This window comes from Vigna umbellata, chromosome 8, assembly GCF_029865625.1.
Source record: "Vigna umbellata cultivar VRB3 chromosome 8, Vumbellata_1.0, whole genome shotgun sequence".
Taxonomy (NCBI): Eukaryota; Viridiplantae; Streptophyta; class Magnoliopsida; order Fabales; family Fabaceae; genus Vigna; species Vigna umbellata.
The window spans coordinates 17,206,930-17,279,018 of record NC_142172.1 but is presented as its reverse complement, the minus strand read 5'-3'; the positions used below and the strand labels follow the sequence as shown (position 1 = coordinate 17,279,018).

Here is a 72,089-nt window from a genome sequence, read left to right as displayed (position 1 = left end):
TAGAAGGTTGCTTACAGGAAGAAAAACACTTCATTGTTCTCGTGAATTACACAACATAAGCAAAACAATATGTGAGTTGTTTTAGTCTGCCGAAGAATATAGACAATCATTCACGTAACAACTTTAATTTCCTGGGCATTATATGGAGAAAATAACAATAAACACTATTACTAAATTTTTCACAGTTAATAAATCACAAACCACTCTTTTGGTTTTGTCCAATATAAACTCTAATGTTTTGAATATTAGTTCACCTTTGAAGACCAGGAAAATGGAAACCCATTGCATATCCAAAGAAGTAACAGACTAAAGTCTGAAGGATTTGATTGAAACCTTATAGAAGTGTATATATATTTGTATTGTATTATTTTAAAATATCTCAACAGCTCCTAAACCCTAAACTTCTAGTAATACTGAAAAAGATAGAGGCCAGTCAAGTTAATTAGATGTACAGTAACAAGGGAAATTACATGAATATCTGAGGTCAAAATTGCAGTGTCTTGTACAAAATAAAAATGAGGAAATTAGAGTTAAATGCATGGATTTTAATACAGTTTCAATTATGTGTCAATATATATATACTATGAGAGAATAAAATTAAACGTGAAAAAGGTTAGAGTTCCCAAACTTTCTCATTCAGACTAAATTTCATTTACAAATTCAGACAACAAACATGGAGAGGGAAATATTCTCAAGGTAAGAATCTATGATACAAAAATGTGTCAAGTATATGTCTACATCTAAGTCAGTTCCATCTTCAAGCAGTTAGCAGCTATCGAAGCGAGAAGTGATATCTGAGAACACATCTTCTCCACAAGGAATTGTGAGACCACCGGTTGGATGGTCATAACCAAATTCATCCTCAGCTTGACTCAACAGATCTTGAAATGAAGGTTGGTTCAAGTATGACACAGGGATCATAAACCGCTTCCTTTGATCTCCAACATAGACTGCAATGTAACCCTTTGGCACATCCACAACTTTTGAAGATGCTTGGATTGCTCGAAGAGACGCCTTTCTGATACCAGGTAAACGAAAACCCATGTTTTATATGATGATACTTGGGAAGAGAAAGTTGAGAAAAGATAGTTGTAAATAAGAAGCTAGTTTTGGAGCTAAAATGCTTTAGGATGTGAACGATTTTGGAGCCATGAAAATATATATAGAAGAAAAATTTTGTAGGATATCATCGGTTACATGAATGATTGAGGGTGGAGGCTGAGTTAAGAGTTATGGGACTGACAGGATGGAAAGGGCATATGGTGTTGCCTTTGAAGTGTTTCTTAGAGATTAATGGTTGATGTTATAGTCGATAGTACACTATCTCAAGTCTATCCACTTGAAATAGAGAAGACGTAAGATTTCAAATCTCATGAATATAATGGTCTCTGATATCTCACTGTCTTTTGGCTCATAATTTGATCTTTCCAGCTGTAGATCAACATTAGGTAACGTGAAAAAAAACATGTTCAGAGCATGTTTGTAAAAACGTGGAATAACAATTAATCCATGAAAAGAATTAGGCCTTCACATAGCCACGTCTCGATGGGAACATGTGAAGGCTTAATGTTTCCTGCTGTTCAACAAGGTGGAGTTACACACCTGCACCCCACTTAATGCTTGATAGAAGTAGTGCAGACAACACCACGCGATATCTCATCTCTACGCTTTCCTTCTTTTAGCATCTATATATACACTCTCCTTCCCTTAAAAAAATACACAAGCCTTCTAAATACTCAAGCATCAAAATTCAGATTCATTCTCTTAAATTTGAGATTCTTCTTCTTCCTTAAACGAGCTCAAAAAATGGGTTTCCGTTTACCTGCCATCCGACGGGCATCATCATTCACAGCAAGACAAGCATCTTCAAAATCTGAAGACATACCGAAGGGCTATTTTGCAGTTTATGTTGGAGAGAAACAAAATCGGTTTGTGATTCCCATCTCTTACTTGAACCAACCTTCATTCCAAGACTTACTGAGTCATGCAGAGGAAGAGTTTGGATATGATCATCCCATGGGAGGCCTCACAATTCCATGCAGTGAAGATGTCTTCCAACATACAATTTCTTGCTTCAAGGGACAATAGATCTCACTTTAGAAGACTCACATAGATTAATTGGAGACATTTTGTACACTAGGCATGTTCTCGAATTGTAACTATTTTTGCAAATTTTGGGTAATGATGATGGATTCAAATTTTTCTATCTGTTTTACGCTTTCAATGTTTACTTATCCCAGCACTTACAATGCTATACAGCACTAAAAAGACTCGAATATTCTCATTAATTTCGCAGCATAAATAAGAAACCCAAGTGCTCGGCAATCAGGGCAAGGCAGGGAAGGGGAAGAGATGTTAGTATTTTGAAAGGGGGCAAATGAATCAATTTCTTTAGAAGGAGTTTCAGAGGTTTTTAGGTTTTGTGTAGATCTGGTGGATTTTTCCCCAACCAAGACAGTTATAATGGACTTAAAGTTAAGTTGTGTTGTTCCAATTCATTCGAATGGATAACATCCATTGTCATAGAAATTTCATATGAATTTGATGTAAGGATTATCTATATATAATTATTCTATGAACATAATTTTCATTTTGTAAGAGAATAAGATTGCTTCTTTTGATTGTTTGGATTGATAAACAAACATTACAGGAAAATAGAAAAAAAAAGAGAGAAATTACTTCATCCCATCCATCACCATGCGATTCCACCCACTTAAAAATCCTCATGGGGAAAGATCACTTTTTATTCCGTTTTCTTTTCTCAATGTTACCCAATAAAAAAGTAGGGCAATTTCTCGTCCTTGCATCATCTTGAGATCAGCGATTACAAACTCCAGCAATAATCCCCCATTCAAAGAGAAAGATACTTAATTTCTATTTCATCCCTAAAAAGATGGTTTGAAGACTATTCAATTAATTGAGAGTTCGTCACTTCCACAACCAGTTGCTGCTTGATTCACATATATGAAATGGGTTCTCCTCATATGAGCATAGACTTGTATTGATGGTTTTTGATCTTTTGTCAAGCCATATTATAGATTTTCAGTGACGAGGGATGGTTCACAAAAATCTTAAAGTGAGATTAAATCAAAGCAGTACAGTTTCACAAAGACTTATACTTTCAATGAGTTTTTCTCTTTATTTTCCTCTCTGCTTGATTCCCGTCTCTTACTTGAACCAACCTTCATTCCAAGACTTACTGAGTCATGCAGAGGAAGAGTTTGGATATGATCATCCCATGGGAGGCCTCACAATTCCATGCAGTGAAGATGTTTTCCAACATACAATTTCTTGCTTCAAGGGATAATAGATCTCACTTTAGGAGACTCAAATAGATTAATTAGAGACATTTTGTACAGCAGGCATCTTCTCGAATTGCAACTATTTTTACCAAATTTTGGGTAATGATGATGAATTCAAATTTTTCTATCTATTTTTCCCTTTCAATGTTTACTTCTCCCAGCAATTACAATGGTATACAGCACTAAAAAGACTCGACTATTATCATAAATTTCACAGCATAAATAAGAAACCCAAGTGCTCGGCAATCAGCACAAGGCAGGGAAGGAGAAGAGATATTAGTATTTTGAAAAGGGGCAAACCAGAAGAATCAATTTCTTTAGAAGGAGTTTCAGAGTTTTTTATGTTTTTTATACATCTGGCGGATAGTTCCCCAACTAAGACAGTTATAATGGACTTCGAGTTAAGTTGTGTTGTTCCAATTCATTGTCATAGAAATTTCATAAAAAACTCGGGCAATAATCCCCCATTCCAAGAGAAAGATACTTAATTTCTATTTTCATCCCTAAAAAGATGGTAGTATCTTAAAATCGTTCAAGGTTTGAAGACTATTCAATTAATTCAGAATTCCTCACTTCCACAACCAGTTGTGACTGTAAAACCAACTACATAATCATGCGAAGATGGTTTTGCTGCTTGATTCACATATATGAAATGGGTCTTCCTCATTTGAGCATAGACTTATATGGATGGTTTTGATCTTTTGTCAAGCCATATTATAGATTTTTTTGTGACGAGGGATGGTCACAAAAATCTTAAAGTTAGATTAAATCAAAGCAGTACAGTTTCACAAAGACTTATACTTTCAATGGATTTTTCTCTTTATTTTCCTCTGTTATATTGTAGTTATTTTGTCAATGAACTTAGCTAGAAAACGTAGACATAATAGCTGAATTTAAATCCGACACATTTAGAATTACTTGGAGACAACTAGCTAATTTCTTATTCGGCACTCAAAATGACAGATGAAGGAAATGTGAGAAAACTCTTCATGCAGGAAATTTATTGTAACAATTGCTGTACTGTCCAAATTTATATAATAAAATTGGAGAGAGACTATTTTGAAGCTAAGAAACTATGCTACAAAACTTTTCTATATACATTTAAATCAGTCTGATCTTCACGGATTAGCACCTCATTAAGCGAGAAGTGATATCCAAGAACACATCTTCTCTGCAAGGAATCGTGAGACCACCCATTGGATGATCATATCCAAAATCTTCCTCAGTTTGACTCAACAAATCTTGAAACAAAGGTTGGTTCAAGTATGAAACAGGAATCATAAACCGCTTCATTTGATCTCCAACATAGACTGCAAGGTAACCCTTTGGCACATCCACAGCTTTTGAAGATGCTTGGATTGCTGGAAGGGAAGCCTTTCGGATACCAGGTAAACGAAAACCCATCTTTTATATATATATTTGGGAAGAGAAAGTTGGGAATAGAGAGTTGTAGATAGGATGCTAGCTTTTGAAGTTAAAATGCCTTAGGATGTGAATGATTTTTGCTGTCCTAAATGCTTGCAACCACGAATATATATATATAGAGAGAGAGATAAAAAGTTTTGCAGGATATCATCTGGTACTTGAATGATTGAGGGTGGAGGGCTATGAGATAAGAGTCATGAGAATGATAGGACAGAAAGGGCACATGGTGTTGCCTTGGAAGTGTTTCTCAAGGATTAATGGGAGATGTTATAGTTGATATAGTACACCATCCCAAGCCAAATCCACTTGAAATAGAGTAGACGCACGATTTCAATTCTCATGAATATAATGGTCTATGATATCTCACTGTCCTGTGCCTTATAATTTGATCTATCCAGCTGTAATTCAACATTAGGTAACGTGAAGAAAACATGTCCAAAGCATATTTGACAAAACGTGGAATACCAAGTAATCCATGAGCAAAGTTAGGCCTTCACTTAGCCACATCTCATTGGGAACATGTGGAGGCTTAAGGTTTCCTGCATTTCAACAAGGTGGGGTTACACACCTGCACCCTACTTTGTGCTTGGTAGATGTACCACAGACAACACCATGTGATATCTCATCTCTATGCTTTCCTTCTTTTAGCATCTATATATACACTATCCTATACCTTCAAAAACAACACAAGCCTTCCGAATCCTCAAGCATCAAAATTCAGATTCATTCTCTTAAATTTGAGATTGTTCTTCTTCCTCAAACAAGCTCAAAAAATGGGTTTCCGTTTACCTGCCATTCGACGGGCATCATCATTCACAGCAAGACAAGTATCTTCAAAATCTGAAGACATACCGAAGGGCTATTTTGCCGTTTATGTTGGAGAGAAACAAAATCGGTTTGTGATTCCCATCTCTTACTTGAACCAACCTTCATTCCAAGACTTACTGAGTCAAACTGAGAAAGAGTTTGGATACTATCATCCCATGGGAGGCCTTACAATTCCTTGCAGTGAAGATGTCTTCAAGCACACAATTTCTTGCTTCAATTAATGGACAATAGATCTCACTTTAGCAAACTGACATAACTTATATTATTAGACCTTGTGGAAAATATGACTGATTTATTATTTTCAATTATAAAATATATATTATGATACTTTCTATTTATAATAATCTAATTTTTCTAAAAAGGAAATAGGAAAACTAGCACCATGAAACTTCAACTTGGACAGCAATGGACGAGGGAGATTTCCATAAAAAATGGATGATGACTTACAGCAGCAAACAATAACAAACTACAAGAACAGATGAAGGGCCTTCAGTGACGACATCAACAAACTGCAGGGACTGCATTGCCATCAATAGTAGCGAATAACAACAAAACTTCAAGAACATGATTTCCATGAGTAACATATGGGAGGCCTTCAAAGGCTAACAGTCACAAACCTGTAGGGACTTAACTACCTAAACAGCAACAAACCTTCATGGACTTAACTGCCCTAAATAGCAACAGACCTGCAGGGATTACACTACCCGCAGCGGCACTAAAAGGCTAACAGCCACAAACCTATAGGGACTTTAACCACCCTAAACAACAACAAACCTTAAGGGACTTAACTGCCCTAACAACAACGAACCTTTAGGGACTTAACTTCCCTGAACAGCAACAAACCTACAGGAACTGAACTGTCTGCAGTGGCTAACAGCAACAAACCTACAGGACTTAACCACCCTACAACGGCTGAAACAGCAACAAACCTTCAGGGACTAACTACCCTGCGGCGGCTGAAACTTTTTTTCCCCTCACGACTGAACGGCATATGCACGTCAATGACAGAACGTGAAGGTGGAAGAATTGGTGAGAATTGATCCGTACGAGAGACAAATCTGAATCCCATAACTTCGAAAGAGTCAATTCAGCGGTCGGTCTCAAAAAAAAAACTCTAAGTGAGCTGTTATAACAAAGCATTGACGGTGAAGAGAGCCTTTCACATTAGTGATGGTAGAAACCAAAAAACACCAAATATCGAAGACACTTTGGAGGTCCTAAGTTCTCTACTGGACTACTCCCAAATGGTGATACTTACACTGTATCACAAAAGTACGGGCTAAACTCTAGCCCAAGAAGAAAGTTCTCGGCAGGGGCTGAAAAATATTTCCCCTCACGACAAACAGCGGAAACTCTTGATCACTGAAAAATATCTCCCCTCACGACAAACAGCGGAAACTCTTGATCAAAGAAAATGTGGCAGCTTATTGAGGCGGCAGCGACAAACTGCAGAGGTTGTAACAACTAACTGCGGTGACGGCGACTGACTAGCAGCGGAACGAAGCATTGTTGCTTGAGAAACAGAAACGAAGTGAGAACCCATTGGTGATAAGAGGAGGAAAGGTCCTGGTCATTTGGTGGAGGCATAAACCAGAACGCACGCACCAAAGCAGAACACATAAATGAGAGGGAGGTCCGACGATGCAGAAGCATGCAGCGAGCGACGGCAGCGACGGCGACGGCAGAGGCAGCGACCTTCTTCTGAGCAGCCTTCTTCTTGCTAGCGTCCGACACCATCCTTAATCGTTAATCGAAGACAAATTAAGAGGATTGGAAAGGAGAGACGAAAATAGATCTAAAATACGACCTAGGGTTTCGCGGAACAAAGAGAAATAAAACCCGAACCCGAGAGAAAGCTTAAGGTTCGAGGTTTGCGTTTTTGAAGGAGGTAGTTGTGGAGACAACGAAGATGACAACAATGACTGCTATGGAGGGTCAGAACAGAGAGCAGGAGGTCCGTCGAGTCGACGGAAAGCGACGCAGTGTGATTCCGACACCTTATATAAAAATAAAATAAAAGGGAAATAGGAAAACTAAAAAAGTAAAATAAAATAAAAATTATATATCTATTTTCTCTAATTAAGAAGATACTAAATATATTATCTCAATATTTGTACAATAGGCAACATTTGTACAATAGGCAACTTCTTGAGTAACCATTATTACCAAATTTTGATTAACGATGATGAATTGAAATGCCAAGTTTCTATCTATTTATCAATTTCAATTTTTAGTTTTCCCAGCAATTGGTAACACCAAAAAGACTCGATTATTCACATAAATTTTACAGCATGAGAAAACCAAGAGCTGCACATAATACGACAATTAGGGTGCAAAGATATTAGTCTTTTTCTAGACCGAGGAGAAGCATCAATTTCTATTGAACGGGTTTGAAAGATTTTTAAATATTATATACACAAAAAATTAATGGTATCAATCATTCACGAGATTTTGCACTTGCCAAGGCAGTAATGATATATAAAATTAAGTTTTGTTGCTCCCATTTAATTCGATTGGATAATGTTTCGTTTATTTATAGATTGATTCCGAGAATAATTTTCCATTTTATAAGAGGATGAGTTTTTAGTTGAAGTCGTTTCTTTTAGCTGTCATACAGATATTATTGCTATCATCAGAATGCTTTATTTTGATTGATTCATATTATCTTTCTCGATTACTGATTGCTTTATCACATGTTTCTTTTTGTTGATTGACATAGCTGCTGTAACTCAGGAACTTCTCAATACTATAATATACATTTAAAAGTTTATATTAGGTTTAATACATCATTTCAGAGGTTTGATTCAAAATAATCTTATCTTTTAAAAAAATTTAGTAAGATCCCATATTTCATTAAAAAATATTCAATCTGATCATTTTCGCTCACACCATTAAAAACATAACGGTGCAAATGTCACTGTGGTCAAACCTGAGTGAGTTGTACAATTTGACGAATACGTGGCACGTTTGAAGAGGTTGTACTGTGTAAATATTTTTAAAAAAATTAAAATGACGTAAGTTAAGTGCAAATCCCAATAGTCACCACTGTCGAACCGATACTGGTGGGGAACCGCACCGCCGCATCTCGGTGGGTACTGGAGGGAATCCGGCGAGACCCGGAGGGGCGGGGGAGCCACTAGCTGGGTATCCTCAACGACGGCGACAGCGGGGGAGGAAGAACGCGCGGCCTGTGGTGGCTTGTGTGTGAAATAATAAGCAACCCTAAGCTACATTCCAGAACAACTCGAGAGAGTGCGCAAGAGAGAAACCACCACTTTTTGTCCTCCACCATAAGCGTAGTGAGTAATAGAGAGAAGATTGTGAGTACCAAGGAGTTGTGCAGGGGCCCTTGTTTCAGTCACAGGATTTTCTAAGAACCAAGGGGCCTTTAAAGAATTCACTGGAAAACCCAGGTAAGGGCAGTTAACATTTTTAGCATGATGTGTTTCCTTTGAAACTTGTTAATCTTGAGAAACGGGTGTGGATAGATAGTATACCCAATTGGAAGGTTGTGAGTTGCTAAGGAAAAAAATGGTTTGGGATGTTATTCTCAGAATATGAATGCACGGGTTGAAGGATTACAGTGCATGTGGTTTTGTAGTAAGGGATAAGTGCATATCGTGAATCTTTAGAGGGTAGTCGTGGGTTGGCTGGGTTAAGAATGTAAATAAGAGTAGGAAGTGTTAACATGTTGTATGAGTGAAATATGACAATAGAGTACATTGGTAATGGGTTGTGTTCTCAATATAGATACCAACATGGGTTTATTGGTATAATAAATTATTATTTTGTAATTGCATGAAATATTTGATGGGTATTAAATGTATGGAAGTGGTATAAATGTTGAGTAATGTATTGTCATCACATAATGGTATGAGCGCATGTTTTCTTTTAGCAATTGAAGAGTTTCAATGCATCTGGGCCAAGGTAAGATGAAGAGAAATATTATATTTTCTTCATGTATAGTGTAGATTAGGGATGACAACGGGTCGGGTCGGGCACGGATAGTGCCTACTCGCAATCCGACCCGCATGCAAAAAATTGTACCTGCAACTCAACCCGCTACCTGCTGGATATCTGCATAAAAAAAATCCACGGATTTTTTTCAACCTGCGGATACCCGTTTTCAACCCACAAATATTTAGAAAATATATTTTGTGAATTTTAAATAAGATTTAAATTAAATTACAAGTTAAAGAGAATAATTTAATATATTTGCTACATATTAAAAAAAACAATGTAATTTTTAAACAAGTTAAAGAAAACAAATACTGAACAACTTTTGAAAAAAATAAGATATGAGGAAGAAACACCTAATAACTGAAGTCTCAATTTAGTCACAGGATTAACCCACACCTATCAATGTATGAAATAGAGAGATAAAGAATTTTCAAGAGAACGCAAACAGGAACCCTAAACCCAAATTCCAAAAACAAACGTAATCATAGAAATCTCAAAACCGCGATAACCACCAAGGTCTTCAAAAATCCAATCTGCATCAATGAACTAAAATCCAAAAAACACTAAAAAACACTCATTCAAATCATAACCCCAAAAACGTGTCACCAATAAACAGGGAAGAAATCAAGAAACGAACTCCCAAAACGTGAATCAAAACATACCAAAGAAACCCCCAAAATCAGAGAACAAATAAAACCCTAATTTCAAATCTCAAATCGAAACAAAACCTCAAACAAAACCAAGAGAGAGAAGAAGAGGGAATGGAGCCTAGTCTCTATGCGAGCTGAACCAGAAGGAAGAAGTAAAGAGTCCTCCGTTAAGAGAGAATTTTCTAATGGGATTCTATGTATATGTTTGATATCTCTATTAGGGTTAGGTCAAAAGTAATGTAACCCTTTTTTTTCTTTAAAAAAAAAGGTAGTTGAAAGGAATCCTAAGTCATTGTTATTAAAATTTTCCTTTTTTAAGAGTAATAAAAAAATTAATTTTAAAAAATATTAATTAAATTTTTATAATTATTTTTTCGGGTAACGAGTATCCGCGGGTTGGATAGTATAATACCCACATCCGACCCGTTTAAAAGCGGGTATTAAAATATTCGCCAGCCGTTACCCGTGGGTAATAAATATTCGCGGATAGTAACTATCCGTCGCGGGTTTTATCCGCGGATATCCGTGGGCGCGGATTTTTTACCATCCCTAGTGTAGATGTTGGAATCCAGAGAGTTAGAATAGGTTCTTGATATTGACATTTAATGGTTTTCATGGTACCTACCTAGAGAGGAAAATCATAATATGGTTAATATCAAGTGCATGAAATTGTTGTTGTGCATGTGCTGTTATGTGCTTTGTTGATAGGTAAAGTACATAAATGATATTCTAGGGTTGCATGGGTGGATTATAAGAATGGTGAAGGGTTATAGGCTAAGGTTTTTGTTGTGCAAATTTTAAATTTTGGGTCTATAAAATAGGTCTAGGGAAACTAAAGGAGTTTTCTTTGAAGATATAAAGATTGATGAGAGAGATGCAGAGGTTATCTAAGTCACGGTTTTGTTGTTAAAATAGGGTGGAATCTGGAGGTGAGTGTATAAAACTAGTGCATTGATAGGTAGTGTCCAGAGAAATATTCTCTCTCTAATACATCAATATCTCTCTCTTCAACCATTAAAAGTCATTTACATTTCTCTCTCTCTGCATTTAATTCTTCAAACATCCATTTATGTTTCTCCCTGCATTTAATTCTTTCAACTACGTATTCATCAAATTGCATAACTCACTTAGGTTTATGTTTTTAACGGTGTGAGGGAAAAGGATGAGATTGAACATTTTTTAACGAAATATGGAGTTTTATTGAACTTTTCTAAAAAGTAGAATCACTTTGAACCAAAGAACCTTTATATTATCTAGGAAATTTTTAATTATTTTTATTTTCATTTTATTTCTTCATTTATTATAAATCAATATTATATGCAAATAACCACATACAAAACGTACTCTCTTTTTTCACAATTAAAGTTGATGACATAGATAAATTCACTCCGTAAACTACACGATGAAAAATAAACTAATGCATTTAGGGAACTGTATGAAAAACCAAGGTTATGTACTGTTTAGAAAAAAAATACGGATAATTAAATTTAGAGAAATTTTTGATTTTATTTCTTATTTTTAGACAAAACTGCTTTTTAGTTTTCGTTCCAAACAGAAGAGTAAGTCTTTAAATAAAAACATTTTAAGTTATTTTTTTCCAATATTATCACAATAAATTTTATCACCAAATATAGTTCACACAATTATAAAGAACTAATTCATTGATTCTGAAATTGATATATCAAAACTAAATTTGATAAAAAGCATAGCCTTAAAAAATTCTAATGCGCATCTGTCGAGGGTGGAAAGTGTGACAAACCACAGATAACTAGTTTAATAGAATTATAAACATCTAGTCATCAAACAGGGTCCATAGCTCAGTGGTAGAGCATTTGACTGCAGATCAAGAGGTCACCGGTTCGAACCCGGTTGGGCCCTCTTCCTTTCATTTTTAACAACCCTTCCTCTTTTATGACATTTTCCCAAGTGTCTACATACAATTAATCTTTAATTATATGTATTTATTTTCTTAACTCTTATCCTTTATAATTCTTTTGAGAATCTTTCATTGATCTTAAAGTAGGTCTTTTGGAAAATAAAAATATATTTCAAAATAAATAGCGTGTTAAAAACATTTAGAGGAGTTAAGAAAGAAACAAAAATCTATTTCTGTTCATTCCATTTATTTTTTTAAAGAGGGTCTTATTTTGTTGCATCCAACATTTTTTTATGTGATTTTTGCATGAGATAACTCATTATTGAGAGCTGTTTTAATCCATCTATAGTCATAGCTTTATCATTCATATACTTTATATAATAAATATACCTCAGGGATTTTCTTCCTCATGTCTCATATTTTTAGAATTAGACTTTGAAGCTCACAATTCTTTTCCTTTCTTATATAATTCTTCTACTTTTATTTATTATCCTCAATAGTGAAAATTTATTATTTAACCATACTATATCACAACAATTATAAATGGCATTGAAAACTCTTCATTAAATATAAAAATGAATGGAAAGTTTTATAGAAATGAGATAATTAATTGGTATGCAAGAAAAAACAAGATCCATAAACATAACATTTTAAAGTTTTATATTGAAAATGGTATCAAAATTTTTATACATACAACTCATACTTCAAAAGATGGTTAATATCTCTGTCTATCTTAGTAAAAAAAGTTCTCAACACTCTTCAATGATATTTTTGTTGTTAAGTCCAACAATACAATAAAGATTACTTCAGAATTCTCATTGTATATATCCTATAATGACAAAAGTTCTAAAATAATTTCACTCTTTTTTTTCTCTACTCCCTTGCTTGTGTGTCGTCTTGCTCTTTTGTTCCTATCCATTGCATTAATATCATCACTTTCTCATTTTGTTGGCACCGTTGATGCATCCTCTCCTTTACTTTTTTTTTTCGTTTTATTCAATTTCATGAGTGTGTTTTCTCTTCTATTTCATTTAGTGCTCTTATTCCAAATAGATTATTTTCTATTATTTTGATAGTTTTTGCTTTATTACCTTTTCAAACTTAGTTGACATAGTCCATTTTATGGTTTTTAAATATATAGTAATTGCATTTGAATAATTTGCATAACACACTAACATTATAGAAGTGTTCTATCCCTTCCAAATTGGATAATTTTATTTTTGTGATATTCATATTTTAGGTGTCATATCCATCAAAAGTTAAAAAAAGTTGTGTAATTAAAATTATCAAAACTTAATAGCTTATATAAATTTGTAACAGTTTTGTAAACTCGACTTCTAAAATCAGAAAAGTTTATTTGATATTAAAAAATACATTATAAAGTATGTAATATGTACTTTAATAATTACAAACTAATACCAATGAGTATAGATGAACGAAAGTTTCTCATTACAATAATCACAAAAATGTTTAACAATGGTTAGAATTTAAAATTTTACAATCCGGGACGTTAAAATTTGATGCAAATGATGAATCCCATTCCGTAGAAAGGATGGAATTATCTATAGTCAATCCGGATGTTAAAATTTGACTCTCATCAGAGTTATGCAAGCATTCCGTAGAAAAATATACAGCTAATTTCAAATACATGTGAAATAAGACATCTTCACATGATGAAAGGTCTATGAGAAGTAAAAATTAGTTTGTCCTTGGATTGATCACATTACATTTATTGCAGAAGATATCACAACCAGGAGGGAGCTTAGATAAGCCATATAGGAACAATCTAAAGAAACCATTCACCTTTGGCTGAGTCTTCCAACCAGGTCTGGTGCACGTGCACCAAATTGAACCAATCCGAATCCTGAAACTCAAATTTCATTCTTCTCAGAAAATGGATGAAAGACATCACATGAAGAATATGTAGTAAAAAACTGACAAAAGTAGAATAAAGGTCACGAACAAAATACTTCCTGAGGCGTGTAGATCACTGTCCTTAAGGACTTATCCGCATTGTGTTGCGCAAGTCCCCCAGGATACAACAGGAACTTCTCGAAAGTATTCGAGGATCACAAAACTAGCAAGAAACTCTACTTTAATAGAGTTTATACCCAAGATAATTTGTAGAAGAGAAATAAAAATGAAACTAGGAAGAGAAGAGAATGAGAAAGACTCAGGTCATTTGGAATGGGAAAGTTGTAAGATCCTTGAAAATATTTGTATGTTAAAATGTAAGATCCATAAAAAAAAAAAATATTTATAATAGTAAATTTTAACATTTTATTAGTAATAATAATTTTAATGGATAGAAAAATGTAAATTTTTGGATATAAAGTTATAGTAATTTTAGAGGGAGAGCTTCAAATTTTTGATAACTTATTTAGGATTTTTTTTTTTTTTTTTTTTTTAGAAATGTGAATAGTGAATAGTAAATAGTAAATAGTAAATAGTGAATAGTTAAAAAAAAAATATTAAAATAAATTATGGAAGAGAACACTCCACGTAGAAGTAATCATTTATAGATAAGAATGGTGAATAAAAAATAATTTTTGAATAGTAAAAATGAATAGTAAAAGTGAATAGTAAAAATGAATAGTAAAAATGAATAGTAAAATTTTTGGCTATAAATAGCCAAGGGGGGGAGGCTGAAGATTTACACCAAAATTCTAGAGAAATTGTGAGAGAAGAGAGTTAGAGGAAATTCTAGTTAAAGAGGGGAAATTCTGGAAGTTTCCGGAGAACGGTTTGAGAAGAGGAAACTAAGTCTGGAATAGAGGTAAGGGAAGCTAACTTTGAGTATTTCTTTTTGTATTATCTTGAGTCTTGAATATGCTATATTTTTCTTTTGTCTGATTTTAAATCTTAAATATGGAGTATTTTGTTTCTGTATGATTTTGAATTTTAAATGAGAATATGTTTTTTTGTGTGTTAATATCCAAGTGTGAAAATTTTAAAATGTGATATTGATTATGTTATGTCAATTGTATGTTATTAGTGGTTTATTTTTTTTTGGAAGGATTAGAAATTGTCTAACCGGCTCTGCCAGATTCAATTTCTTGTTTCCCCAAACATTTTATTGTTTTCCTTATTTATTTTTATTGTATTTTGGAAGGATTAGAAATTGTCTAACCGGCTCTGCCAGATTCAATTTCTTGATTCCCCAAATTTTTTTTATTTCCTTCCGTATTTATTTTATTACATTTTTGGAAGGATTAGAAGTTGTCTAACCGGCTCTGCCAGATTCAACTTCTTGTTTCCCCAAACTATTTATTTCTTTACTTATTTATTTTATTGCATTTTTGGAAGGATTAGAAGTTGTCTAACCGGCTCTGCCAGATTCAACTTCTTATTTCCCCAGACATGTATTGTTCTTGTTATTTAATTATATTGTATTGATGGATGGATTAGAAGTTGTCTAACCGGCTCTGCCAGATTCAACTTCTTGTTTCCCCATGAATTTTTATATTAAGATTATTGTTATGATTGTCAAATATTGTATTCTTCTATGACCATTTATAGTAATGTTTTATTATTGTTAATTGTTTATAATTATCTTGTATGAATTCTATTATGGATGTTTATTGTAATGATTTTATTGAATGAGTTTGTTGGCTGAAATTAATCTTGTTGGAAGGTTTGGAATAAGGGTTCTGTAATAGCTTGTATATTGGTATTAAATATATATACAGTGTTTGAGGTTGTTGTGAGAGGAAGTAAAATTAGGCATTTTAAGATTTAGAGCATAAGAAAACAAGGTAGATAAATTAAATAAATAAATTGTTAATTATTGAAGGCCTCCCTTTGTTGGTAGGATAGAGGAACCTTAAAAACCTGAGTTGGCACATCCCTGATCATAGAGCAGCCCTGGCCTGGTCCAGTCAGTTGTGACTAGTCATATGTGCTGGCGTCGAAGGTGAGTTTGATGCGTTCAGACATCTGGGTCCTCTCCGGTGACCAATTGGGGTAAAGAAAAATCTCTACTAGGATGAAAATAAAATAAAACAAGTTGATTGTAGATGCATAATATTATCATGGTAAAAATTTCATATATATTTTATTTATCATTACATTGAGCCCAGACTTTAATATGTAGTTCCTAAGATATGTTGATGTATTTTGGTTGATCCATGATCTTTGTTCGGTGAAAATATGTTGAGTTATACTCGTTATGGGCAAAATGAGTTTATAATATGAAGCATGATATCTGGCAATGTGTTTAATTTATCGATACCAAAACGGGTTATTATGAATTCATGATTAAAGAATGAACATGATTGAGTTAGGTGGATAAGAGGGTATGAATTGTTGGTTTTTATGAAATGTTGGAGTGGATATGAGAAATCATTACTTATAAAATGATGTTTACTACCGGGAGTAGTATGTTCGAGTTATACCATGAGAGTTTGGTATGAGCAAAGTAACACCTGAGATTTTTGGAAGCAGGCAGAGAGGGGTCTGACCATAAGGCTTCAGAAAGTAAGACATAGTATGTAAGTGAGGCTTAAGGAAGCAGGCAGAGAGCGGTCTGACCATAAGGCTTCATGAGTAAGCATGGTACACTTGTAAGATTTATGGAAATGAGAAAGATGATTTTGATAATGATGAATTAATGACATCGGAATAATGATATTTTATCAATTGCAGAAATACCTGATTTTAATATTTTTGTTACAAGTTTAATGATTTTATGATATGGTTGGCTTACCCTTATTTGTTTGTACTATGATCATATAACTCATGTTATATGTGATTAGATAATGTTGCAGATGCGGTTGAAAAAGCTTAGAGATGAGAGAGATGCGGGGAAAAACTTTCAGGGATTTTTGTAAAAAGAATAAATTTGTATTGGGAAGATTATGTTGTGTAAAATTTATAAGTTGAAATTTCAATGGTGAAGACTATATTGTTTAAAGTTTGTAAGTTTGGTATTGTACTTTGAAGTAATTGAAATAAAGTTTGATTGTTTATATGAGATATCAAATTAATTTAGTCTCTACTATCAGTAATACCCTTTAAAATATTCGGGTGTTACATTATGGTATCAGAGCAATGGTTTTCGAAAGTATTTTGGGACTATGGGGAGTGAAATTATTATTCTTAGTAAAACTATTAATGGTTATGATGAAAATGACTATTTGGAGGAAATTGATATCATATGCTAAATTGTATTGTTATCTTTTTGAAGAAATCATTTAAACTCGACAAAGATGCAGCAACAACAAGTTGATCAAGTACCTCAAAATCATTCTAGCTTGAATGACTTCTTAAGGCATGATCCAACTAAATTTAATGGGGAGGCTACTCCTGATGAGGCTGACTCTTGGCTAAGGCAGAACGAGAAGATTTTTCGGGTAATAACTTGCTCAGAAGAACAAAAATTAACTTATGCATCATTTCTTTTGGTGGGTGAGGCTGAATATTGGTGGGAAAGTATGCAACAGTTGATGACGGTTCGTGGTGAGACTGTGAATTGGGAGAACTTTAAGATAAGGTTCTTGGAAAAATATTTTCCAAACAGTGCAAAATTTGCAAGGGAGGCGGAGTTTCTGACCTTACAACAAAGAAGGTTATCAGTACAAGAGTACGTAGTAAAATTTAACTATCTCTCGAGGTTTTATACTCAGAATATCACAGAAGAATGGAGATGTCGAAAATTCGAGGGAGGACTAAGGCATGAACTGAAGAAGGTACTTATGCCATTGGAAATACAAGAGTTTCCAGCATTGGTAGAGAAAGCCAGAATGATAGAATTGTTGGAGTTTGATCCAAGTAGAGTTTCCAGACTTGCAAAGGGAGAATCTTCAATGAAATTCAACAAGAAACCTTATGAAAAACCACAATTATCATATCGAGGAACAGTGAAGTGTTTTGAGTGTGGAGGGGCACATTTCAGACGTGACTGCCCTAAACTTACTGGGGAAAGAATTGAAGGGAAGAGATGTTTCATCTGCAATGATCCGGGACACTTTGCTAATGTCTGTCCAAAGAAAAAGAAGGTGGGAGAACCACAACAACAAGATTCTGCTGAAGTAAAGCCCCGGGCAACAGGAAGAGTATTCGCAATGTCTGCAGAAGAGGCTACTAAGCCAGGTACATTAATCTTACACACCTGTATGCTGTTAGGAGAATGCGTATATGTTTTGTTTGACTCTGGAGCCACACACTCCTTTATATCCCTAGCATGTCTAGAAAGACTCGGATTACCGATGCTTGATCTAGGGTGTGAATTAGTAGTTTCTACACCAGCATCGGGACCAGTTACGACCAGTTCAGTCTGTGTCGGATGCCCGATCCAAATTGCAGGACGCAAGTTCAAAGTGAACTTGATCTGCTTACCCCTTCAAAATCTAGACATTATTTTAGGAATGGATTGGTTGACTGCCAATCACGTTCTTATTGATTGTGGGAAACAAAAGATAGAGTTTCTAAATTTGAACAATTTAGAACTAAGCTCAACTCGAGTCGCTGCGAAGGATATCAAAGATGGAGCTACCTGCTATGTGGTGTTAGCTCAGGAGAAAAGAGAGAATACTGAAGAACAAATCATCGGAATACCTGTGGTAGAAGAATATGTTGATGTTTTTCCAGAAGAAGTGCCAGGTTTACCACCTAGTCGAGAGATCGATTTCACAATAGATCTAGTGCCCGGAGCTGGCCCGGTTTCTATGGCTCCATACAGAATGGCTCCTGCCGAACTAGCAGAGTTGAAAAAGCAAATCGAAGATCTGTTGGAGAAGAAGTTTATCCGTCCAAGTGTGTCTCCATGGGGAGCTCCTGTATTGCTGGTGAAGAAGAAGGATGGAAGTTCAAGGTTGTGCGTGGATTATCGACAGTTGAACAAGGTTACAATAAAGAACAAGTATCCTTTGCCAAGAATCGATGATCTATTAGATCAGTTGAGAGGAGCAGAGGTGTTTTCAAAAATTGATCTCAGATCTGGTTACCATCAGATTCTTGTCAAGACGGAAGATGTACAAAAGACGGCTTTCAGATCTCGCTATGGACACTTTGAGTACGTGGTAATGCCGTTTGGTGTGACGAATGCCCCAGCGATTTTTATGGACTACATGAACAGAATATTTCGGTCATGTTTAGATAAGTTCGTGGTAGTATTTATCGACGATATTCTTATCTATTCAGAGAATAAGGAAAAGCATGCAGAACACTTGAGGGTGGCGTTGGAAATTTTAAGAAAACATCAACTGTATGGGAAACTATCAAAGTGTGAGTTCTGGATAGAGAAAGTACAATTTTTGGGTCATGTGATTTCTGCTCAAGGAATCTCAGTGGATCCAGCAAAAGTGGAAGCTGTGCTAAAGTGGGAGCGGCCGAAAACTGTAACTGAAGTACGAAGTTTTGTAGGATTAGCCGGTTATTACCGACGTTTTGTCGAAGGGTTTTCCAAGATTGTAGGTCCTCTAACTCAGTTAACTCGTAAAGATCAACCATTTCTGTGGACTGACAAGTGCGAAGCCAGTTTTGAAAATATGAAGCAACGACTAACGTCAGCACCAGTATTAATCATTCCAGACTCTAGCAAATCTTTTGAGGTGTACTGCGATGCATCATATCAAGGATTGGGGTGCGTTCTAATGCAAGGAAGGAGACCTGTAGCTTATGCATCTAGGCAGTTAAAAGCGCATGAGAAGAACTACCCAACGCATGACATCGAACTTGCAGCAGTAGTATTTGCATTAAAGACATGGAGACACTACCTCTATGGGGCAAGTTTCCAAGTTTTTAGTGACCATAAGAGTCTAAAGTATTTGTTCGATCAAAAGGAATTGAACATGCGACAAAGAAGATGGATGGAATATATGAAGGACTATGACTTCGAGCTTTTATATCACCCAGGAAAAGCCAATGTGGTGGCAGATGCATTGAGTAGGAGACAAGCTCAGATAACAACGATGATGGTGAAGGAATTAGAACTGTTAGAAAAGTTACGTGATATGAACTTGGGGTTGCAGTTAAACCCAGATCACATATGGTGTAGTCATTTAGTAATCACTAGTGACTTCTTAGAACAAGTGAAGGTTGAGCAGTCGATGGATCAAGAGTTGCAGCAAAAGATCAGGTTGTTGGACACCGATCAAGCTAAGGAGTTCGTTCTAAGTAAAGATGGCATACTTCGATTTAAAAACAGAGTGTGTATCCCTGCAAAGAGTGAATTAAAACATTTAATTTTAGACGAAGGCCATAAAAGTCGTCTTAGCATACATCCAGGTATGACTAAGATGTATAAGGACCTGAAAGAGTCATTTTGGTGGAATGGAATGAAGAGGGATGTGGCCGAGTTTGTAGCAGCCTGCTTGGTGTGTCAAAAAGCAAAAGTGGAGCATCAAAAACCGGGAGGGATGTTACGACAGTTAGACATTCCTCAATGGAAGTGGGACAGTATCTCGATGGACTTTGTAACACATTTACCAAAATCATCAAAAGGTCACGATTCTATCTGGGTTATCGTTGATAGACTAACCAAGAGCGCTCACTTTTTGCCTATTAATCAACGTATGTCACTAGAAAAGCTGACGGAGTTATACATCGGGGAAGTAGTGAGGTTGCATGGCATACCTACAAGCATTGTGTCAGACAGAGATCCAAGGTTTACTTCAAGGTTTTGGCAGACGCTACAGAAGGCTCTGGGAACACAGTTGAAGATGAGTTCGGCTTATCACCCTCAGACTGATGGTCAAACAGAAAGGACTATTCAATCTTTGGAGGATTTGCTGAGAACTTGTGTATTAGATCATCTTGGAAGTTGGAATGAGATACTACCATTAGTAGAATTTACTTACAACAACAGTTATCATTCCAGTATTGGTATGCCACCATATGAAGCTTTATATGGAAGAAGATGTAGAACACCGTTGTGTTGGTTTCAAGATGGGGAAGCACTGACAGTGGGACCCGAGCTATTACAACAAACCACAGAAAAAATAAAATTAGTCCAAGATCGGATGAAAGCAACTCAAAGTAGACAAAAGTCATATGCCGACAAAAGAAGAAGACCGTTAGAATTTGAAGAAGGAGATCATGTATTCTTACGAGTAACGCCAACTACAGGAGTCGGGAGAGCTATCAAGATGAGGAAACTGACACCAAAATTTCTCGGACCGTATCAAATTCTCAAAAAGATTGGGCCAGTGGCTTATGAGATAGCACTACCACCTCGATTGACATATTTGCATAACGTTTTTCATGTATCCCAACTGAGGAAGTATATTCCAGATCCAAAGCATGTGTTAGAAGTTGATGAAATTCAGGTCAAGGAAAATTTAACAATGGAAGTTGGCCCAGTGCGTATACTAGATGTTCAAATGAAAAAGTTAAGAGGGAAGGATATTCGCACGGTAAAGGTACTTTGGAATGAAGACACACAGGAAATGACTTGGGAATTGGAAGAATTTATGATAAAGGAATATCCATATCTCTTTTGTAAGTAATTTTTTTTTTTTGTTAAATAGTCTTTGTTTAAATAAATAATTTTCGAGGGCGAAAATAATTGTTGTTGGGGAGATTGTAAGATCCTTGAAAATATTTGTATGTTAAAATGTAAGATCCATGAAAAAAAAAAATATTTATAATAGTAAATTTTAACATTTTATTAGTAATAATAATTTTAATGGATAGAAAAATGTAAATTTTTGGATATAAAGTTATAGTAATTTTAGAGGGAGAGCTTCAAATTTTTGATAACTTATTTAGGATTTTTTTTTTTTTTTTTTTTTTAGAAATGTGAATAGTGAATAGTAAATAGTAAATAGTAAATAGTGAATAGTTAAAAAAAAAATATTAAAATAAATTATGGAAGAGAACACTCCACGTAGAAGTAATCATTTATAGATAAGAATGGTGAATAAAAAATAATTTTTGAATAGTAAAAATGAATAGTAAAAGTGAATAGTAAAAATGAATAGTAAAAATGAATAGTAAAATTTTTGGCTATAAATAGCCAAGGGGGGGAGGCTGAAGATTTACACCAAAATTCTAGAGAAATTGTGAGAGAAGAGAGTTAGAGGAAATTCTAGTTAAAGAGGGGAAATTCTGGAAGTTTCCGGAGAACGGTTTGAGAAGAGGAAACTAAGTCTGGAATAGAGGTAAGGGAAGCTAACTTTGAGTATTTCTTTTTGTATTATCTTGAGTCTTGAATATGCTATATTTTTCTTTTGTCTGATTTTAAATCTTAAATATGGAGTATTTTGTTTCTGTATGATTTTGAATTTTAAATGAGAATATGTTTTTTTGTGTGTTAATATCCAAGTGTGAAAATTTTAAAATGTGATATTGATTATGTTATGTCAATTGTATGTTATTAGTGGTTTATTTTTTTTTGGAAGGATTAGAAATTGTCTAACCGGCTCTGCCAGATTCAATTTCTTGTTTCCCCAAACATTTTATTGTTTTCCTTATTTATTTTTATTGTATTTTGGAAGGATTAGAAATTGTCTAACCGGCTCTGCCAGATTCAATTTCTTGATTCCCCAAATTTTTTTTATTTCCTTCCGTATTTATTTTATTACATTTTTGGAAGGATTAGAAGTTGTCTAACCGGCTCTGCCAGATTCAACTTCTTGTTTCCCCAAACTATTTATTTCTTTACTTATTTATTTTATTGCATTTTTGGAAGGATTAGAAGTTGTCTAACCGGCTCTGCCAGATTCAACTTCTTATTTCCCCAGACATGTATTGTTCTTGTTATTTAATTATATTGTATTGATGGATGGATTAGAAGTTGTCTAACCGGCTCTGCCAGATTCAACTTCTTGTTTCCCCATGAATTTTTATATTAAGATTATTGTTATGATTGTCAAATATTGTATTCTTCTATGACCATTTATAGTAATGTTTTATTATTGTTAATTGTTTATAATTATCTTGTATGAATTCTATTATGGATGTTTATTGTAATGATTTTATTGAATGAGTTTGTTGGCTGAAATTAATCTTGTTGGAAGGTTTGGAATAAGGGTTCTGTAATAGCTTGTATATTGGTATTAAATATATATACAGTGTTTGAGGTTGTTGTGAGAGGAAGTAAAATTAGGCATTTTAAGATTTAGAGCATAAGAAAACAAGGTAGATAAATTAAATAAATAAATTGTTAATTATTGAAGGCCTCCCTTTGTTGGTAGGATAGAGGAACCTTAAAAACCTGAGTTGGCACATCCCTGATCATAGAGCAGCCCTGGCCTGGTCCAGTCAGTTGTGACTAGTCATATGTGCTGGCGTCGAAGGTGAGTTTGATGCGTTCAGACATCTGGGTCCTCTCCGGTGACCAATTGGGGTAAAGAAAAATCTCTACTAGGATGAAAATAAAATAAAACAAGTTGATTGTAGATGCATAATATTATCATGGTAAAAATTTCATATATATTTTATTTATCATTACATTGAGCCCAGACTTTAATATGTAGTTCCTAAGATATGTTGATGTATTTTGGTTGATCCATGATCTTTGTTCGGTGAAAATATGTTGAGTTATACTCGTTATGGGCAAAATGAGTTTATAATATGAAGCATGATATCTGGCAATGTGTTTAATTTATCGATACCAAAACGGGTTATTATGAATTCATGATTAAAGAATGAACATGATTGAGTTAGGTGGATAAGAGGGTATGAATTGTTGGTTTTTATGAAATGTTGGAGTGGATATGAGAAATCATTACTTATAAAATGATGTTTACTACCGGGAGTAGTATGTTCGAGTTATACCATGAGAGTTTGGTATGAGCAAAGTAACACCTGAGATTTTTGGAAGCAGGCAGAGAGGGGTCTGACCATAAGGCTTCAGAAAGTAAGACATAGTATGTAAGTGAGGCTTAAGGAAGCAGGCAGAGAGCGGTCTGACCATAAGGCTTCATGAGTAAGCATGGTACACTTGTAAGATTTATGGAAATGAGAAAGATGATTTTGATAATGATGAATTAATGACATCGGAATAATGATATTTTATCAATTGCAGAAATACCTGATTTTAATATTTTTGTTACAAGTTTAATGATTTTATGATATGGTTGGCTTACCCTTATTTGTTTGTACTATGATCATATAACTCATGTTATATGTGATTAGATAATGTTGCAGATGCGGTTGAAAAAGCTTAGAGATGAGAGAGATGCGGGGAAAAACTTTCAGGGATTTTTGTAAAAAGAATAAATTTGTATTGGGAAGATTATGTTGTGTAAAATTTATAAGTTGAAATTTCAATGGTGAAGACTATATTGTTTAAAGTTTGTAAGTTTGGTATTGTACTTTGAAGTAATTGAAATAAAGTTTGATTGTTTATATGAGATATCAAATTAATTTAGTCTCTACTATCAGTAATACCCTTTAAAATATTCGGGTGTTACAAAAGTACTCTCTATTTATAGAGCTAGAAAAGAATAAAATAAATAAAATAAATTAAAACAGATAAGTTGACTGTTTCAACCCATAAAATTTGACCGTTTCATGCACTTAAAGATTTGACTGTTGTTAATAAAATATTAACGTTGCACAACTTTCAATTGCAATAAAATAATAATATTTTACAACAATCCCCCACTTATTGCAAGAGAAAGTTGAAAGAAAAGAAAAGAAACTTTTTATCCTGGGTCTCATAGAATGTAATGCATCAGAGCTGGTATAGCAAGCTATATGAACCAGTCTTAGATCAAGAAACTTAACACATAGTATATTTGGTGTAGCAAGCTATATGAACCAAAGACACTTGACGTGTGTTAGAGGTTTATCAATCACAATACAACCCCACAATTCTTGCTGTTATCGCTGTGTTGCGCTAAATAGGCCATGCGCGTGCCCGGTATTCATGAGTGCTCCAGAGATCATGCCAAGATCTCATGCAAGCGGCCCCACTCGACACTCATATAGGTGATTTCATCAAGTGTATGCTGCAAATCATACACCACCCATAAGGGATATGAAAATCATTAAAAACTTTGTTTAAGCTAAAATTCTTTCACCACGTAGAATTTTAATGACAAAGTTTAACCTCTCAATAATGCAGTCTCTAGCACTTTCACACACACCATAGGAAGGGACAAAATTGATTAAAATCAATTTAGTGCTATCAGAACTAACAAGTGACTTGTTTTTACCCATATGAACCTTGTTCATGGGATCTCCAATCACAAAGGTTGGGTTACCATCACTTGTTTGTTTGCAAGTGGCTTAAGTCCCATTCCCCTCGATGTTTCTAATAACATTTGTCTTCCCAGGGTTTTGTCAGAGGATCTGCTAGATTCCATTCTGACTTCACATAATCAATAGAAACAGTTCCACTCTTTAGTGGCTGTTTCACCAAACTCTTGATTTTAGCTATAGCTATTGCCGATTGGCAATCACGGTGTATCGATACCGACGGGGTTGGTTTCATTCCTAATGGAATGTTCGCTAAAAAGTTTTTCAACCACTCAGCCTCATTATCAGTCATCTCAAGAGCAACAATCTCAAATTCATTGTTGATCTTACAATAATTGTTTGTCTGGCTGATCTCCATGTAATCGCACCACCCCCAAGTGTGAATACATAACCATTAGTGGATTTTGTCTCATCTGAATCATAGATTCAGTTATCATCATTGTACCCTTCTAGTACAACGGGAAATCCACGATATTTAATGGCATAATCCATTTAACCTCTTAAGTATCTCATAAGCCTAGCAAGTGCATCCCAATTTTCCTGATCTGGATATTGAGTATACCTACTCAGTGTACCTATTGCATAAGCAATATCAAGTATATAAAAGCTCACCAAGTGCAGTAAGCTCCCAATCATATGGGCATATTGAAGCTGAGATAATGATTGTATTTTATTTTTCACTAATTTAGAACTAGCATCATAAGGGGAACTCATTTGTGTCAGGTCATAAAACTCAAACTTCTTAAGAAGTTTCTCAATATATTGTTCTTGGGATAATAATATACTATCTCCCTTTCTTATGATTCTAAGACCTAAAATCTTAGAAATATTTTATTTCTAACAACAATTTCATTCTCATTCTCTATCTGACATTATAGTTATCTAAAGTCTCATTCTAAGAATAAAATATGCTCAATAGGTTCTACTCAAACAATAGATAACCAACAATAAATAAATGTCATTCCAAAATAATAGATCATAATCATCATTAAAATCAAATTCTCAATTAATTAAAATCCCATCAACTTCCTTTTTAAATCAAATTAATTTCTCTTTCAATAAATTAATTTGATTTCCAATTAATTACTAAATAAATAGTAATAACTTTGTTCCCATAATTATAATTATAAATTAATACTTTCATCTCTCTTTATAATTTAATTTCATTAATTAATTTCAATAATTACTTAATTCTATTTTTCATTTACAATTGATTATTATTAATTAAAACAATATTATGAGTTCTCCGACCTGCACCCAACTGGCCGAGAAATAGTCCGAAGTTTGGGTTTGCAGTTTAAGTAGTTCAAACTGAACTAATCACAGACACCGGGTCAAACTCTGGCCTGCAGCCCAAATAGGTCCAAACTGACCAAACACAGTCCGACGATGTCGGAGCCACCACGACAAATCTCACGGTCAAAAAAGAGTAACTCCGCTGACAACCACCACGAAACGGTTGTCACCGCCATCGCAACCACCGTGAGAATCCAAAACGAAGGTCAGAACAACCCCCACATCTCAAGATCGAAAAACAAGAATAGAAAGTCCCAAAAATCTCCAAATGAAACGCGACTAGATCAAGAGCACAAGATTTCCCACACCAGAATTTTGACACTCAAAAAGTAAACTGGGAAACAAGAATGGAACTTCTCAAAATGCAAATTGAAAAACAAGAATAAAACACCTAAAAGAAAATTCTTGAACATGATCAGAAATCCCCAAAACGCAGTAGTCTCCTTCCTCGTGACTCAACCCAAAAAACACAAAATTAGAAACCTCAAAATCCCCGAATCGAAACCCTAACGTGAACGCCATGCTCCACCACGAGAATGCCAACAAGCAGAGACCTTCGCCGCCACAGAGACGCCAGAGAGCGAACCCACACGTCGCGGAAACACCGCGCCTGAGCCACCAAACCTGATCTCCACTCCCAAAGAGAAATCGCTGGAATCAGAGAAGAAGAGAGGGAAGTTCCCTATTTTGATTCGAGCCTTGAACCCATAAGAGTAAGGGAAAGAACTTTCCCGTGCACGCCGCAACTCCCATTGCTTGAGTTCTTGGTTCAGCGTGAGACAAAGAGAAAAGGGAATGAAGCTTCCCTGCTTTACGAGCTCGAACCATGGCGAAAGAGGAGAAGAAAACCCTCCCTGGGTGGCGCGACGAAGAACCCTGAGAATCAACCTCAGTGCACACCAAAATTTGCGCCTTCGCGAGTCCAGAACAAGGAAAAGGAAAGGTGGAGTTTCGCAAAAAAGAAAGGTGGAGGGCACTTAAGGGTTGGTGCGCGAGAGAGAAAAAAATTGCGAGACTGGGAAAAGGGGATAAAAAATTAGGGTTCCTATTTATTTATTTATTTTTTTTTTTTTCTCAGAATACTTTAAGCATAAATTGTTCCTTAATCTCACTGCCACCACATTTACCCATGATCCTCGAACAATTTAATTTTTATTTTTTTTTTTTTGATTACAGACACTATTAAAATTATCACCAATTATTCAAACAACCCCCAAAAATAATTTAATTAATATTAAAAGAAAAACCCTAATTCTTACTTTATTCCTAATTATAATTCAATGGAAAAATCTTCTCTCTCCACTGTAATTTAAGGTTCACTCCATTGCCTGCGGCTGTCACTAAACAACCGTTTCTCTCTTTAATATTAAAAAAATTATACATGAAATAAAAGGAATCAATGCCATGTATAACAGAATCATAAACCCAACAAAAATGGTAACTAATATTGATGATTTCGAACGTACTAAACTTACCAAAATTATAACCACTTTATCATATCACAAATATCCAACCATGGATTTTAAGCATTCAAACTTTTAATAATCATCCAAATAATTAATTGAAAAATAACAATATAAGAATATATCAACATTCATCACATAATCAAATAAAATATTAAAAATATATTTTTCATGCTTTGAAAGAAAATCAAACATATCTCCAAATTCATCATACAATAAAACAATAAAGTAAAGATAAGTTTCCCGTACCTTTTTTCTTTTGAAAGTAAGAGATTAAAACATAAGTCCTTAAGATTGTAGTAAAAAACTGACAAAAGTAGAATAAAGGTCACGAACAAAATACTTCCTGAGGCGTGTAGATCACTGTCCTTAAGGACTTATCCGCATTGTGTTGCGCAAGTCCCCCAGGATACAACAGGAACTTCTCGAAAGTATTCGAGGATCACAAAACTAGCAAGAAACTCTACTTTAATAGAGTTTATACCCAAGATAATTTGTAGAAGAGAAATAAAAATGAAACTAGGAAGAGAAGAGAATGAGAAAGACTCAGGTCATTTGGAATGGGAAAGTACTCTCTATTTATAGAGTTAGAAAAGAATAAAATAAATAAAATAAATTAAAACAGATAAGTTGACTGTTTCAACCCATAAAATTTGACCGTTTCATGCACTTAAAGATTTGACTGTTGTTAATAAAATATTAACGTTGCACAACTTTCAATTGCAATAAAATAATAATATTTTACAACAGAATATAATAGTTGATGCATTAAAACATACCCTACTGCTCATTATTGAGGTGGAGGCACAAGCCTTCCGCTCTTCACCTGCAATGTTGGCAAGTTAGCAGTAAGTTAAAAGGCCAAAATATGCAATGCAAAATTTTCCAACACTGCAGATGTACTACCACAAATTTCCAGAAGATGGATAAAAAAACAAGAATAAACAATTGCTTGTTTTTAGAGAGACAAAGGGGTGGGAAGAACATAAACAACAAAACTGATACATACCACATAACTCCCACTTGTCAAACTTCACTAGCCATATACCTGGAGCTAACTGTGTAGCCACTACATCATCCACCCAAATCCTGTACTGTTTACCCTTTTTGTCACCATACACCTTCCGGAACGTATTTAAATACTCCCGGGCATTATGGGCCGAACCAGAAGGATGGATGATAATAGCAGATGGGAACTGCATATTGAAAAAAGGAATAATTTACATACTTCTTTAGAAATAAACATTTACGTAAAGACTTGACAGTCAAAAAAGTCAGGTCCAAGTGCATCAGTGGAAAAATAGAGCTCTCAGATCAAGAAAATGCAAAAGGGGAAATCCAACTAGTTATGGTGTGAAGGTAGAGTGAGTAAGAGAGAGTACGAGAGAGAATGAAGCTTTTGCAATGACTTAAGATAGACGTTCTTGGAAATCAACCATGGAAATGTCTTATTCAAGTGGTTGACATGGTTAAACAGTTTAGTCAGAATTTGGAATACATTAGAAAATGTAGTATGGTCATATGGGATATTATACTCAATGTTTTTATAGGAAATACCTTACTATTGAAGGAAGATGTTCAAGAAAGAAATATGTGTCAAAATACATTCTTCTTCATACACAACATGCACTCAGAAAAAAGGGAAATAGAAAATCATACCAAAACAAAGCGAACACCGTACCGAAAAGCTTAGAACATGTAAAAACATTGAAAAACTTGAGTGGTTGCTCCCTAGATATGCTATTATGGATTAAAAAAAATTCTACTTCACTATTTAGTTTTCCGTTGGTAAATCGCAGAACTTGTTAGTCCATGAAATATGAATATAGAAATAATGCAGAGAAAAGGGTATACACTTCATTTGAAAAGAAAATGATTACTAACTAAAATTTTATTTTGTTATAAACTTGTCATAAATTGGACAATGTGATTTACTTCATTTTTGTTACTGCCACAGGACTTGCAAATTGCATTTGGGAATCTTATCAGGAGCAAAGGCTTGACACAGGTTATGCTCCTTGGACAGAAGGACGGAGTCATGTGTAGTGTTTTGGTTTCTGTCAGTCGCAATTCCACAAAGTTTGGCAAAGGATGGAAGGAATTTTGCAGGGAATATGGGTTGAAGGAGGGAGACGTCCTAGTGTTTGAGGTTAACAATCTTGGAAATGACATTTTAGTTCAAGTTTATATTAATGGATGTCCCTGTACTGTTATACATCCAATCTCAGTGTAAACCATAATCTACATTAGGAATTCATGTAACTGTCTTTGAAATTTTATGATCTAATGAAAATGCAATTATTACTTTTTTCTGTCAACGACGTTGGTCTTGATTCAATTGTTGTAGTTGAACTTCAATAATTTTGACTTAACTTCATTTGTTATGGTAAACAAAAAAATAAATAAATTCATTAAAACCAATGCAATAAAACATTTGTTGTCAAAATGATCACTAACATAATAAAGTAAATCATCTTTTCGAAAATATTCTACATAAGTAGGACTTTAGTTAAAATATTTGGGTACTTACGTTATCAGTTTTGCCCACAGGGGTTTCTGAACTTCGATATCATCTTTCTACCTGACAAAAATGCCCATTAAGGTAGACTTAGTTGGACATCAAGGTTTTCATCTACTCTTGAAAATTTCAAAAATAAAATCATGATAATACAAAATCAAAAATTAACGTGTGGGATGGTACTTAATATGATTGGGTACTTACTTTATAAGTTATGCACACTACGGTGCAGTAGCTCTTTCATAAACGGTTTGAACTTCTAATATTCACCATCATGTTAAAAATTATTATATTTTAATATAATAAGCGTGGTAAATTATCAATATATAACACAACCTAAGTCCCAAAATTATGTTACAAAACAACAACTGGACCTAACAAAACACAAATGGGATCACCGTTGAATTAAGTGGGGAGTAATGTTTCAGAACGGTCGTCCTCGCCCCTCGTTATCTCCACTTGGTTAGGACGCTCGTCCTCGCTCCGCTCGTTCAGCCCTCTTGCTCCCACTCGCTCTCGCACTCGCTCAGGACGCTCGTCCTCCCTCCGCTCGTTCAGCCCTCTTGCTCCCACTCGCTCTCCCACTCGCTCAGAACGGTCGTCCACGCTCCGCTCGTTCAGCCCTCTTGCTCCCACTCCCTGTCCCACTCGCTCAGGACGCTCGGCCTCGCTCCGCTCGTTCAGCCCTCTTGCTCCCACTCCCTCTCCCACTCGCTCAGGACGCTCGTCCTCTATCGTACGGTTCCCTTCCCTATCCCTCCTAAATCTTCTTCTCTCGTAAACTCGCCAGGCCCTAACAATTTGTAATCTTCAGTTTGCACAATGATGCTGTATGACCAACAATATATTTCGATTTATTTTGTTTTTCATGATTTCCGGTGTGACAAAAATAATAATCAATTTCAAAACCATATTTCTATCCACAACCATGACAAAAACTCCACTGTCATGCCTCAAATTCCCCATCAATATCATACAAACTTTATTTCAAACAACTTGATTTCATGTTGATCCCACTTCATTTGAACTCCCTGCTTCTGTCATAAACTATTACAGACAATAACAATGAAATCATCACAATTCAAAAAAGGATTCCAATGTTTTCAAAATTAAAACAACTATTTCAACATGATTCCAAACATGATAACATTATCTAAAAGTGACATTCGTAATGTAATACAAATTACTCAGGTACTAATTTCTTTCTTCTAACACCTGCAGTATAAGGACTTCTTTTTACGACACTCTTAACCCGTATTCGGGGTTGCGCTTTCATACGATCATACATTGTGCTTTGTTGCATTTGAAATCCACCTTCAACCACAGCGGTTTGTTGCTCATGCTGAACTGGTGTACTTTGACAACCATCTTCACTTCCCCAACACGGTTCTTCCACAAATTCTTCATTCTTATCTTCATTCTTATCTTCATTTTTTGCTTCAACCAACTTTCTTAAATCCTTAATACTGCTTTGCATGTCCGCGATTACCCGTGTTTGTTCTTGTACAACAAAAAGTAATTTTTCCTTATCTCCTGTATTTTGCTTCTTAAATGGAATACCAAATTTCTCACAAGCGTCTTTCACCATACCATAACAAAGCTCCTCTTTGGACACACCAACATCAATAACAACCTGCAATGTGATTAACAATTTTTGTTTCATAATAACAGAAATCATAAATACCTTTGCACCTTCCTGTAATCAACAACTACTCACCGATCCCTTTGCCAAAGCAGTTTTGATAAACTTATCCCCAATATTCATATCAATCCAGTTCAACAACCTTGGGAATTTTGTTACCCGTGTACTGTAAATGGACTTCGATGTCACAAAATGGTGACAAAACCATACCTGCAAATGTTTAATCCATCAACTAAGACAATAAAAATAATTCAAACAATAAAGAATCATTGTCTTTCACTAACAATTACATAACAAACACGTACCTGCAACAGGTAAGCACATCCTTGAACATGAATATGGCTTTTGGTTGTTTCATTCTTCATTGTTGTTGAAGCACTACACACACTTTCAACAAAGTACTGAAAAACTAAACTGCCCCAATTGTAGTTAGCCACACACCCCAACTCCCAAACAAGGTAAAAAATGATTGGAAATACTACTCCACTTCGATTCGGAAGCAAGAACTCTGATATCCCTACCAATATATACAAACTGCAAAAATGTTCTATTGGAAAATTTTCATGTTCCTCTAACAAAAAGTCATATACCATGCTGACATCCACTTTCCCCTCAGGGAAGTACTCCCTACAAACACTACGATGCCCAACTTTATTTAAATCTATCGCTTCACCAACAACAGGCAACCCTAACGAGAGACACACATCAAATTCGGTAAACTTAATAACTTTGCCCCCTAAATAAAACCCACTCATGCTATCTACCCATTCACCACATAACTTACATAACAAATTCCTACCTATCTTAATAGAACTTGGCAAGTATAACAACCAACCAAAAACACTCTTCTCAATGTATCCCTTCTGCTCAATAGTCAACCGTTCGTTCAAAACACCTATCATCTTGCTTCTGCAGTAGTTTCTGAACACTAACTGCATAGGAAGTCATGCTTACTAATTAAATACAGTCAAACAACAAATGTATGGAAATCAAATACAATCCTACGTACCTTCTTCGTTCTATCACTTCCTTTGTCACTTTGTTCACCACGTTCTTCCTCCATCACACTACAGCAACACAAAAACTTAAATTACATTACACCAACACAATGAACTAAAACAAAAAATTGGAAATCATAACAAACATTGTCAGCATTTGTTAAAACACAACAAAATATAATTCTCATATATGAATGCATATAATTCGTGCCACACAAAACAACATTTTCAAACACTCATGGTACAGGAACAGGACTGCTACCTTAGGCAAATTAAGTGGGTACCTGGGTTCCAGTTTTTGCACACCAAGGCCAACTACGTCCACCCCTATGATTTTCGGGTGGCTTGTTTGTTTTCCCTCATTTGATCTACTTATAAGTAATCTGGGAACACTCATGTTAACATTATTTCATCATATTCCTGCCACACAAAACAACATTTTCAAACACTCATGGTACAGGAACAGGACTGGTACCTTAGGCAAAATAAGTGGGTACCTGGGTTCCAGTTTTAGCACACCAAGGCCAACTACGTCCATCACTCTCATTTTGGGGTGGCTTGTTTGTTTTCCCTCATTTCACCTACTTCTAAGCAATCTGGGAACACTCAGGATAACATTTTTTTAACATATTCGTGCCACATAAAACAACATTTTCAAACACTCATGGTACAGGAACAGGACTGGTACCTCAGGCAAAATAACTGGGTACCTGGGTTCCAGTTTTTGCACACAAAGGCCACGTACGTCCATCACTCTCATTTTGGGGTGGCTTGTTTGTTGTACCTCATTTCAGCTACTTCTAAGTAATTTCGGAACAATTTCTTAACATTTTATTAACAAATTCGTCTCCCATAAAAATACATTCTCTAGGACCCTTGCTTCACCAACATTACTGCTACCAAACCCGAATGAAGTGGGTGATTGGGTTCAAGTTTTTTGACACCAAGGCCAACTAGGACCATGACTACCAATCCAACAGAATTAGAGCAACAGTGTAAGATTAAGCAGAGAACTTGTATAAAAATTAGTTACAGAACAACATCCACTTGGGAGACGTTTCCTACATAACCAAATCCAATCCAAAAACAACATCATCCATGTATTCAACATTCATTCCACTGAAAAATGCAAAAACAAACCAACCTTGGGTGAAGACGACGTGTGGCGGTTGGAACAGATACGGTTGCCTAAGGTGTCGGTGGAACTCGCAGTGCGGAAAACCCCTCCTTTTGGTCCACCTCACAGCCCACACTCCGGCCAGACTCCGGCGGCACTACGCGACAGGGACGGCACCACCTGGGACGAAGCGACACCTTCAACGCCTCCGTAGGTCGCTGGGCCGGAACGGACGGAACACGATGCCCTGTTCGCTTCGACGGAGCTGCGGCGCCCCTCAAACGGAACGGGCTGGAGGGCGTTCGATCTCTCCGACACGGCCTTCAACAGTGAACGGCGGCGACACTCCGGCAAGGACTCGGTCTCTCTCTCTGTCGCTCCTGAACCCTTTCTCCAACTCTCTCGTCTAGGTCACACAAGTGGGTTTTGGTTGTTCGCGCTTCTCTGTCTACGAAGTTCGAATACCATTTCAAATTTGAAACGCAAGCTGCCCGTGCCCGTCCTCGCCACGTCACATTTAAAGCAGGTTTGATCAGATTTCCTCAGAACGCAGCAGCTTTTTTCATTTTGAACGTGGCCCTCTCAAACGCTGACACGTGTGCTGTGTCGAAATGTTGTCAAATTTGGTTGTTCGAGTATCATTTTCCTAATAAATATAACTCTTGTCACAATATCTAAAACTTGTATTTATAGAATTTAAAATAAGTTTTAGATTAATATATGTCTAATTATAGTCTGATTAGTAATAATTACACTTAGTTTTAATATAATAATCTTAACATTAATCTTTGTTTAAATCAACTCTTCAATTAGTCGATCAGTTCATTTGAGATTTTAGCATTTGAGATTTTAGATTAACAGAACTATCATATCTTCAACTAACCGGATAGTCATATTATACTATATATATATATATATATATATATATATATATATATATATATATATATTATAATGTTGTCAAAATGGATTAGAATTCACGGGTCAACTCAACCTATCACAAGTTTGGTTCAGGTTGGACTTGAAAGAAATAAGATTTTTCTATACGAGTCAATTTTCAACCTGGCTCACTTAAAACCCGGCTCACCAAGGTTGAACCTGATGAGTTGGGTTGGCACCAACCCACCCAGTTTGACTTAATTATTTTTTATTTTTTGTTTCAATATTATTTGTTAACATTTTTTATATTGGATTGTAAATAGAAATAAAGAAAAAGATGTTTTAAGAGAGTCAAATATTATAAATTTATCCACTCAAGACTATAATCTTCTTATAAATGGATAACTAACACAAAAATTATCTAATATAAATTTATTTATTCACTTTTTGAGTTTGCTTTTAGATTACATTTGAGTTTTTTTTTTAATTGTGGGGAGTTTAAAATCATTTTAGTGTGAAGTTTATTTAAATTTAAATTACAAAAAAATTGTAATTTTGTTTGGATTTAAAAAGAAACTTATAATTAAATGAGTATCCACCAACTTTTGGTAGACGACCGAGTTCGAAAATTTTCGACTCGAATCGGGTTGGATTGACTCACTAAGTGGTTAACTCATGATGAGCTAAGTCGGGTGATGTTGGATGACCCGTTTTGAGAGTTATAATAAAAAGAATGAACAATCTATCTTTAAGGTTGTCAAAATCGCAATATTACTTCCAGAATTGCAAGATTACAAAATTTTGAAGAAATATTGAATTATATTTAAGCTAAAAATATTTTTTAAAATGGAAAAATATAATCTTTTGCTCTAATTGTAATGATTTGATATTTGTTTCCAGAAACAATTCTAAGTTAAGTTTTACATTTTAAATGAAGATAACGTTTTGGATCATAAGTTTAAATTTTCTTGATTCCGTGTCAAATTATGCTTAAACACGTTATTGTTGGATGAAAAGTGGATCTATTTTAATAATTGAACATGAACATAACCAAAAGATATTGAGAAATGTTTTGAACTAAATCGTGGATAAAGAGATACGTGTCTTGTATGATTTGATTGAGAAATGATAGATGTTTGAGATTATAATTTAGCTTAGTTTATGATTGTGGCATTAAGTATTGAAAATCATTATTGAAAAGAGATTTTTATTTATTTATAATAATTGTGAACCCTCTATCCATTATTTTTTTTCTCTTTATCTCTCTCAATAAATCACTTTTCCTTTTTTATAATTTTCTTTTTCCATAAGATCTCATCGTAGTAATCAATATTAGGTAATAATTTTTTTTAAAGAGAGTAAGTTCCTCTTAATTTAAAGATTTTTTGTTCTTTTATTATTTTTAATAATTTTATCTTCAATCTTGATGGAGTCAATTGAAATATTTTAATATTTTATTTTTATATATATAATAGAAACCATTCACGGCATTATTTTTTCTTTCAAATATGTTGTTTTAATAATAAATCATATTTTTATTAAATCATATTTTAAAAAATATTTTCTTCCTTACTAACTCAATTGATTCGGTCTTATTCAATCAATTTTACAGATTCTTAAATTTTATATTAATTATATTTTTTGTGTTAGAAAAAAATATAATAATATTTCACTTAAAGAAATTATATAAAGTTAAATTATTTAATTTAATTAATAATATGTTCTTATCCAATAAAGAGCATAATACTTGTTAGTGTGTGATCTCACATGTTCATTATTAAATTGGTAATAAATTAATTTATTAATTAAGGTTGACATTTAGTTATCAACACTCCTTAAGAGTTGTATAACAAAATAACATGAAGTGTTTTTTTTTCCTTTAAAACCATTAAAAAAATATTATTTATTTCCATGTTTACTGCTCTAAATTAGCTTTATAATATGGTAAAATTGTTAAATTAAGTTAAATATGAAGAATAACTTAAGAAACATTTTTCTTATTTCATTTATAATACCCTAATCAAGGTTTTTATTTCTATAAAACTCAAACTCATTACTAACAGTAGATGAATTATTTATTGATTAACCATGAATCCCACAAAAGTTTAATCATAACCAATATAAAAAAATGTAAGATCTCTGGTATCAAAGTGTAATAAACTACTTAGTAATTACATAATAATCTCAAAGTCTAAGAAAAATTATATTTTTCTTCAAATGACTTTTTTTTTGACAATTTAAAGATAATATTAATCATTAAATTCTCTTTAAATTAGTTTAATGGTCATATATATGCATCATTTATATGTGTAATTTAAAAAAACAATGAGATATATTTAATCTATAAAGACAACTAGACATATATCGATCTATATATGGAATAGTGATACTTTTTCTCAATAATAATCAAGAACAATTTAAATTAAAATTATATAAAACTTATATTTCATTATTATAATTTCTATTATAATATCTTTAATTTTAGTAAAGAACCTCATCATATAATATTAATAAATATGACAATGAAATAAATAATAATAAAACCAATTTATTATTACTAACATGACATATTTTTAGAACATACTTCAAATCCAACATGTGGTTCATTTTACATTGGCTCAACTTAAACATCATCATGTGGTGTGGTAAGATCATGAATAATTCTTATAATTAATGTACTCCTCCTATGAGAAAAAAATATGCATCTAAAATATCATAATCTACCACATTAGCCAAGCCATGTGCAATAGTAGGTCTTATATATATAATCTAATTCACTTAGTTCTATTAGTGTACTTGGTTCCACTATCTCATTCTCATCACAGCTTTTCTTTTGAAAATGATTAAATGTACTTATTATCTGTTTAATATATTTGATGAAATGTTTCATCTAAGATAAAGAAAGTGTATTAGTAAAATAATTAAATTAGAGTTAATCTCAAATAACGTGATTATTAACGCAAGACTTAATTTATAAAGTGAAGGAAGTATCATGCTGCAAAAATTCTTCTAGCGATCAAACAATCACTGTACAAATCTCTTTGAGAGATGATAGTGATATTTCACTATTATTAAAATCAACCAAATATATTTGATTAATCATAAACATTTTTATAAATATTTATATATTCTATTGAAAATAAGATAACAACATGTTATTTTTACAATAAAATTAAGTCTTGAAATGTTTACAAGAAATACCATGTTATTTCAATATTGTTAAAATGAACTAAAATCATGTTACTTCAATTAATATTCTTAAAATGAACTAAAATATATTTAGTAAATCATATAAATGTTTCATATATTAACGATGGTAAAACTAACATGATACTTTTACTAGAGTAAAACATTAATTTGAAAAAATAGATTCCAAATTTGTTTTTTCATTAAGAAAAAATGTTTAGTAAAACAATATTTAACTTCGAGTAAGACCAATTTATTTGAACTAACCCAACATTGCAAACTTAGGTTTAGGATTGTCTTAACCCTCTATGAAAATTTGACATTACAACCGGAACTTGAGTTCTAATGTTGTCAAACTGGGTGATTGATGAGAATACTTGAAGTAAAGCATAGGTGATAATTTTAAAAAATTTATTAATTATAAATGTAAAATCTCTAAATTCACTCAATACATATGTATCTTTTAAAAATAGAATAAAATATCTAAGTCTTGAGAGTTAGTAAACTGTAGTTTCATGTATATACTAGTAAAAACAAGTTTAAATATTTAATTCTTGTATATGTGATTGGTTGATTATGATAATTAAAAATTTACCTTAACTTATTATGAAAAATAATTATTATTATTCAGATATATAATTTTTATATTGTATAAATTCTCATGAAGTATTAATTATCTTTCAAAAAATTAATTTTTATTTTCTTTAAGAAGAATTTGTAAATACATTTTATATACTTATAGGTTAATTTTTGATTTTTTTTATTAATTATGTAATGCTTTTTATTAAATTGGGTGTTACAGTCCCACCTTCTGTTTTCACTTGTTGATTTTTCACTCACTCGAGTGTATTTCTCCCTTAACCTTAACTTCGAATGGTGTCAATTTTCCTCAAGTGTATTTCTTGGTACCAAGTTCATGGGAAGCGCAACCAATAAAATAAATAAATAAATAAATAAGAGGGATTGACATAAGAAAGGGGAGAAAAGGGGATTTGAATGATAAGGAAAGGAAAGAGGCAAAAATAATCACCAAAGAAAAGAAAACCAACAAAAAAAAAATAAAACTAAAAAAATCAAAGAAAAGTGCAATGAAATATGACATTTTCTAAACCACATTAGGACTAATTTAATAAAAGAACTAAAATAAATTATTTAATAAATATTAAAACTTAATTGATTAAAACAATATAAACCAAAATAAATCATAAACTTAAATATATGAAATAAATTAGGCTAAAATTATTAAATAATAAGCTGTTAAATTTAAAATATTTTAGAAGTATGAAGCAGACATCAATAATGAATTTTTTAAAAGCCTAAACATGTCACAATAAATAAATAAGCTAAGAAAAAATGTAAAATATTTAAATGATAGGAACCAATTATATATTTAAGTTCTTTATTTAGTTATAAATTACGTAAAATAAGTGCACCATTACACATAATTCAATAATATTAAATGTAAATATAAACTGTGATAATGTATAATGAATATTCACACATGCACTTATTAAATTAAATATTTATAACAATTTAATGATTTTTTCTCATTTCAATTAATTAAATTTAATAATTTGTCAGTTTTTGGATAAACTAATAAACTAATGACAAACCAAACATTGTGTGTGTTCGGCAGGAATCAAATTTACATGTGAGTGGAATCCACACATATTAACACCATTACAAAACATTACCAGCATCCATGCCAAAGCAAATGCCAGTTTGTCGCACTTCCACTTTCCACCGGACCACAACCTTCTCCTCCTTCTAATCATGACCACTTCCCCTTTCCTCTCTCTTTGTCGTCACCCCTTTTCCCACACTTCTCATCGTTTCCCAACAGGGGCTGCTTCTCAAAGTTCAAACTTTCTGCCAAAGTTTCAATCTTTTGCTTCTGGAAACCATGCAGGGAGTGAATTTCCATCTGGGTTCTGCTCAAATGCTCTCAGAAGAAAAAGGGTGTCCGTGGTGTGCTCAAAGTCAACTCTGAATGTGGAAGAAGTGGCAGAGAGAGGAGTGAAGGGTAAGGGTGAAGAGTTTGATGCAATTGTTATAGGGTCTGGGATTGGAGGGTTGGTTGCAGGAACACAGTTGGCAGTGAAGGGTGCCAGAGTTTTGGTTTTAGAGAAGTATGTGATTCCTGGTGGAAGCTCTGGATTTTACCAGAGGGATGACTATACTTTTGATGTGGGCTCTTCTGTCATGTTTGGTTTCAGTGATAAGGTCAGTTATTTATTTATTTAATTTGGGTGCATGCCATTTTTTGTGTGTAATCATTTACTTTAATTTCATTATTGATGCGATGAAATGTGGATGGTATAGAAACTTTAGGGGTGAGCTCATGAGCTAAATGTTACGCTGAAGGAATATGGATGCTTTGCTTGTGAGAGGGACTTTCTGTTTCACTCTGGTTGCAATGCATTCGATTTTTTATTTTTTTATTTTTTTTGGAGACATTTATTTGTAAACAACACTCTATTTTGTGTTGCCATCAGTGTTATTGTGCTTAGCTGGTGCCTGGTGTTCATGAACAAAATGATTGCGTCTAGTTTGCTCTTTTGGTTAGTTTAATATTAAGAAAGATTTGGTTCATTATGTGAAGCTTGACTTTTGATCAATTAAGCTCCAAATAAATGTAATTTGCTCATCTTCTAATAATACCTTAGCAGCCAGTAGTAGATTCGAACACTTCTAATTGTTCTTTATGTTGAATGGTATGCTTCCTAGGATCATGAACACCATGTGCCTTAAATTTGTGTAGGGTAATCTCAATTTGATAACACAAGCGTTGGAGGCAGTCGGTTGTCAGATGCAAGTAGTACCTGATCCAACAACTGTTCATTTCCATCTACCAAATAACCTTTCTGTTCGAGTGCACAAAGAATATGATAAATTCATTGATGAACTGACCAGTTACTTTCCGCATGAAAAGGAGGGTATTCTTAAATTCTACAGTGAATGCTGGAAGGTTTGTCTAAATTGAGGTGATTGCAGCCCCCTTAAGGCATTTTTGCCTCTCCTTGAAGTTTACCTTTTAAGAGCTTTTGTGTTATGGCTAGATTTTCAATGCGCTGAATTCCTTGGAGTTGAAGTCACTGGAAGAGCCACTCTACCTTTTTGGACAGTTTTTTCAGAAGCCCCTGGAATGCTTGACACTAGGTACTTTCATCATGTTTATTTTAAACTGTAAGGCCACAAATTTTAACTCTTAACTATAATTCCAAAGGTAATATTGTTTTTTAGTTCCACTTGGTTTATCTTTTCTGTATTTTGGTAGATTGGAGAATGTATGTTTTAACTTATGAGTTAAAAGAATTGTTGAGGGAAGCAAAGGGTGAAAAAGTGAACAAATACATCACTCAACTCTGCAGTTTGTTGCTTAATTCCACTGCATATAACTAGTTAACTCAACAAATTTTACCCTAACCATGAAGATCAGAGCAAGATTTGAGTAAGACATGCTTATGCAATCCAATTAGTTTTTTATCTTCCAAGTAGTGGAACCCTAGACCTAGAGAATCACATCTCATGTACATAGTCTGGTTCTTTTTGCTGGGTGGAGAATTTGAACCAAACAAACTGTTAGGAACCAAGAATTGAAAAGAGAAAGAAAAGAAAGGTTTTTTTATTTAATAGACTGAAAAGAACAAAAATAGGAGAGCACTCCGAGGGTTTCCCCTTCACAAAGAGCTGAAGCTCAATCTACAAAATTCACTTCCTTCCCCTCTCCTCTCCTTCTTTCCTATATATATATCTAACTAACGCCTCAAGTGACTCACTCTAACTATCTTAACTAATTTCTCTAACGCAAGCATTTTAGAAAACCTATATTGATCTCCTAATTCCTAAGGGGGGTCTCAGCATTTGTGATTAATTTGCTCAAATCTTTGAAATGCATCAATTATTGCAATACCAAGTTGTGATAGTGTATATATGAAAAATTCTATATGAAGATTTCAATCAATGTGAGCTTCTGATAAACTTTTGCTATGTCAAGAAGATTAGAGCAAAGGATGTGATGAACCACGATCATTCTTGGCGTGTGTGTGATAACTTCCTTTCGTGGAAACCAGAGAAAAAAGAGAAGAAAATACAGAAAATGCACCAACTCAAGGTTGGTGAACTAAATGTAATAGAAGAACCTTGAAAGTTTACAAAGGAGGTTTGCTCCTTTCCCACAATGATCTCACTGTCAGCCTAAATCAAAAAACACTCAATGCCCCCACTCAGTGAGGTTGGTCTTAATAAATAGACCCCTCAGCCAACAACAGAAAGGCACCGAAACACACATCCACTAACTGCCACACTCTTATGTATCCCACTAACCCACACAAATCATTTCTTCTTAAATAAATTCTTCGTATAATACACCTTCCAAACCCGTTCTGTCTCTATAGTTCTAACAGTGTGTGTATTACAACATTCTTGTGGTAGACTATCTCTGTTAACCAATAAGCATTACATGCCTATTTCCTAATAACAGTACATAGTACATAACTGATAGGGGTTGCTATTGAAGACCCATTTGCAGCTCCCTCCATATTTGTGCTTTTTATCAGTTTTTTCATATGTTTTCGGCATTAACCTTCTTAACATATCTTTTGACAGCCTATTATTTGCCTCAAAATGCTGGAGCCATAGCTCGGAAGTACATTAAAGATCCAAGCTTGTTGTCTTTCATAGACGCAGAGGTAGCTGTGATTACTTATTTGATTCAGCTTGAAGTTTCATGAATTTATTAAGGAAAATGTGTCTTGAATAGTTACTCAGTGCAATGTGTTAAGAGAGACAACATGTACTAAATAAGTGTGGAATCCATTCTAGTGGATCTCATAGAAGAGGTTGAGGACAATTGTCGTGGGTCCCATCATAGCATTTGAGTCTTAAGCAAACTGTGCCACATGTTTTGTATCTTTGTCCAACCTATTTTCAATTGAGATAGCAGTCATGTTACTACTCATTTACACTTTGATTAATTATTCAATTGTTGGTACGTGATTGGTAATTTATATCCATGCTGTTGCAGTGTTTTATAGTGAGCACAGTCAACGCTATACAGACACCAATGATCAATGCTAGCATGGTAACCTTTTTTCATTCTTTCAGTTCATTAAATTTTTGTATTACATTTATTAAATTGTCTAGGAGAGGAGGTTTCATGCTTGCATTCATAGCTTCTGCTTGTAATGAATGGAGGATTAGATTGCAAAAAATAGAACTAGCAGGAATTTGACCCAACATTGACTGCTTTTAGTCCTAATAACATACAAATATTTCAGTATCTTTTTTATTTGAATGTTAAGTGTGTAATTTTAAAATGTAAAGGTCATCCTTCCATTAATATGAAGAATCAGTCATGTTTGTTAGACCTGTTATTTTTCTAACTCGTAACTGATTTTAAAATGATGAAAGGGTTAAATATGTTTTTAATCCTTAAAGATGTAGTGAATATTGGTTTTAATCCAATTTTTTGTTGTTAGATTTGGTCCGTACAATTCATTTAACTTTAGAAAACAGTCCTTACAATTATTTTGGTGATGACTTGACATGACATGCATCTTATTGTCAACAACCACTTAGATGCATTCTGTATTATGATAGATAGCAAATCAATAGATAGCAAATGGACTCTGTTCATGACTTTTAAAAGTTATAAGGACCAAAAGCAACAATTTCTTTTTTAAGAATAAGCCAAAATTCACCACATGTTCAGGGACTAATCATACCAACCTCTTGAGGAACTGTCAGGGAGACTGCTAAACAATATTTGAGTTAGACATTCATGTTATGCCAGTCAAAACAGTGAAAAATAAAAGTACTTATTTCAAATATGGTGGCAGTACTATATAGTTCACCTTGGCCTCAAATGCTCTATATTTCCTGCATGGCCTGACTCTTTTTTTCCCTCCAGGTTCTATGTGACAGACACTTTGGTGGGATCAACTACCCTCTTGGGGGTGTCGGTGGGATTGCAAAGTCCTTAGCAAAAGGTCTTGTTGATCAGGGTAGTGAGATAGTTTACAAAGCAAATGTCACTGGTATTATAATTGAGCAGGGCAAAGCTGTAAGTGAGACTTCATAATAGAAACAATGACATTTTGGAAAGAAGCATTTTTTCTTCAAGAACTGACTATGCTTTTTGCAGGTAGGTGTGAGGCTTGCTGATGGGAGAGAGTTCTTTGCCAAAACCATAATATCAAATGCTACTAGATGGGATACATTTGGTTGGTTTCAAATTCAAATTTGAATTCTTATAAGATATTTTGTGTGAATATTTTACTGATAATCTCCGTGATGTTTCTCTGCCCTCGTCAGTTCTTAGTTAGTTAAATCACATAATGTTACACTGTAGGAAAGTTGCTGAAGGGTGTTCCACTACCAAAAGAAGAAGAGAACTTCCAGAAAGTTTATGTTAAAGCTCCATCTTTTCTTTCAATTCACATGGGGGTTAAAGCAGAGATTTTACCACCAGATACAGACTGTCACCATTTTGTCCTTGAGGTAGTTGAAGTTTGCTCAACTTAAAATTTCTTAATAGTCCTTGTACCTTAAAATGAATATTAGCTTAATGCATTTCATTGGTTCTTCTCTAGAGCAACTGGTCCGAATTAGAGGATTCATATGGAAGTATCTTTTTAAGTATACCAACTGTTCTTGATTCATCATTGGCTCCCGAAGGTCGCCATATCCTTCATATATTCACAACTTCTTCCATGGGGGACTGGGAGGTAGGCAATACTGATAAACAAAGTTCAAAACTTTCACATTGCATGCTTGTGTGACTTCAGAATCTGTTTTTGTCTTAAAATATCTAGTGTCACTGTTTTCTGTACCAGGGTCTCTCAAGAGTAGAATACGAGGCAAAGAAGCAGCTTGTAGCCGATGAAATCATAAGCAGATTAGAGAATAAATTGTTTCCAGGTCTTAGATCATCCATCGATTTTATAGAGGTATTGGTTATAACCTCAGACCTTATATACTGAATGGTATTTCTGTGATTTCCTATTGTTTGAAAATCAATTAAATATAAATCTAGGAGATTTGATTGTATTTTACTTATCTCTTCATTAGTCCAATACCACATTTACCAGTTATTTGGTAAATCTTGCATTGTGTTACTTTGGCTTGCCAATCTCTCCAGATAATAGCCTTTGAGTAATGCTATTTTCCTGTTGACAAAGAAAAATCTGGTGTTAATATTTGAGAAGAACTAACTATTGTCTATTTGACTGCTTGTGGACCTAAATTCTATCATGCTAAAGGTGATAATTAGACATAAATGTTTGTATAACTACATTTGTTTTTGAAAGATCCAAACCCCAATTACCTTTCAGGATAATGCTGCCTGACAGATCCTTTTTTTTATATAAAACTCTTGCTAGGCATTACTATGATCTTTGGCATCTCAGCTAGGCTAACCCCTAGGACATATACCATTTGTCATCACATGAAAATATCATTAAAAACAAAAAGAAAGATACAAAGAACTCATGGGGGGACCCAACCAAAACCCATGAACAGAAAACAAGCCAGCTATAAAGCTATACACAAGCTAAGAAGCTTTATACATAGGAAAAAGAAACCTATTATGACAAAAGTCCAAACTTATAAAAGCTGGCATAACCATATACCATTTAAACATTTCTCTGACAGGCCTAAACTCCCCAGGTTATCAGCACAATGACTTTCTTCTCGAAAAATATGTGACACCTTAAAATCAATACCACTACAAAACTTAATGGATTTCCTCCAACGACCTTTAATAGACCACAGTACAACCTCTTGATGAGAGAAAGCTTTACAGACCAAGGATGGATCACATTCCAACCAGACTCTTCTAAATCTGGCTCTTTTTTGTTATGCTTGTAACATTCTTGCTATCATGTAAGCATATGAAGTATCTGCATAGATGGAGGAAACTATCATGCTTAGATATTCTTTGGCGTTTGGTTCTTATGCTTTTTTATTATATGTATGTTTTCTGAAATCTTAAGCCTTGCTACAGGTAGGGACACCAAAGACACACAGGCGATACCTAGCTCGTGACAAGGGGACGTACGGCCCAATGCCACGTGGAACACCAAAGGGGTTATTGGGAATGCCATTTAATACAACAGTAGGTCCTTAAACGAATAACTGGTTCAGTTATAGAAAATATTCTGCTATGCTTTCACAATGCTCTGCTTAAAGCAAGTTACAAACATATAAAACTTGCAGGGCATAGCTGGTCTTTATTGTGTTGGTGATAGCTGCTTCCCTGGACAAGGTGTTATTGCTGTAGCTTTCTCCGGAGTTATGTGTGCTCACCGAGTAGCTGCAGATATTGGTAAGACAAAACACTCCTTCACATAATAGCAAACAGTCCTCCAAATTCTGGCAAACCCTTACATAATGCTAATATGCAAAAAGTTCAAGCATTCCGAAATTGTTGTATACCCTTACAGATAGTGTGAAGGAATACTATTGTGTTGTTCCTCAAAATGGTAGTAATAGCAAACATTTGTAAGCATTCCTTTAAATGCATAGAGTTGGTATTTCTATAAGAAGCAATATTAGTACTGCTTTGTAATTATTAAAAAGTAGATTTTAAATCTAACATGTAAATTGGTCTTATCTTTAGTTTAGTTGATGTGATAGACTCTAATGCATAAATCCATAACTCTAAAAATTGAACTTTAAATGTAACTTATTCATGCAAAACCAACTTATAAGTAAGGTTTGCAGTTACTTATATATTATAAAATAATTTTATGTCTAGTTGATATGAGATTTAACACTAATCATATTTAGCGTTCCTGTAATAAGTTGCATAATGAAGGATTCTATTAAATATCAATGCATATTACTGAGGTGAAATATTGATTCTAATTTGAGAACAACATGGACAATACCAATGGTATTGAACATGTGTTTGTCTCATAGTATATAACAGTGAACTGCTCTTGCTGAGAATGGTGGATATAATTTCATTTCATTTTTCTTACACTTATGTTATTTTGTTGTTCTTTCAAATAGGGCTGGAGAAAAAGTCACCTGTGTTGGATTCCATGCTGCTTCGGTTGCTTGGTTGGATAAGAACAATGGCATGAGATTTAATACATGGCAGCTTTTGTTTGATCACACCATTGTTTCACTGCAGATTTCCTCCTCAATGTTCAAGACTCAGCAGTTTGCCACAGAAGATAGGTGGTGTCAGTTGCAACTCAATCCATGGAGTGCCATAGCTTGGGAAAAAAATAATTTGGAGGGTGCAAAATAAATAAGCTTACAATGTATAAATCAAATGTGATGGTTTTGACAATAATTTATTATAAGTGATTCAAGTAACTATTGGTAACATTTAATACTGATTATTTTCTTAAGTAATAGTCGTCTATGATATACAAATATTTTTTTTTTTTACTTTATTAATAATAATACTCCTTAGAACTTTACCACCTTATCTGCCACCAAGTAAAATTTAATGCAGAACTTATTCACATTTTTTATTTTTTAGTTTTTCTTAAGACACCTCAAGTTTATATATATATATATATATATATATATATATATATATATATATATATATATATATAAAGTGAAATATGTATGAAAATATACAAAAAAGAAAAAAAAATTAATGAATTTTTTTTAATGAATTGAATAAAATAATCAAACTTTTATCAGGATCAGAACAATTTCTGCATAATTTCAGGAACATGCCGATAAATTTGCAACGAAAATCTATAATTTCAAGTTATATCTTTGCAAATACAGCTATCCAAGTATATGAGGACTTTAATTTTTTTAAGTGAAGTCTTCATGCATGTGACGATTTCACATTTTGCATATTCTCTGGTTTCAAAATACATTTATGTTAAGACATCATCATGTATATTGATATCTCCAGTTTAAAATCTTAATCTATTTGTATAAAATGAAAATGTATACTTCAGTATAAATATTTAGCATAGTTTACTTTTATTTTTAATCATCAAAACTCAAATTAGCTTGGTTTACACAAATTTTATTCAAAATTTATTATATAAAAAAAAGTCTAATTACATCTTAAAAATATAAACAACTAATGATTATTTCTAGAAATATAAAAAAGAAATGTATAACTATAAAGTTTAATTTTTAAATTTAAATTAATAAAAGTTACTAAATATGAAAAACTCATTTAATAAAAAATGTAGTAAAAAGTCTCCATATGCATCTAGACTTTATTTAAAAAAAATGAAAAATTGAACCAGTCATATACATGGCAACTTTTGTTTTGAAAAAATAAGTTCATCTTAAAAATTGTGGTTTTTTCACAGTTTAATGTACAAGTAGATGACCGTAATTTTTTTTTTAGAAAAATATTACATTTGTAAATTCTAAACAACCTTGAACATTTCAATACACAAGACATATATATAAAGCTTTCTTTAACTTGTATATTGTGTATTCTTTTTATCTTACAAATAAGAGTGAATTTGACATATATTTTAAATAGTCGACATATATATTTTTTTGACAGTGATTGATCTTAATTAATAATTTTAGAGGTTCAAATAATATTTTTAAGGTTTAATCCTGACAACTTTTCTCAAATAGATTCTTTATATTTTTCTTTCATCTTAATTGAATTCTAATTTTTAAAAAATTGAAACAATTCAGTGTTTGTTTTTAAGTTCCATACTAACATAGTTAATATCAAGGGATAGAATTAGATCATATTTTATTAAATAGATTAGATTGAACTATTTATTAAATAGTTAATATTGAATACCAATCTTATGGGTGGTGATATACTCACCTAATATGTCAATCAAGTGGGCAATAAACTCCAAATTAGTAAACATCTGAATTAAAAGCAATTTTCTTTTTGGTCAAATCAAACATTTTTGTCGATGATTTCTTGAGAATTGTCATTTCAGAAAGGCTTAATCAACTTAACTAGGCTAGAATCATAGCAAATGGATAAACTTCAGTCAATGAAACATTGTTGCAGAGTTAAGAATCTCTCCAAAACAAGTATATGAATTCTTCAGATAAAGCTGCGCCTATGATCATAACATGTGATTGCTTGTGTTTCACCATTGTAACTTTCCGGCAATTTATTTTGGAAAACTTTTCTGAAGGGCTTTCGTCAGGTGTCAGTCCTCACTCGCACACTTTTTGGGAAAACTTTTCAGAAAGTCACTTATCTTTTTCCAATGTTCGAATGTCACATGTCCACCAGCTTTCGTCTAATTCGTTCTCAAACCACACCTTACTGGAAAAGAAGAGGTTAAGCTCTAATACCACTTGTAATGCCCCGACAATTTACAGGGAATATCGATTGCCAATGTGCTTTGTCCTCACCACACCGTACTGGGAGAGGCTAGGCTCTGATACCACTTGTAACGCCCCGACAACTTATAGGGAATATCGATTGCCAATGTGCTTTGTCCTCACTCGCACACTTTCTGGGAAAGCTTCCCAGAAGGTCACCTATCCCTAAATTACTCCAGGCTAAGCACGCTTAACCATGGAGTTCTTATGAGGTAGGCTACCAAAAAGCAAATGCATTTGGTGATATGAGTAGCCAAATCAATCCCTTTAAGATATCCTTCAAATGTATAGTCTCATACCTATACAGTCTCTAGATCCCTCTCATTCCAGTGTATGTTCGATTCGTCCATGTGCCTCTTCCACTGAAAGCCTGCCAGGAACCGCTCCTTGTCAGTGTCCCTTGCACTTCGTGTCTCTTGCATCGACGATCACTCCCCGCCTTCATCAGTGCCGGATGTCACACTAATGCTAAGTGAAATACAATATTCACAAGACTAATCAAAAAAGCCAGAAGCTCTAGCTACCTCGGTGCACCATTTGGTGTTCTTAATGTTCTTAGTACTTTCAACAACTTTAAATATATAGAAAAGGATTTGATGTAACAATTAAAAGTATTAGTATTGTTGAATATTTATATAAAATGTATATATATATATATATATATATGTATATATATATATATATGTATATATATTATATTGCTAAAATTATTGTTATGTCTACTCTTTAGATACCAAGTATACTATGCTGTTTAAACTTTTTCATTTCAGAAAAGTAACCTTTTCAATAAAATAAATTATGATTTCAACCTATTTAGACATTTATTTAAAAAATTGTTTTTTATAACTAAGGTACAACAGAGACAAACTTAATTTTTTTTTCATACATTATATCAAATTTTTATATGAATATTATAAAAATTATTAAAAAAATAATCAAAATAAATAATAATAATTATATAAAAATAAGATAAAGATATAGATAAAGATTAGTGGCTAGATCAAGTGCTGAAGCCGAATTTCGAGCAATGGCCCACGGAATATGTGAACTTTTATGGCTGAAGATTATATTGGAAGACTTGAAGATAAAGTGGGATGAACCTATGAGGCTATATTGTGACAATAAATCTGCAATTAGCATAGCCCATAACCCGGTGCAGCATGATAGAACCAAACATATTGAAGTTGATAGACACTTTATGAAAGAAAAGCTAGACAGTGGCATGATTTGCACCCCATACGTATCTACTCAGAACCAACTTGCAGACATACTCACCAAGGGATTGAATTGCATTAACTTTGAAGGAATTGTCTCCAAGTTGGGAATGGAAAATACCTATTCACCAGCTTAAGGGGGAGTGTCAAAACCGTTGGAGTGGTATTAATTGGCACAGTGTATTTTAGGAAGTCTTTTATTTAAATGTGCTGTATTTCTGTAACTGCTGGGGCTGCCATTAATAGGCTATTTATGTTTGATTGATCCCGTAATGTTAGGGATTTGTCCAGTAGAATTAGCAGCCCATATTTCCTAAAATATGCTGCTGACTTATGTATCAAATAGAGGTTAACAACCTCATAAGAAATAATAAGAAAGTATTCTATCCTACATTTGAGATCCATGGCTGGAGCGTTAGTAACGCCAAACGACATTACTACGTCCTCATAATGACCATATCTAGACCTGAACGCAGTCTTATGATGTCTTCCTCCTTAACCAAAATTTGGTGATAGCCTAACCTTAGGTCGATCTTCGAGAACACTGCTGCGCTAGGTTTTGCTAATGTCATTTTTCCATTAATTTACAAGGTTTTGGGGCTTCGATTAGGGTATGAGGCGTGTCATTGCTGAAGGGCTTCACTGAAGTGTCTAAGAGTTCATCATTTCCAGGTAGGTGAAGTTCGTGCTCTTGTGTTTGGCTTGCTTTATTTTGGGTTTTAATTGCGTTTAAAATGGGGAAGTTGAAGTTTTGTTAAGATGGAGCTGATTTTGGTCACTGGTTTATGTGTTTGAATGCTTGATATCCACGAGTGAATGTCCATGATTGTGATGCTTATAATTTTTTGGTATCCTTCGTGGTTTATTTGTGAAATTATGCTAGCTGTTTTGGGCAGATCATAAGTGGTTTTTGATGAGAAATTTTATGAGCATGTGTTGATATTAGTGTAGGATACATGTGTTGAATCTTGTAATAAAAGAGAATAATTGTTAATTAAATTACCTTCCCAATATTCACATCATTCAAACTAGTTGATGTTATTACGCTAGATTGACCAGTATTTACAGTGACCCTACATTCCATCAAAATAGTTGGAACTTTCATATTTAGTCATATCATAAAAGATACACTTCAGCTTCAACCACAAAAAGAAGTGGAGAAAAATTAACTAACCTTTGGGTTACATAACTACAATAGTTAAGACAAACATTGTGACAGTCATCCTTGCGCTCAAAATCTTCAATTTCCCACAACCGGGAAAGAAAAAAATAGAAGAAAAAGGATGTTTAGCATTATTAAATATATATATATATATATATATATATATATATATATATATATATATATATTATAACTGGTATGAGGACAGAACTATATTTAAAGTCACAAGGCCTTCAAATTCTGGCGTATAGACTTGTAAGGCATTCTCTTCCTCAAGTAACCAGAAACAGCTTTCACAGTGTCAATAAAGCTTTGGTCTCCTTCCATCTTGCAGTGACTCTGTAAGAATTCACTTAAGGATTTTGCTTTTGATTCCAAAGATTCAAGTTCCTGCTTCTTTTCCAATACTTTTTGCAAGAAACCTAGCAATGAACAATAAAATATTGCCAATTGAAATGCAATGGAACAGCACAACAGGTTGATCCTTTCATGATCAAGTTACACCATCAAGCATTCTACACAATATTGGTTGATCAGAACAGAATTGATTTATCATTATTGATTATTGCAAGGTTAATGATGGTTGTATTTAAAATATCAAAACTTAAACATAAATTGTTATAATGTTCTGACCATCCACCATTTGTAATAGAAATCGCTTACATTTTGTTACATATAAAGAAGAGGATAACAAGTCTTTGAAACAAGCAAAAAACAAAAGTTACAAATCTTTAAGATTGTATTGGTTTCTCCCAGAACCAAAAGGAGGAGAAATGTTTAATATGCAAAGTTAGTAACCAATGCTAAAAAAAGCTTAAAGACATCTCTACCTATTTACAATACAGCAGTGAAAGTTAGGTTAGATATTAAAGTTTGACAACTTAAAAAACAGAGGAGATTAATGCAAAGAGACTGGGCGTAGCTTTCAAAAATTGAGAGTGAACCAGTATAAAAGGATTGTGTGATCCTTTCTCTATCTTTACTATTCTTTCATGAATATTTTGACATAAAGGCTTGGGAATGTTTGTACCTCAACATCTGAAAAGAAAAGTGACCATATAGAAGTTAGCACATGACAAGGTAGTGGCTAGTGTAGTCCTAATCAAATTTGTTAGAAACGAATTCCTAGCACATCCCTTCCCTAACGATAGTATAAAAATCACAGCACAAGTGCTTGATCTATTCTGAACTTTTCAAAACATCCACATATGACTGATCCTCTTGAAGAGAGTCTCAATCATGAGCAAAATTAGTTCAGAAAAATCTGTTTCAGCAACTTGTTTTTTACCAGAAACATGCCTAAAAATCTGTTTCCATCAAGCTTTTTCACCGTGATTGCTTTCTTTGACTGTGTCTTAGGTTCTTATAATCTTCTAGCTGATTATCTTCAGTTAGCTCTAGTGCATTAGGCCTTCTTAGAGTCCTTGTTGCTGCTATCTTCTTTTTCATTCTCTCAAATCTGATTTGTGGTGCTGTTTTTGGTGCATTTTGCTGCATATTTGACTATAACAAGAGTGATTTGTTGAATCTTGCTGTCTTTGTGCATTTCCAACGTTTGAGCAAGTTTAAATTGCCATTTCAAAGTTGTTTGCACGGTTCCTTTGGTCATTTTTCAGCCTATATGCAGAATCACCTTTTAAACCATCAAAATTTGATTTAAAATGGGAGTGAACCAGTGATTTTTCATTGCAATCTGTTTCTTGGCTGTTTAAGTGTTTTCACAACTTCAAGTTGATGATATAAACTTGCTTGAAGCATCACTTGAGCTGTTGAAACACTTCAAAACATTTTTTGGTTTGAAATCACCATTTTCAATGTCATTTTCTGGTGCGATGACCATTTTAAGTGTTGTTTGTCTTCTTATTCGCTTTATTTTCCATTTAAATCATAGAACCTAGCTTTTTCTACAATCCAAATCAATTAGAATGCACAATTTTGAAAAACATATTTTAACTTTCAACTTTGCACCACAAAAGTGATCTCAATTGAGTGGTTTGGTAATCAAAATTGTATGGAAGTAGCTTAAGTTCGATACTGCAGTTTGGAACATCATTGTGCTGTGATTTTAGATGTATCTAAACTCTAAAATGAGTCAAAAACATCTTACAGTACAGATTCACTATTTCACTTCCAATTTTGACTAAAAATGTGATGGTTTAAGAAGCAATTCTGCATATAGGCTCATATATGACCAAAGGAACAGTGCTATCAAGTTTTAAACATCATTTTGAACTGTTCAACCTTTTAAGCAGCACAAAAAGTGCACAAACCGAAATCACACCTTGCTATGGCCAATCTTGCAATAAAACACTTCATCACACTACCAAAATCAAGTTTAAAAGAATCAAGGGCTGTATCAACAATAAAACTGACTTAATGAAGTAAAAATGAGTGATTTTAGATGTATCTAAACTCTAAAATGAGTCAAAAACATCTTATAGTACAGATTCACTATTTCACTTCACTTCCAATTTTGACTAAAAATGTGATGGTTTAAGAAGCAATTCTGCATATAGGCTCATATATGACCAAATGAACAGTGCTAGCAAGTTTTAAACATCATTTTGAACTTGCTCAACCTTTTAAGCAGCACAAGAACGGCACAAACCGAAATCACACCTTGCTATGGCTAATTAATGAAGGTAGGAAAGTAGTGAAAAGCAAAGAATAACCTAAAACTCGAAGTTTGAGTTGTTAGTACCTAAAAAGTGTAATCCTAAGAAGTCTAAAGTAGTGAAATCAAGGTAGGAAAGTAGTGAAAAGCAAAGAATAACCTAAAACTCAAAGTTTGAGTTGTTAGTACCTAAAAAGTGTATTTTTAAGGTAAGAAATTGTCAATTCACCTAATGTAGATTCTTTGTAAGGTATGTAAACATCCTAACAAGTCTAAAGTAGTGGAATGAAGCTAGGAAAGTTGTCAAAAGCAAATAATTACCTCAAACTCAAAGTTTGAGTATTTAGAAGCCAAAAAGTGTGCTTAAAGGGTGAAGAATTGCAACTAGACCTAATGAAGACCAGTTTTAACTAATGTGAAGATCCTAACATGTCTAAAGTATTGACTAGTTGAAACCTAAAAAAGTGTACTTAAAATGTGAGAATTTGCAACCAGACCTAAAGTACACTTATTTTAAGTAATGTGAACATCCTAACATGTCTAAACTAGTGGAATGAAGCTAGGAAAGTTGTCAAAAGCAAAGAATTACCTCAAACTCAAAGTTTGAGTATTTAGAAGCCAAAAAGTGTGCTTAAAAGGTGAAGAATTGCAACTAGACCCCATTTACACCAGTTTTAACTAATGTGAAGATCCTAACATGGCTAAAGTATTGAAATGAACCTAGGAAACTGTTCAAAAGCAAACAATTAGGTACAACTCAAAATTTGACTAGTTGAAACCTAAAGAAGTGTACTTCAAAGGTGAGAATTTGCTACCAGACCTAAAGTACACTTATTTTAAGTAATGTAAACATCCTAACATGTCTAAACTAGTGGAATGAAGCTAGGAAAGTTGTCAAAAGCAAAGAACTACCTCAAACTCAAAGTTTGAGTATTTAGAAGCCAAAAAAGTGTGCTTAAAAGGTGAAGAATTGCAACTAGACCCAATTTACACCAGTTTTAACTAATGTGAAGATCCTAACATGTCTAAAGTATTAAAATGAACCTAGGAAACTATTCAAAAGCAAACAATTAGGTACAACTCAAAATTTGACTAGTTGAAACCTAAAAAAGTGTACTTAAAAGGTGAGAATTTGCAACCAGACCTAAAGTACACTTATTTTAAGTAATGCGAACATCCTAACATGTCTAAACTAATGGAATGAAGCTAGAAAAGTTGTCAAAAACAGTTTGGTTGAATTAAATTGGAGTTTTAACATGTTTGAATTCTTCAAACAAAGTCCCTGAAGTGGTTAGTTTTGATCTATAGTTGTTGTGGTGTGATCTTGAATGTCAAACCACCAATTATTTCATTTCTGTTTCTGTTTGACATTTAGACCATGGCTAGCGGGGATTTTCTTTCTTTCTTTGTTTTTACGGTGATATTGAGTAATCATTCTTTTGCTTATTCTTTCATAAACTCTCATTTGACATACAGAATCATCATATCTACATATTTTATTTCTTTTTTTGTTTTCGCTTTTTTATCTTCTGAAGCATGGTTGATCGTAAGATTTTTTTATCTTTTTTTTTATTCTTAGTTTAAATAAAATGGAGAACAATTGGATTTTATATCAAAATATTATAGCTGTTCTGATGGTGTTACAAGAGGTCGGACAGTTTTTCTGAAACAATGTCTAGAGGTTTTTCTTTATTTCTTAGTTTTTATGGTGATATTGGGTAATCATTTGCTCATTCTTTTATAAACTTTCATTTGGCATACAGGAATTCTTTTATACAAGAGTTGCATGAAGAAGTCATACCTTTTTTGATAGAAGTATGTTCAAGTCATCCATCTCTCGTTGAGAGCAGAGAAAAAGTAAAAATTTTGTGCAATGTTCTTTCAACGCATTGGGGAAAGTTCTACTATTTTTGTAGACCAACAAAATCAAAGATATGAATGATGATAGATGTGATCGAGCATGTGAAGAACTTCAATGTTTTAATTTTTAACCTCGAGTGGCAGCCATATGTTGATTTTGCTCTAATCTTCTTGACATAAAGTTAATCAGAAGCTCACATTGATTGTAATTATAAAAATATTAATTGTAATTATAAAAATATTAAATCTCCATACGGTGCTATTTCACTTTTTACAGCAATAAAGACATTCATATTTCATTTTTACTTTATGGATGGACGGTCATATCAATGAATGTGATTGCATCAGATCTCGAAAGAGTTTGTATTACTGAACACATTAACTTAGCAATATATTTATCTTATTTTATCATTATTATAGTGTGAAAATTATCTTATTTTATCATTATTATAGTGTGAAAATTATCTTATTTATCATGATTATATTATATTAAGAGTTATCTTATTTATCATGATTACATTGTGAATAAGATTACTCTATTTATCATAATTATATTGTGTTTATCATAATTATATTGTGTTAAGGATTATCCTATTTATCATGATTATATTGTGTCTAGGATTACCCTATTTATCATGATTATATTGTGTTTAGGGTTATTCTATTAAATATAATTATATTGTGTCTAAGTTATCTTATTTATCATGTACTTTTGTATCAATTTATTCTTATAGAGAGAAGATTATGAGAGAATTAATCAAGCCTTCTAGAATTATTTTAGAAGTTCAATCTGTGTATAAACTAAGATAATATCTGTAAAATGAATTTTAGACAAAATGAGAATACATTGATTACATGATTATTGATAACTTTTTGGCAAGTATACCAAATCGTTTCAAGTAATACAGTGAATAAGTAAAAGTATCGTTCTTCTAAGGGACTTGTGCAACACATGACAATTCTTCCTTTTATAACTCAATTAGATAGGAAAGTGTAAAAAAAACACAAGAAACTCTTCTTGGTATTTTTATCAAACAGTTAGTGTGCAAGGAATTATATTTAAACGAAACTTTATATTAAAATGCTAATCCCTTACTCAATTTAATATACAATTTGCATTAAGTCCGATGTTAGGAATGATCAAGTTATTGAGTCTATTCCAGGATCCCAAATCACTTAAGTGCTCTATCTATGTCCATGTTCAAAGTTACTTTCCAGTAATCAGAAACATTCAAATAACATTATATTTCCATACAATGATAGTAAATTCAAGAAAGAGCATATGAACTAACAACGATATATTGAACAGGAAAATTACATCAGAGTAAGTTCATTACATCCAATTCCAACTAAAGAAAAACTACTCCTAGTCATCTAAACGTACACATTTGAAGCAATCCCTTGCAAAAAATGGTGTCTTGATGCCTTGAAGTAGTCTCCGGAAGTTCCTGAGATGTTTTCGTTTCTTCCTTTTGTCTGGAACTTCTCTTAGAAGAGAATGTTTCTGTCGCTCTGTGACGTTTTTAAAGTCACTTAAATTCATTAATTCGCTTAGCGCACATGCACTGTTGCGCTATGCGAATTTTCTTAACTGCTGAACTTTAACTGATATTATTCGCTTAGCGCACAGGTGCGCTATGCGAATTTCCTTCTTCTGGCAGTGCGAATTTTGACTTTTGCTTTGCGAAAATTGGCTGACAGATTCTAAATAATACATCATTTCCTGTACAATATTTTACATAACAATCTACTACCTATTACAACTTTTCAATGAGTAACAACATGAATAATTACAAGATTGAACTCATTTATAAGTATAAAATTAACTCTTTTTCACATTTATCAATAATGCTATAATATACTCATCTAATTCTTATGTAGAGTTGAAACACACTAAAAACACAATAGATAAAACACAAGAACAATAACAGAGAAAACAGCTGTGTGTCTTATTTATACACTAACAACAATGAATCCAATATACTGTGATGCACTCTGTCTTATTTAGACACCAAGAACCATGAATACAATATACTATAGTGTCTTATTTACACAACAATGAATACAATATACTCGAGAACATTCCTATTTACACAATAACAACAATGAATACAATATACTCGAGAAATTCCTATTTACACACTAACAACAATGAATACAATATAGTCGAGAACATGCTAGAAAAAATTATTTCCAAGTTCTGCACCCCTATCTAATTGCCTTCTTTTTGTTTCGCCATATCTCTTTTAATTATTTTAAGGGTTACAACTGTTTCAGAGATCTTTTCTTCAACATATTTTCTTCCTCGTTTAAAGAAGTCATACGGTTCTCCACATTAATGACATTTTCTTCCATTCTTTTCGCCAAAAGAAAATTCTGAACATAACTTTTCATTTCTAGAGAAGGTTTCAGCCACTTCAGGTCAAAATCAAAACACTGAACCTCTTCCCATGCACGTTGGAGATATCGCAACCATCATCATCCATTTCTCTAATTTTCTTAGTCTTCAGAAACAAAAAAAACTTGAACTTCCATCATAATGAAAATCTTTAGACAGTTGCTCTAGGAAGGCTGAAGCTGAACTCCCATCTTAATGAAAATCTTTAGACATGATTCCCTGTATGCCACAATACAATTTGAAGGAGAGTTTATAAGTTAAGATTTGGATTCATTTATATGTTACTAATAGTCACTATTAATAAAAGAATGAATGATAATAGCCATTACACGTATGATATTCAAGCTACTCTCCTTACAACAAGGTACATTCATTATACTTTCACTCTAATTTATGAAAAAAAAAATAATACAATTCATCTTTTCCTCCACTGCAACTAGGAGTGGGCAAATGCAAAGCACGGGTTTTTCTCTGTATCATTAAAAATAACTGCCACACCTCTTATGTATCCCACTAGCCCACACATCATTACACCTCTTAGGCACATACACACAAATCATTTCTTCTTAAATAAACGGGTGTTGTTCCCTCCACCACCACCCTATACTTCATCCACCTCCTCACTTTATTTTAAATACAATTATATCTTTGTTAAAAAGATTTTTACTTTTACCTTATTTTAAATAATTTGAAACCAGGTATTGAGGAACATCGAGGAGCGTCCAGAGCATCAACCAGTGTGAGGAAATATACATCAACGGATGTCTCCTAATAAAACAAACCCTAAAATAAAAATTGTAACCTTTAAACGGAGGTGACATCCTTGAATGTCAACATCGGCGTTTTTTCTTAAACGGATGTTGACATCATGTCACCTCCTTTAAAGGTTACGTTTTTTATTTTAGGGTTTTATTTCAAGGTTTATTCGAATATGCACTTGGAGGAAGCACGACACTCACTGCACCACTTCATGCACTGCACCACGAGAGCGACACTGCACCACTAGAGGGAAACTGCTTGATAATTCTTTCCTATTACCACCAACCTTTGCAACTTGTAGTATCACACAAAGACGAAAGAAAAGAGAGAAAGAAATATAATGTTAAAATCAAAGAAAAGGGACTAGAATAGGTTATGAGTAAAATAGGTTGTAAATGAGTAAAATTAAAAAATAATAATCTTAAAAATAAAATTTTACAGTAAAATAATAAAGGGGAGGTGGAGGAAAAAATGTGTGGTGGTGAAGGGAGGAACACCCTCAATAAATTCGTATAATACACCTTCCAAACCCGTTCTGTCTCTATTTTTCTAACAGTGTGTATTACAACATTCTTGTGGTAGACTATCTCTGTTAACCAAGCATTACATGCCTATTTCCTAATAACAGTACATAGTACATACTGACAGGGGTTGCTCTTGAAGACCCATTTGCAGCTCCCTCCATATTTGTGCTTTTTATCAGTCTTTTCATATGTTTCCAGCATTAATCTTGACATATCTTTTGACAGCCTATTATTTGTCTCAAAATGCTGGAGCCATAGCTTGGAAGTACATTAAAGATCCAAACTTGTTGTCTTTCATAGACGCAGAGGTAGATGTGATAACTTATTTGATTCAGCTTGAAGTTTCATGAATTTATTAAGGTCAATGTGTCTTGAATAGTTACTCAGTGCAATGTGTTAAGAGAGACAACATGTACTAAATGTGGAAACCATTCTAGTGGATCTCATAGAAGAGGTTGAGGACAATTGTTATGGGTCCCATCATAGCATTTGAGTCTTAAGCAAACTGTGCTACATGTTTTGTATCTTCTTCCAACCTATTTTCAATTGAGATAGCAGAATTTGACCCAACATTGACTGCTTTTAGTCCTAATAACATACAAATATTTCAGAGTCTTTTTTATTTGAATGTTAAGCGTGTAAATTTTAAAATATAAAGGTCATCCTTCCATTAATACGAAGAATCGGACATGTTTGTTAGACCTATTATTTTTATATCTCGTAACTGATTTTAAAATGATGAAAGGGTTAAATGTAGTGAATATTGGTTTTAATCCAATTTTTTTTTGTTAGATTTGGTCTGTATAATTCATTTAACTTTTAGAAAACAGTCCCTACAATTATTTAGTGACGACTTGACATGACACGCATCTTATTGTCAACAATCACTTAGATGCATTCCGTATTATCAATAGATAGCAAACGGACTCTGTTCATGACTTTTAAAAGTTATAACGACCAAAAGCAACAATTTTTTTAAAGAATAAACCAAAATTCACCACATGTTCAGGGACTAATCATATTGACTCTATATTTCCTGCATGGCCTGACTCTTTTTCTCCCTCCAGGTTCTATGTGACAGACACTTTGGTGGGATCAACTACCCTCTTGGTTCTAGAAATATAAAAAAGAAATGTATAACTATAAAGTTTAATTTTTAAATTTAAATCAATAAAAGTTACTAAATATGAAAAACTCATTTAATATAAAATGTAGTAAAAAGTCTCCATATGCATCTAGACTTTATTTTAAAAAAATGAAAAATTGAACCAGTCATATATTTAACTTGTATATTGTGTATTCTTTTTATAATACAAATAAGAGTGAATGACATATATTTTAAATAGTCGACATATATATTTTTTTGACAGTGATTGATCTTAATTAATAATTTTAGAGGTTTAATCCTAATATTTTATTAAATAGATTAGGTTGAACTATTTATTAAATAGTTAATATTGCATACCAATCATATGGGTGGTGATTACTCACCTAATATGTCAATCAAGTGGACAATTAATTCCAAATTAGTAAACATCTGAATTAAAAGCAATTTTTTTTTGGGTTAAATCAAACATTTTTGTTGATGATTTCTTGAGAATTGTCATTTCAGAAAGGCTTAATCAACTTAACTAGGCTAGAATCGTAGCAAATGGATAAACTTCAGTCAATTAAACATTGTTGCAGAGTTAAGAATCTCTCCAAAACAAGTATCTGAATTCTCCAGATAAAGCTGCGCCTATGATCATAACATGTTATTGCTTGCACTATTGATGTGTTTCACCATGCTAATGCTAAGTGAAATACAATATTCACAAGACTAAATCAAAAAAGCCAGAAGCTCTAGCTACCTAGGTGCACCATTTGGTGTGTGAGTCTTCTTCATTCATTCAGCTAAGAGTGAAGTTTAAGTTAAGCTCCAGATTGAAGTTTCATTCTCCTTAGAGAAAGATATGCCAAGAAACGGTAGCCAAAAACCATGGCTATTAGAGCAGCTACCTCTGTTGCACCACTATCAATTCTGATACCATTTATGATTGGTGAAATGTGTTCATATTGCACCTTCAGCAGAAGTTTGTAGGTGTGGTAGTTGAAAGACATGTACCGAATCCATGAAAAAAATATGGGTACTCTCTGCCAAAGTTAGTTTAGGATCACAAGTTAAACATTCTTCTGAACAATAAAATCAGTAACTAGTCCAAATAAATTGAATTTGACATTTAAAACTGTGTCAATTTTCTTGAGTTCAACCTCTATTGTACTGATGAAAATACCCTGATTGGTTTGATGTTTCATATGAAATAAGGACTGGAATGTTTGTTTACCTGCACAAAAAATCCTCCAGCCAGCATGAAGGTCATCACAGTGACTGAAGCTAAAGTTGTTGCTCTTTTCAAGTCCATTAATGTGGCTCCAATAGCAAGTCCAAGTCCCTGCTTCACACCAGTCATGTTAAGAAGTGAATTTCTTTTACACCTCATTCAATCTTACAAAACAATACGGTGAAGTCTGTATCTACTTATATACGATTAATTAATTTTATCTCTAGTTAATGTGATACGGTGAAGTCTGTAAGAACTGGAAACTATATTTAGAGTCAATGTGGTTTGAAATACTGACTTTTCATAAAGAATTCCTTATTTTGATTTTACTTCTTTTATTCAAAGGCATGAAAAATAGTCTGGACATTTCTTGTTTGTTTACTCAAATGTTTGATAATAATATGGATACTATGAAAGTTTTTTGCATTGTCATTCATATTCGTTGTGTTTTCTAATTGATTGGAAACTAAATGCATACCTGAGCAGCCACTATGCAGAGGAAGACAGTGAGAATTGTGAGGAAAAATGGTGCAACACTGAGTCTGAGACCGGCCATGAAATAAACAACAAGTAGGAAAAGCACTGGTAAAATGAGGTCAAGTGGAAGGTCACTGGTGGTTCTTGCCAGAAAGTATGCACTTAGTCTGTACATATCTGCTGCTCTCTCCTTACTAAGCATGGCTCTTTCTTGAGGAAATGTGAATATTGCAGTGAAAACAGGAAAAAATCCCCAGAAAACAGCAATGAAGAATAGCAATCCTGCCTGCAATCCACAAAGATCAGTATCTTGCAATGTTCATTCTTGTAATAGCATGTCTAATGAAGAAAATACAAGCTAACACTTTCTATTGTTCATTTTTTCTAAGGTGTTATCATTGACTAAAATTTCTTAAGACTCACAAAATGTCATTAACTATAAGTTTGAATGACTTCTAAATTCTAATTAATAATAGAGAACATGTCAGAAAAGGGATGTTTCCAATATTCTAGATGTGTATATGTACTTTTTTTGCCTTTGTTTTTATGACTAGCAGAAATAGCTTACCTGATCTTGCAGATCTTTTGGGTTTTTAGTATCTGATTGCCACCAGAGCAATCCTAAGATGACAGCAGTAGATAAAACTTGAGTGATTCTTAACCAGCTAAAATAGTCATGTCTACGTTCTTTGATTCCTCTCCAAAATAATATGGAATATTGCTCATCCCAACTTGCTCCCCATTGTCTCTTATGAGAACAGACTTTAGACTTCACTGCTTCATCAAGAGGTATAGGAACCATTAGTCTTTTCTTTTCTGCTTCTGCCACTCGAGTTTCATATGCCTCCACCAGATACTGTTAAAATTCATCTTTTGTGAGATCAATGTTTTCTCATCTTGAGATCCTTTATACTTGAATGATGTTAAAACTCAAGACTAAACTACATAAAATTTGCTTGCCATGTAAACAACTTTTGTACATACTATGGTCTGCATACTGATAATGTAAAGAACTTTTGTACAGTATCATTTAATCAAGAATTGACATGCATGATAAGTTTGATAACTTTTACAGTAACACTTTAAAATTCATATCTACCATGACCAATTTCTAATTTTAGAGTGCAAGTTCTTTACAAATGCAATATTACAAAGTGCTGTGATGGTTACCTCGTGTACAACTGCTGGTGATGGTTTCCCATTTGGTGTTTCTGCTTCTGCATTTTCCATGTGCACTCTATCTTCCAACTCTGAGGGTAGGGAGACATCATTTATGTTTCCATTGGCAAGGTCTAGCAAAAACTCTGCTGGGTTCATGGAAATAAGTGGTGAACATCCTATAGACTGGAAGTAAGTCATTGCTTCTGATGCTTTTCCAAAGTAAAGCAAGCTCCCTTTTCCCAGAAGGATCAACTTGTCAAATTTGTGAAATAGTCTGCTAGATGGCTGGTGGATTGTTGTCACCACTGTTTTACCAGCCTATAATTGCATTTAACAAGCTAGTGATAAAGGTTTAGGCATGGCTAAGAAATCATGCAGGTTCATCACCAAAGAACAGAAATAATGGATCAAATATGTGAATAACTAAATGATTAGATATGTTTTTAGTCCAAAACTGTCACAAAATTGGAATTCGTTAAATTTGATTTTACTCGTCAAAATCTTTGGATATTATGATATAACAAATACCTCTGCTATGTCTTGTAGCATCTGAACGATCCTCAAGGCTGTTGTGGAATCCAAACCAGATGTTGGTTCATCAAGAAAAAGAAGAGAAGGGTTGATTATGATCTCATTTCCAATACAAACCCTCTTCCTCTCACCACCAGAAACTCCACGCACAAAGGAACCTCCAATCATAGTGTCTTGGCACCTTTTTCATACATAAAATATAAACTATTGGCTTCCACAAGTAGTAAATAACATGTAAAATGGTTATGCTGCTCTATTCTTCACTCCTTACCATGTCTTTCTCTATCAATGTGACTTTTGTGCTCATAATAATTAAGACATTCATTGTTAAGCATGGAATGGAACCATTTACCTCTCCAAGCCAAGCTCATAGATTACATCCAAAGCTCGTTTTTCCTTTTGCTCCTTTGTGTATGTCTTTGGAAGCCTTAGCCTGGCTGCGTATGTCAAAGTCTCTTTCACAGTTAAGTGAGGAAACAGAACATCGTCTTGTGTCACAAATCCTATCCTGCCACATGTTTCACGTAAGCTCATTTTGCCCACACAAACAAACATAAGCACACCATTCGAAGAAAAAAATAGTGTTAAACCTCTATCTTATTGATGGAAGTACATTTTTATGACTGACAAACTTGTAACCTTAAAGAATAACTTGTTATATACGATAAGTTGGTTAACTCTTAGAATAATTACCTTAAAGATAATTTCTTTAGTTTAATTTTAAGTACCCCATTCATTTTCAGTGTTGAATATGTTTGTTGCAGATGCACTCGGTAAGGTGGTGGTATCCACCATTAAAGAAAGTAAATCTGGCTATTATATTTGTGTTTTACCTGCTCTTAAGGAACTTAGAGTATGGTTGATCATTGTAAGTGATAGATCCACCACTTATAGGATGGCATAACCTGCCTCCAAGAAGGTTTAAAAGAGTTGTTTTTCCACTTCCTGAGGGACCCATCAATGCCAAAACTTCTCCTGGATTTACAGAACCAGTTATCCCATTCAAGATATCCTTCTCCTCAGTTGTTGTCATGCCTTTGATCACTATCTTGTAGCACACATCCGTGAACTGCACATTTCACAGCAAGAACAAAACTCGTTATATGTGTGTGAATCACTAACACATCATCACAACTATTACTCAATGCACCAGAATATATGTATTATATATAGCCATGTTATAAAGATCAAGATATATATGTAAGTAGATCTGCTAATTTATTTGTCTGGTTAACTGGAAGAAGGGGGGTAGGACTAGTACTGTGCATTGATGCTGCATGAAATGAAACATAGTACAAGACTGAACCTGATGATCATGCTATATAAGCTACCGAGCCATGTTCTATTGGTTAAGTTGATTGTTAAAGGAAGCTTGATTCATGCCTGGTGAAATACACAGGACCAGATCAAAGTCATGTTCTATTATTACTGAATAGAAATTTAGTTTGAAGCTTTGAATCCTGGCAGAGGATGGTGTACGTAGAGATGGAAACAAAATTATACATGTAATAGGTGTGCATTACCTTGAGAAATATGGGTAAAGTAGGTTCCGTTTGAAACTTTGTCCTAGGTCCAGCTTCGATATCTTCAGCTGCAACATACATAGTTAACAACCCTTTTAAAAAAGAAGCTCTCCTACAATCAGAAGCCAACACGTTACAGTTTCACCTCTAAAGAAATGAATAAAAAGTGTTTGTTCTTGATCTTGACTAAGTGTGTGTGGTGGTGTTATCCTGAAAGGGTAAATATCTTTAAAGTGATTCAGAATGAACTATGCATGGATGCTTCTCATGTCAGTGACACTACATGATCCATTAAAAGGGTGCAACATTTGCTGGTGATGAAAACTCGTGTGGGGTAGCATGGACCATGGTTAGGCACTGACATGAACCAGTGAAGTTGCATCCTCATGGCGGTGAAAGTGAAAAGTCAGCCTGAAATTAATCTAGGGGCCCAAGCATGAGGCAATTTGCTCTCCCAGAAAAAAGGAAGAAGGGGAAAAAAACACAGAAAGAGACAGATTCACTTGTTTGTGGAGCCATAGGTACGACATAATTAACAGCTAAATTGTCTTTCGAAGACATTAGTCAACAAAATGTGTCATGTTCCCCGCATAACAGTACTATGAAAAAAAAATGTTTGGAACTTTATATGAGAGAACATGGAGAAAGAAACCAAAAGCTTGAGTTTGAAGTCTCTCCAATAACATGAAAAGCCACCCCATGAATCACATCAGAAAACAGTGCATGCATGAATATATAACAAGATAATTATAGTACAATATTTAATTAAACTTACTTTGTACTTTCATCTACCAGAAATATGCTTCTCATTATCTTATAAACATAAACCAATTTTTAATGTCTAATTTTTATTAAAAAATAGTTAGATTTCTCCTCTCAATCACATTTAAATTATATTTCGTTATTTGTTTCTCTCTCTAAATATGGTATACTTGTCTAATTTACGATCATTAAGTTTCGTTAGTTAATAATATTAACTTTATCTATAACTGTAATATTTTTTTCAAAATTATGTTTAAATAAAAAATATATCGAGAGAGAACAATCGTGTTAGAGTTTTAAATTATAACGCTAAATTTTTCAATTTTAATAGAAGAGAAGAATATAAATTTTATTTACCATCTACGTTAGTAGAATTAAGGGTGTTTTGATAAAATAAATAAAATTAAAAAAAAGAGTCTCTTAAGATATATTTAAAAAACAAAGGAAGTACATATATAGGTGATAAAATTAGCAAGTTTAAAATTTTACTCTAAACTTATTTTAGAGTCACTATCAATTTATATAAATTTTTACTCTTGCCCTTTTCATTGTGATTTTGCTAGCATATGAGTTTGACCAATATTAAACTATTTAGTACTTTTTTAAAATTTTAACGTAATTATTTAACATGTTCTTTAATATTTTATTTCGACACGTTTATTTATACTCAATATAATATTGTACACTAAAATAAAGTAAACCAATGAAATACCAATTGGTTTTTCTTTTCACAAAACTGATCCATTATATAGAAAATCCTATTCAAATGATTGGATCGATTGGTTTATCTAAAAAGGGTCATTAAACGACATAATTAGTGTAAATGGTTGATGTTAATCAATGTTTAATATAAGTATAAATGTTAGCAATGTGATTAAAAAAAATAAAAAAAATCATTGACATGTGTGTGAAAAATAGTGATGGAATTATTAATGAGAAGAGGTATGATTGGTGTAATGAAAGAGACAGTTATGTGGGGCCACTAGTGTGAGTTGTGTTTGTTTGGATCACGAATCACGGGCTTTGTGGTTAAAGTGGTTGCTTAGATTGGACCCATCTTCGAAATCTACCACAACCTATTTCATGTAAATCTATCCAATTTTATTTTTATTATTAAATGGTTTTTAATTCATAAGTTTTTATAAGAAAAATATGAAAATAAATAAATATTGGTTTTTTTTTCAAAATTAGACATCTCTCAAGTTAGTATCATTACGAGAAAAGGACAATTTAACAATATAGAATCACATCCCTTAATAATTATATTTTTTTTAGGATATAAAAAATAAATTAAAATACATACAAACAACGACACCAAAAACTCATGCAATAAAAATATTATTTAGATAATTCAAATCTATTTCTAAAAAAAAATATGATTAATACAAACAGACATATTTTCATACCAAAAGAAAAAAAATTAATTCATCTTTTTAAAAGTGCTCACAAAATTTGTTTTCTAATCTCGTCATGTTTAATCATAATACTTAAAGAAAGTTGATATTGATAAATTGAATAATATTTTTTATAAAAGGAAAAGCTTATGGACATCTTTCAACAATTTTTTCTTGAAAGAGAAAAGTTAAATAAATTTGTCTATAAACTAAAATAAACTTTTATATATATATATATATATATATATATATATATATATATATATATATATATATATATACACACACACACAAACACACACACATACATATATATATATATATATATATATATATATATATATATATATATATATATAATAAAATTTTAAAGAAAATAACCAAAAAACTTTTACATATTAACATCAAAAATTAATTTTAGCTTGTAACAAAATGTCTTTTATTTTTTTCTTTAAAGATGAGTGTTTTCAAATAAACCCTATTGTGTAAGCTTTAATTGTATTATATTTTTAAGTATGATAGTTTCATTCTCTCTTTTTTTAAGAGAATAATCTAATCTCAACATATACCTTTTCCTAAATATTGGATAATGTGTGTGTGTGTGTGTGTATGATTATGTGATGTTACTGTAAAAAAAGTTTGGTTGTTGGAGGCATTAGTATGAGTGGTGCTTAGCCATATGGTGTGGATTACGGAAAGGTACCAATTGGGACTGTACTTGTTTGGATTTTAGCAGTTAACAGGAAAATGATGAGATTTTGAGATTTTAACTTTTCACATGTACTTCACTTTCTGCTGTATTTGCCCTAGCTAAAAGGTCGTTCTGATAAATGCTACATTATTATTTATCAGAAAAAGGAAATCTATACTCAGATCTGTAAAGTAAATCTGCATCACACAACACACCATCTACATTCTGTGGTTACTATAGTTGCACGACATAAACCCAAACCAGAGGTATATAACATCGTTCTTTCAATTAAATTATTGAAATTCATATAGTATATATTCATAAAAGAAATGTTATACTTTTTGCAACATGTTACATTTTGGTTAGGGAACTGTATTTGTATGGCTAGTTTATTTCATAATAAAGAGTATGAAGTAAGATAGTTGGTGTAATTAAAAGAAGAATATAAAAATGAAATATAAAAAGTAGTATACATTTAACTTTATGCATACGTATTCTTAATTTTACAAATATGGAAAATGATTTGAATGAGTGTATGAATTTCATTTTCCAAAACTTTTCTACAATCAAATTGTTTTTGTAATTATTTATTTATTTATCCTTTGAATATAAAATATTAAAAGTGACATCATTTTCAACTACCTAAGAGTTCAGCATCATTGAATGATTGACTCTAGAAGGATCAACCTAGACAACAAAAAATGTTGAATTCATTTTCATTTTTGGTTTGTTTATTATACATTTTTCAAAAAATAAGTACTAAATTTTAAAAAAAAAATTGTTCCTAGATTACCCTTTATTAAAACATGATATTAAACATGAAATTTTAAAGATGATATCAATGAGATAAAATAATTGGAACCTTTTTCTCAACATTAAATCATGAGTCAGCAGAAACCAGGTGTTTTTTGGCATATTATTCTTCAATTAGAACTGGAATCATAGTTTTGAAAACATTAAAGTATGAAAATGCATGATGGTAGTTAGCATTAACATGCGATGATCGAAACTTACGAATATCATCGTCGCTGAAGGGTTTGGAGTCAGCGATTTCTTCAGGAGGCATGGTGAAGCCAGTGAAGGAGAAAGAGAGTCCCAAGCTTGCACTTGAGGCTCTGCTAAGCGCTGCGCCACTGCTCAAATCATCAAAATCCAACTTCATTTGGCTTATTTGAGCACTTCTAGACTTTCTTATGTGAGTGTTCTTCCCTCCGCCGCCGCGTCCCGGTGACGCGCCGGTCAGCCGCCGACTCGACTTCCTCGACAGGGTGCCACCCCCTTCCGCCACCCCGTTGGCAGAGTGGTCGCTCGACGGCGGCGACTTCATCGCCGCCACGATAGATTCTACTAACTGATCAGATTTTGTTCTCACTAGTGATGTGCTGTTTGCTTTCTCCATGTTCTCAGTCACCACTGAAAAAATGGTAACAGAATTGTGTTTTTCAACAGACAATATTAAGAAATTTGTTTGGTATATAATCTTTGTCTCGTGTTTTAACCGCTGAACGGTTTTCAGATCTCATAAACAACAAAGTTTTACACAGATTGCCCTAACACAAGATTTTCAATATTGCTTCCTACAAATTATATCTTCTTTCTCTGTATTATAAAGCAGTTTAGTATTCAATTATTGGTTCAAAAACAGCTTAATTAAACAAATAAAACCCATAGATTTCTCTGGTAGCAAAGCAAATACAGTTTATCTATATATATATATATATAAAGTAGTACATGAGTTTATAATATGGTAGCTCATGAAAACCAATATATATATGAATATATGTTAACAGTGGAGGCATATATAGTATATTTATAACAGAAATATTGGTATGTTTTTTTTCTCTCTAAGCTGAAAATTTTGGAGGGGAATTGGGTAATAACAGTAAAGTAGTCCAAGAGTAATAATTGAAGACAAAAGAACATGTTAATTAAAGTATATAATATAGTACAGGAATAGGTATGATTTTATTGTTGTTGTTGTTTGAGAAGTGAATAGGGGAAGAAAGAAGAAAATATACCTGGATGGAGAATAAAGAGTTGTTTTTAGTGGTGATGATGATCTCAAAATGGAAAAGGAGACTAAAACTCTACTCAGAAACAACAGCTATCAATGAATTAACGCATCCAATCATGCAGAGGACAGAGGACTCACACTCTTATAAAGGGCAATTAAGACCCTAATCGTGAAGTTACCAAACCACCCTTTCCCTTCACAGCAAATATCATTCTGCTTTCCATCTTTTTAGATAAGAACTAGACCTCAAGATATGATTGCACGTTATGGACCTTCCATGCACGCTAGGTAAGGCCATGATTTCCCAACACGCGTCCAACATGTAATGTTAATGCAACCCTTTTATTTTTTTATTATTATTATTCATGCAATTCCTCAGATTTTGGAGGCTTGTGTCAACTAGTTGGATGGAGGTTGAAATGGTGTCAAAGGTCAGGGTTTTGGAATTTAATGAAGCTGTTTAGCCATATATGTTCTTATGAAAGGAGTGAGGGTGGCAACTCATGGCTCATGTGCCGGCTAATTAAGTGCTTCTAATGACGACAAAACTCTCATTATATATAATAGCATAATCATGTAATCATGTATACTCATTTTGTAGGTTTCTGTCTAGAATTCATTTTACGGATATTATCTTAGTTTATACTAAGAGTCACTTTTTATACAAGTTCACTGCTGTTAATGTGTTCAGTAATACAAACTCTTTCAACATCTGATGCAGTCACATTCATCGATATGACAGTGGATCCATAAAGTTAAAATGAAATATGAATGTCTTTTATTGCTATAAAAAGTGAAATAGAACAGTATGGAGATTCAATATATTACTTAGTTATAATGAGTTTTATAACAGTAACAGTTATAGTGATAGCTAAGAATTGCAGTTGAGGATGGAAATTTAAATTGAAAGCATGATGTTTAGCAGAAAAGTGGTGTTTGATGGGTTAGAGAGGGACCTGTAGCTAACTATTTGAGATCTTGCTTTCATGAGAGTTACCTGCTGAAGAGGGAAGTGTAGGGTTTTTGGAGTTTTGTATGGTGGAAAGATATGATTGTGTAGTACCTTTTCATTCTGAATTCAAGCATGTTGATGCAGA

General features: G+C 33.3%; 7 protein-coding genes, 1 long non-coding RNA gene and 1 other non-coding gene across 11 annotated transcripts; 5 read left to right on the top strand and 4 right to left on the bottom strand.

Annotated features, from left to right (window-relative positions):
• Positions 1-631: 631 nt before the first annotated feature.
• On the bottom strand, positions 632-1,186 carry LOC124832998 (auxin-induced protein 6B-like). Its single transcript, XM_047307357.2, has one exon. The coding sequence runs from the start codon at positions 1,042-1,044 to the stop codon at positions 766-768; it is 279 nt and encodes a 92-aa protein (XP_047163313.1). The 5' UTR covers positions 1,045-1,186; the 3' UTR covers positions 632-765.
• A 298-nt stretch (positions 1,187-1,484) lies between these two features.
• On the top strand, positions 1,485-2,208 carry LOC148194150 (auxin-induced protein 15A-like). The gene has a single exon (XM_088096594.1). It carries the CDS (start codon positions 1,807-1,809, stop codon positions 2,086-2,088), a length of 282 nt encoding a protein of 93 aa, XP_087952720.1. The 5' UTR covers positions 1,485-1,806; the 3' UTR covers positions 2,089-2,208.
• Positions 2,209-4,268: 2,060 nt separating this feature from the next.
• On the bottom strand, positions 4,269-5,530 carry LOC148194149 (auxin-induced protein X10A-like). Its single transcript, XM_088096445.1, has one exon. It carries the CDS (start codon positions 4,704-4,706, stop codon positions 4,428-4,430), a length of 279 nt encoding a protein of 92 aa, XP_087952571.1. The 5' UTR covers positions 4,707-5,530; the 3' UTR covers positions 4,269-4,427.
• On the top strand, positions 5,321-7,691 carry LOC148194148 (auxin-induced protein 15A-like). Its single transcript, XM_088096444.1, has one exon. It carries the CDS (start codon positions 5,321-5,323, stop codon positions 5,774-5,776), a length of 456 nt encoding a protein of 151 aa, XP_087952570.1. The 3' UTR covers positions 5,777-7,691.
• A 4,280-nt stretch (positions 7,692-11,971) lies between these two features.
• On the top strand, positions 11,972-12,043 carry TRNAC-GCA (transfer RNA cysteine (anticodon GCA)). Its single transcript has one exon. It is a non-coding gene; the product is annotated as a tRNA-Cys (tRNA).
• An 18,826-nt stretch (positions 12,044-30,869) lies between these two features.
• LOC148194146 (uncharacterized) lies at positions 30,870-32,471 on the bottom strand. Its single transcript, XM_088097130.1, has 4 exons — positions 32,412-32,471; positions 32,182-32,316; positions 31,652-32,097; positions 30,870-31,272 (listed from the first exon to the last, which is right to left on the bottom strand). The coding sequence occupies exons 1-4, from the start codon at positions 32,469-32,471 to the stop codon at positions 30,870-30,872; spliced, it is 1,044 nt and encodes a 347-aa protein (XP_087953256.1).
• A 7,573-nt stretch (positions 32,472-40,044) lies between these two features.
• LOC148194145 (prolycopene isomerase, chloroplastic-like) lies at positions 40,045-47,652 on the top strand. 2 transcript variants are annotated; one of them, XM_088096279.1, is made up of 13 exons: positions 40,045-40,509; positions 41,048-41,254; positions 41,346-41,445; positions 42,895-42,977; positions 43,313-43,369; positions 44,198-44,350; positions 44,432-44,510; positions 44,639-44,787; positions 44,880-45,014; positions 45,123-45,236; positions 46,292-46,402; positions 46,504-46,612; positions 47,302-47,652. In XM_088096279.1, the coding sequence occupies exons 1-13, from the start codon at positions 40,060-40,062 to the stop codon at positions 47,373-47,375; spliced, it is 1,821 nt and encodes a 606-aa protein (XP_087952405.1). In that variant the 5' UTR covers positions 40,045-40,059; the 3' UTR covers positions 47,376-47,652. The 2 variants fall into 2 exon arrangements, with proteins under 2 accessions (XP_087952405.1, XP_087952406.1); XM_088096280.1 differs by having other exon boundaries at positions 40,311-40,513.
• Positions 47,653-50,596: 2,944 nt separating this feature from the next.
• On the top strand, positions 50,597-56,848 carry LOC148194144 (uncharacterized). The gene is made up of 2 exons (XR_015781563.1): positions 50,597-51,473; positions 56,341-56,848. It is a non-coding gene; the product is annotated as an uncharacterized LOC148194144 (long non-coding RNA).
• Positions 56,849-61,750: 4,902 nt separating this feature from the next.
• LOC124823826 (ABC transporter G family member 22-like) lies at positions 61,751-71,150 on the bottom strand. 2 transcript variants are annotated; one of them, XM_047296133.2, is made up of 11 exons: positions 70,997-71,150; positions 69,993-70,391; positions 66,132-66,199; positions 65,442-65,677; positions 64,961-65,116; positions 64,606-64,789; positions 64,087-64,395; positions 63,485-63,772; positions 62,918-63,202; positions 62,443-62,550; positions 61,751-62,251 (listed from the first exon to the last, which is right to left on the bottom strand). In XM_047296133.2, exons 2-11 carry the CDS (start codon positions 70,375-70,377, stop codon positions 62,030-62,032), a joined length of 2,241 nt encoding a protein of 746 aa, XP_047152089.2. In that variant the 5' UTR covers positions 70,378-70,391; positions 70,997-71,150; the 3' UTR covers positions 61,751-62,029. The 2 variants fall into 2 exon arrangements, with proteins under 2 accessions (XP_047152089.2, XP_087952179.1); XM_088096053.1 differs by lacking the exons at positions 69,993-70,391; positions 70,997-71,150 and adding an exon at positions 65,915-65,991.
• Positions 71,151-72,089: the final 939 nt, after the last annotated feature.

Excerpts from the sequence above, each read along its gene's own strand:
- LOC148194148 (XM_088096444.1), top strand. The coding sequence starts at position 5,321 with ATGTACCACAGACAACACCATGTGATATCTCATCTCTATGCTTTCCTT.
- LOC124832998 (XM_047307357.2), bottom strand. The coding sequence starts at position 1,044 with ATGGGTTTTCGTTTACCTGGTATCAGAAAGGCGTCTCTTCGAGCAATC.
- LOC124823826 (XM_047296133.2), bottom strand. The coding sequence starts at position 70,377 with ATGGAGAAAGCAAACAGCACATCACTAGTGAGAACAAAATCTGATCAG. Across the intron at positions 66,200-69,992 it reads CTTCAGCGACGATGATATTC|CTGAAGATATCGAAGCTGGA; the intron begins GTAAGTTTCGAT and ends TGTATGTTGCAG. Across the intron at positions 64,396-64,605 it reads TGCTACAAGACATAGCAGAG|GCTGGTAAAACAGTGGTGAC; the intron begins GTATTTGTTATA and ends ATGCAATTATAG.
- LOC148194146 (XM_088097130.1), bottom strand. The coding sequence starts at position 32,471 with ATGAAGAATGAAACAACCAAAAGCCATATTCATGTTCAAGGATGTGCT. Across the intron at positions 32,317-32,411 it reads GATGTGCTTACCTGTTGCAG|GTATGGTTTTGTCACCATTT; the intron begins GTACGTGTTTGT and ends AAACATTTGCAG. Across the intron at positions 31,273-31,651 it reads AGAAAGAAATTAGTACCTGA|ATTACAAATTGTTAGGGCCT; the intron begins GTAATTTGTATT and ends TGCAAACTGAAG.
- LOC148194150 (XM_088096594.1), top strand. The coding sequence starts at position 1,807 with ATGGGTTTCCGTTTACCTGCCATCCGACGGGCATCATCATTCACAGCA.
- LOC148194145 (XM_088096279.1), top strand. The coding sequence starts at position 40,060 with ATGACCACTTCCCCTTTCCTCTCTCTTTGTCGTCACCCCTTTTCCCAC. Across the intron at positions 41,255-41,345 it reads TCTACAGTGAATGCTGGAAG|ATTTTCAATGCGCTGAATTC; the intron begins GTTTGTCTAAAT and ends TGTTATGGCTAG. Across the intron at positions 43,370-44,197 it reads CAATGATCAATGCTAGCATG|GTTCTATGTGACAGACACTT; the intron begins GTAACCTTTTTT and ends TTTTCCCTCCAG.
- LOC148194149 (XM_088096445.1), bottom strand. The coding sequence starts at position 4,706 with ATGGGTTTTCGTTTACCTGGTATCCGAAAGGCTTCCCTTCCAGCAATC.